The sequence below is a fragment of the Primulina tabacum genome, chromosome 14 (assembly GCF_025594145.1).
Source record: "Primulina tabacum isolate GXHZ01 chromosome 14, ASM2559414v2, whole genome shotgun sequence".
NCBI classification, from domain to species: Eukaryota; Viridiplantae; Streptophyta; class Magnoliopsida; order Lamiales; family Gesneriaceae; genus Primulina; species Primulina tabacum.
In genome coordinates, this window is record NC_134563.1 from 28,384,373 (window position 1) to 28,456,461 (window position 72,089).

Sequence of the window (72,089 nt, forward strand, 5' to 3'; positions counted from 1 at the left end):
TCGGTTATCTATCCTTTAATTGATAGGTTGGTTCGATTGGTTTTCACTCTTCCAGTTTCTACTGCAACTACAGAACGAGCTTTTTCAGGGATGAAACTCATTAAGACGACACTTCGTAATAAAATGGAAAATGACCTTTTGGCCAATACCATGGTTGTTTATATAGAGAGGGATATTGCTCTGAGTATTGATACAGAATTTATCATAAACAAGTTTGATCTATTGAAAAATCGCAAAATTCGGCTTAAATAAGAATTCGGTATGTTCCTTTAACTTCTTTTTTATTTTTATTATATGAAGTTCAAATTAATATTTAAAAATATTCTGCCCACCGGAAAAAATATTCCTGGCTACGCCACTGCTTGGAACTTTATATTCATGAAATGCTTTTCTAGGCATAACCAGTTCAGGCTCTTTTGACAGTTTTGTCCCTCACCATATTTACTTGTAATAGATATGGGCCAGACACACCTTTGTGATGGGCTCACATTCGAAAGTGGGTCAGATCGATCTCGGGTTGGATCGACTACCTGATGATATCAGCATTACTTCTTTTTTTTGCCTGAAAGAAGTATGAAGTTTAGACCAAGTATTTGGATCGAGGCTGGGCCAACCAGAATAGTTTGTGTTAGTCCATGATTTGTGTTAGTTCTTGATACGTGTTAGTTCAGCCATCATCTAAGTCATAGAAAATGGACAGTTGAGATTTCAATCAACGTGCTCTCCTACTGTTGGTCATTGATAAAAGAATAGATGGCCACAATTATATGTTAGTTCATTTCTCGAGGCCACCAGTCGGATTACATCCTCAATCTGGGCCGTAGGACCAATCTTGTTCTAATAGTCACCATCATTCATCTTTTCATATAAATACAAGGCCCCCTCTGTCATTTTCATTTTTTCTCTTCTTGTGTCATTATTCTGCCCAATTACCAAGCGATTCTCTACTGGATTTTTGAGCTTGATTTATCCTTTTTCTTCTTATTAGTAAGTTGTAATTTTTTAGAATGTCTAGCCCTGACCCTTTGATAGTCCAGGAGGTGACCAGATATGCGGACGTCTCCTTGTATTTTTACTCAACCCTTATTTCCTTGGGACTTCTCTTTAGGTACTTTCAGATTCCTATTATTGTAGCCCTCCTCCTTAAGTTTGTTCATATTGAAAAGTTCACCCTGGGTTCGTTCTGTATAAACCAAGCACCAATTCTTGGGGGGAACCATACCTCTCACAAGAGCTAGTCGAACCGATTATTTTTTGTTCGCTCTCCCTGCTCGAGACGCCCTGCTCTTGATCCAACCATAAATGTAACAAACTTCCTAACCACTATGGAGGTACATTGCTTTAGGACCCTGAGCCTAATGAAGGACAATATATTATCTCACTTTAGATTTTATGAGAAGGGGGTGGAAGTGGAAGAGTACTATAGGTGGGGTATGAGTTCCTTAGTTATTTCCTTTGTTTTATTTTATATCTTTGTCTTGCTTTATTTCCTTAGCCTTTCGACCTTGTAAAAATGTAACCATCTCGGATATCCGAGTCCCAAGGGTTTTAATATGTCATGTCATCACATATTCTTGCTTCTCAATTCGGCAGATAAGATCAGCAGTGTCTATTTTGATTATGTTTAAGTTCTGAAATCTGAAGGGAATGCATATTCATAATCGTGATTACTTCAGTAATATGTTAAGAGAGATTTGTTTTGAAAAGATCAAGATCCAGAGAAGATGCCATGTGATCAGCCCTAAATCCAGTTATGTCATTATGCATATTTATCAGTGATTGATGAATGAAGTGGATTTCATCAAATTATGCAAATTTTGGATTATATCCTTGATCTTGATCTTGGAACTTTGGAGTAAAGATTGGTGGAGAAGTGTGTGTCAGCTCAAGTTCAGTCGCTTCTTGTTCTGCTTGAAAGGATGTAGGTATTTCCAGTTCAGGATCCTCATCGATATGCTATGTTGATATTTCTTCTTATTTTTCTTCTTAAGTCAGTAGCTTTTGCGGAGTAATGATGCATGTAAATTGAAACATGGTGCGAATTATTTCGCCAATAGATGAGAGCTGAGTCGAATATGCTACATCCGTCTGATCTGTTGTATGGATCTGTTGAGGACTTTTCTGTTATGTCAGGGATGCAGCATCCGACTTGGAATCAACTATTGCTACTGATGTACGTGGTATAGCCATAGTGATCAGTGCATCAGTTTCTGGAGCAGATGTTGAAGTTATTTCAAGAGTAATCGTTATGTCTAGGGTATGCAACATCTCTGCTGATGTAATCAGTGAAATTTCAGGAAGAGCTAGTGAACAGTGCGTGGTCATTGAGTTTTTCTTAAGCTTTTCACATTGTTGAGGGTGCAAAGTCTCTTTGAGAATCTGATCAACGGAAGGATCAGATGTAGGATGTTGGTCAGCTTGACTTATCGTTTCTTTTTCTCTATCAAATTGTTTGATTTGTTCATTCAGATCCATGTGATCTGAAGGACTGTGTTCTTGAATTACTTCAATAGATAGAGGTAGTTGAAGCTCTGTTCTCATCAAATTGACTCTCAAGAACATCTCATGTGTATCTATTTCTAACTGACTGATGACTACACAGTCATAATTTGTTTTTGGGTCATGAGGATTAAATTTTTGTTTTTTCTTGCTAATCAGGAGCCTTAAACGACTATCCCTTATCATTATTGCCAGAAAATCTATTCTCTTTAGAGCTTAAGGAATGACCCGAGTCTCAGTCCATTTTAGAATTTGATTTTCTTGAGTTGTCATTTGTTCGAGTTTCTTCAGAGTCTTTATCTCCCAATAATGTCTGAACATTCTATTATTTGCCCATTTATCAAACTTCTTTAGCTAAATCTAGACTATATTTTCCACATCCTATATGGATAGATTGATACCCATTTGAATATCTGACAACAACTTGGGTGGTTCAATAAGTGTGCTCTTTCCTTTGGCTTTGGGTTCAATCTGAGGTAAGCCTGATTCATGAAAGGCAATGTTTGTTTCAACTATCTTGATGCTGGTAAAACCTTGCTGGTCAAAACAGTTGGGATGAGAGTTGGTATAGGCTCATTGAGGTGCTTCACAAGTTTGGTTTTCTTGGTCATTTTCTTGTTCTGAGGAGCTAATGAGAAGACTCGAGTGAGAGGCAGCTTCTCTTGATTAGAATAAGTGACTTCCGAATCAGACACCTCAACTGTAAGTTTTCTTTTGACTGGTGTGTTTTTGGGTGATTTCTTCTTCTTCTTTTCTTCATCAACTAATTTATTGGCCTTCAACAGGTTATCTGTAGTGATGGTGTTCTTTTATTTGTAAACATCAATGAAATTTTCGTTGAGCACCTTACGAACGTGCAGATTGGTTGACGATCCAAGCTGCGCTTGAGACTTTTCCACTTGTCGGCATATTTGAACAACAAATCATTGGTGTTGTTTGTCTCGATGAGAGATCGTTGCCACAAATATGTTATACAAGACTGCAGACCTGTTGATTTTTTTATAAATGTAGTGATAACAGTCATCATTTCCCATCATTCCACTGTGAATGAATCAAAGGATGTTGGAACTTTTCAAGTTCGCAATCTTGATTTTGATGTTAACAAAACTTGTTAATTTGTGTTAATAATAATCTACCTTAGTGTGCAGAATCTAGGATCAGTCACGAGCTGTTTACATCGCAAACTGAAGACTCAACTGATCGCACAAACTGAATCAGTCTAACTGTTACGTCAATTGAGTAGTCCAACTGATTGTCCAGTTTATAGGTGGTTCAGCAGGAGAACCTCAGAAGCCTGGCCAGCCGAAATAGTGTTCAACTGATGAAGAAACCCAGTTGATCAGTTCAACTGAACGAGAGTGAAATCAGTTCAACTGACGAGTCAACTGATTTTACTAGCCCAACTGAAGATCAGTTCAGCTGACCAGTTCGGAGCATCAGTCAGAATATTTCAGCTGTAGATGAAGACCAACTCTTTCAGTGGATTCCAGCTATACGTGAAGGTACAAAGTCATTATCCAGTCAAAGGACAATAATGAACGTTGCATCAGAGCATTAAAGACAAAACGTTTCAGAAGGGCAGTCGGAAATACGAGACACAAAGTCCAAGAAACGAATTCAAGATGCAACGGATACAATAAATGAGTCTCACTGTATGTTCAGTTTCCCGTCATATAACGAAAAGATCAGTGAAGACTCAATAACAAGACCAATAAAAATAAGAACGATATACAGAAACAAAGAGCTTCAACGCAAATAAGAGTGAAAAGAAAGAGCACGCACATTTCACATCAGCTTTCAGAAGCAATTAGCCCAGAGGGACACTTTAACATGTTATCTGCTTAGTTTAGAAGTTTATTTCCCTCAGTGTGGGATAACATCCTTGTTCAGTTCTCACACACAAACACTCTCAACCACTCAAATACAGTCTTGCACAAAGACGTTAAACTTGTATATGTAGTCTTTAACACATAGACGTTAAAGAAGTGTTGGCTGGAAGGTGCTGCCTTCAGTCATAGCTAGGAGTTCAATTAAGCAGTAGTGTAAGTCCTAGCTAAGTTGGTTTGTACAAGTGTTTGTATAAATAAAAGTCTTCTAGTGGATCCTACCCGAGGCGGTAGAATGGGTGACGTAGGAGCAGTTGAAGTCTCCGAACATCTATAAACATATCTTGTGTATTTAACTGATTAACTAATGTTTTCAAACTGTTTGGATCAGTTAGAGTATCCGTCAGTTCAGTTGTCACCATAACTGAACTGATGAATGCAAAAACTAATATACCCTTTTTTGGTTATTCAGTTTACATGAGATAAAATGTTTTCTAAGATAACAGTCTTCTTCACGAAGGATTACTTCGAGTTTCTTTCGCTTGGTTTTAAACCAAACTCGATTTAATTTATCGATGTTAACATTCTTAGAACACGAGCTATTGCAGCTCATTGGAGAATATAGTGTTCGAAATGCCAAGCACTAGCACACTCGATCCTTCAATTGGTATCAGAGCAGATTGTTCTAAGAAGAACATTTGAAGAAAAATGTGCTTTTAAAATTTACTACTTTAAAATTGTGTTAAAAGCTATTTAAAATTATTTCATACAATTTTTAAAACTATTTGAAAATATTTATATGTCGCTCTTTAGCAAAGAGTTGAGAGGATTGGTCCCGCAACTAACGTTGTAACCATTTCTCTAGATTCTTAGCTTTGGGGTTTTAATCAGCCTGCAGGGGACTGAGAATCATCTGCAAAGATGTACAGCTAAATTTCTCGTTGAACAAGTTTTCAGTTGCAAGCATACCGGGTCAGTTGTTCTTCAGATGAAACTCATCCATGCTGGGACGTTGGTTGATTAAATCACCAGTTGTATTCCAGTTGAGCCTAGTCAGAGTCTGCTCGACCAGTTAGTATGCAAAGAAGTCAAGGTCAAGCAGTTTAACTCGTTTCTCTAGCAAATTGAACTCACAACCGATGCATGCATTTCAAGCAGTCAAGCAATCAGTTGATGGTATATCCAGTTATGTCGCATAAACCAACTGATATCTGATGTTGTTTAAAATATGCTATTGTTGTAGCAATTTTTCTTTTTCAACTGATGTATGTACTCAAATGTAAATACAAGAAAATTTATTTAAATAAACATCATGTTTATTCAGCTGTGTTTCATTGTGACTAAATGGATATTTCCAAATTTCTTGTCTACGATGCTTGAATGATTATAACATCTAAATGAATGATTAGATAAGTATTTTTCAAATACGGGCTTTTACTCATTCTCTGAGGGGGAGTTTTTCTTTTCCCCTCAAACTGAAAAATTGTTTTTCAATCAGTTTTTAAAATTCAGTTGTTGAGAAGAATTCTTCCTTCTTCATCAACTGAAAAGTGTTTTCTTAATTCTGTTTATTTTTCAAAGAGGTTTTCAATTCAGTTTTGGAGGGGGAGTTTTTCTTTTAACTTCTATCTCTAAATGGCTTTCAAAACTTCTTTAATTCAGTTCTTGAGGGGGAGCTTTTAACGATGTTTGAAGAGTACTAACCCTTAAACTGAATATATTGTGCTTAAATGTTCAAGTTTTGTGATCATCAAAAAGGGAGAGATTGTTGGAACTTTTCAAGTTCGCAATCTTGATTTTGATGTTAACAAAACTTGTTAATTTGTGTTACTAATAATCTACCTTAGTGTGTAGAAGCTAAGATCAGTCACGAGCTGTTTACATCGCAAACTGAAGAATCAACTGATCGCACAAACTGAATCAGTCTAACTGTTACGTCAATTGAGTAGTCCAGGTGATTCTCCAGTTGATAGGTGGTTCAGCAGGAGAACCTCAGAAGCCTGGCCAGCCGAAGGAGTGTTCAACTGATGAAGAAACCCAGCTGATCAGCTCAACTGAACGAGAGTGAAATCAGTTCAACTGACGAGTCAACTGATTTCACCAGCCCAATTGAAGTTCAGTTCAGCTAACCAGTTCGGAGCATCAGTCAGAATCTTTCAGCTGTAGATGAAGACAAACTCTTTATGTGGATTCCAGCTGTACGTGAAGGTACAAAGCTATTGTCCAGTCAAAGGACAAAAATGGACGTTGCATCAGAGCATCAAAGACAAAACGTTTCAGAAGGGCAGTCGGAAAGACGAAACACAAATTCCAAGAAATGAATTCAAGATGCAACGGTTACAATAAATGAGTCTCACTGTACGTTCAGTTTTCCCGCCTATATAAAGAGAAGATCAGTGAAGACTCAATAACAAGAACAATAAAAAGAAGAACGATATACAGAAACAAAGAGCTTCAACGCAAACAAGAGAGAAAAGAAAGGGCACGCACATTGCACATCAGCTTTCAGAAGCAATCAGCCCAGAGGGACACTTTAATGTGTTATCTGCTTAGTTTAGAAGCTTATTTCCCTCAGTGTGTGAGAATATCCTTGTTCAGTTCTCACACACAAACACTCTCAACCACTCAAATACAGTCTTGCACAAAGAGGTTAAACTTGTGTATATAGTCTTTGACACATAGACATTAAAAAAGTGTTGGCTAGAATGTGCTGCCTTCAGTCGTAGCTAGGAGTTCAGTTTAGGCAGAAGTGTAAGTCCTAGTTGAGTGGGTTTGTACAAGTGTTTGTATAAATCAAAGTATTCTAGTGGATCCTACCCGAGGTGGTAGAAGGGGTGACGTAGGAGCAGTTGAAGTCTCCGAACATTCATAAACATATCTTGTGTATTTAACTGATTAACTAATGTTTTCAAACTATTTGGATCAGTTAGAGTATCCGTCAGTTCAGTTGTCACCATAACTGAACTGATGAATGCAAAAACTAATCTACCATTTTTCGGTTATTCATTTTACATGAGATAAAATGTTTTCTAATATAACAATCTTCTTCACGAAGGATTACTTTGATTTTCTTCCGCTTGGTTTTAAACCAAACTCGATTTAATTCATCTGTGTTAACATTCTTAGAACACGAACTATTACAGCTTATTGGAGAATATAGTGTTCGAAATGCCTTCCAAGGCACTAGCACACTCGATCCTTCAAAGGAGCCTGCCTTGGCTGACAAAGGTTTGGCCACTATGTCATTCAACAGTATGAATTCAATCTTCATATTTTTTTTCCCAAATGATTTTAGAAGATTACCTGATAGAGAAAAGTTGACTTTCATTGCTTCAATGGTTGCATATGACTGAACTCAGTGATTCTTTTTGTTGGCAAACCGAAGGTGTCAATGAACTGTTGTTGGTTAAAGGAGAAGGTTTGATCGGTGATAGCATAGACAACAACTTCATCTTCAATTCTTACAGATACAAAGAACTGAGATAACTCTTCTTCATAGATATGGTTAAGCCAAGAAATCCCTTCAGTCCGATGGCTTCTAGAGTTTTGAACATGGCCACCATGTCATCATCCAACAATAGATAAACTGAATCGAAGTCGATTTGAAGAGCGCTGCTGACGAATGAAGACATTTTGATTGTTAGTGAGTTGTTTTTAGATAAATAGAAATGTTTGTAAGCTTGATTAGCAAGGAAGACTATAATCAATAAACGTAAAAGAAAATGAATTGAAAAATTAAGGATATTTACGGTTGCGTAAGAAAATCATGTCAGTCCATGTATCAACACATTTGTTGAGAATTTTTAAAATTGGAAAGGTAAAACTGAAACATCAAAGCCGTACCATTTAAGGCGTCAAATAAATTTGTCTTGTAAAATTAAATTAGACATGTGTCATAATAATGAGGATAGTTGATCGTTCTTGCTAGTTTTCTATTGTGTAACTTGCTGACCAATAAGATAAGGTCGAGCTTATCACCATCTTGAGTTGTCGTACATCTCGAGTTGACTTGTAAGGTCTAGAAAGTTTGAACTACGTAACCTGACTGCATGCAATCTAGGGTTTTTTTAAAATACTAAAATCAGTGTTTAATTATTTTAAAGTTTTAAAGGCGCGATTATTGCATGATTATGTATGTCATTTTATGATTCAACTAAAATTTTCATGCATTATGGTTTTAAGTTGCATTTCGCGCTCGAACGAGGAATGGAGACCGGAGATATTTAGGAAAAAATATTTTTATTAAATAGTTAATTTTAATTATTTAATATAAGGTGTGTTTAAGTGAGATTTTTGAAAATGGGCCTTGGTTGGGTATTTTTACTCGTCGGGTCATATTTTAAATCGGTGCGCAAAATTTAGCGAATCGGGGATTTTTTGAGGGTTCGGGCAATATTTTCTAAAACGTACCAAAACGAAATATTTTTTGAGAGTGTTATTAGGCTCGATGAGTTTATTTTATTGCTTGATGGGCCTAAAGCCCTTTTTAATCTCTTTAAATTATTATTAAAGGCCCATTAGTGTGTTATTATCTTAATCTAAACCTAATTTATCAACCTAAACCTAATCTATTCAAGGTCGCCGCCCCCTACCTCATTCAGCTGCTCCTTTTTTTGAAAAACCAGAGGCCCTCTCGAAAATCCTCTCAAGGCCTTCAAGAAAATCACCCCCCGCCCCTCCGGTGCACGTTCTTCACAAGGGTCTTCAAGTTTTCGAGCGTATAAACATTAAGGTACGCCATGTATCTCTTTTTTTCATCATTCACTCTATGTATATGCTATTGTGTGTGTGTGTTTGCATGAGAAATTATTTGATTTATCATGTAGTATTCTTTTCACAAAGTTTTGACATGAAATATGCATGGTTTGTTACATAACTCACGTTTTTGTTACCTTGGTGCAAGGTGCTGCCGAGTGAGGGTCCTATGGGGCTGTTCACGTCAAGGAAATATGCGTCAATGGGTTGGAGTCTCGAGTTCACGATTTTAGTGAGGGGCAACCGTTGTTCTTGAGCGGCAAGGGTTTTTGGTTGGTCTAGTGGAAGGGAAGGGGAGGCACGACCAAGGGGGACTGAACCAGGCCATGGTGTGGTCCTAGGAGGGTCCAAACCGAAGTCTATGAGAGGTCCTTACATGGCTAGTCTCGGGCTAAGAGGATATCGAGGGCAACTAGAGTCGGTTTTGGTATTTTCAGGGAAAAGGGCGTGCAACCGATTTCATGGGGATGTAGGCGCGGGTTGAATGGTCCAGGAGGGGGGGGGGGGAGTCCTTGGCTCGGTCTTATTCTTAGGGTGTCGGGTTGAGGGCTGGACACGTCGGCTTTTATGCTAGGATCGATAAAACTTGGGTTGGTGCAACTAGGGTCACGACTTGTGCGCGATGGAAATTTCCAGCAACTTTCAGGCCTGGTTTGTAGGTCCTAAAGGTTCTGGAACAAGTGATTTAGGGGCTGGTTGTGTAGCTTCGAGTCACAGTTTTAGTTGGGAAAAATTTGGTTAAGTTTCGGGTTAAAACCGGGACCTCGGTCTAAGTTTTAAAACGAATCATGTAATTAATTTTGTAGGCTCGTTCCCTTTCTTCATTTCCTTCTTCTCGAATCCAAGGTGACTTTGACAAGTTTGAAGGAATTAGCTAACTATTACAATAAGATATCTTGCTCGAATCGTATTAAGCAGAATATGGCAAAATTGGCCAATCTGGTAAAAGTTCTTCAAATAAGTTATCTGTTTCCTAATTCATACTGATCTGCATTATCTTTAATAAGTTTGAATATATCCCGATATCTTCGAGATTTTTCCCTTATTACTAAAGATTTGCACGCCTATCCTATATTTAGATAACTCTTCGTAATATTTTCCTGAGCTAAGCTCAGATAGTCACACTGAAGGCTCAGTTATCTTGACACTTTATACTCATGAAGTGATTCCCGAGGCATGACTAGTTTGAGATCTTTTAAGAGTTTTGGCCACTGCCCGATTTACTTGTAATAGATATGGGCCAGACCCTTCTTTTATGAACGGGCTCGGGTCCTGAAGTGGTTTGGGTAGTCCCGGGTCTGATCGGATATTCGGGTATCAAAATTATTGGGGGAAAAGTTGGTATTCTAATTTTAGTTTTTGGAAATCAGACAAATTTTTTCCTTTATAGCTATTGATAATAATAGTAAAACATTGCTTGATTTTTACGATAGGATAAAATAATAATGAAATTAATTTTGTTGTAAGTAATTGTGAGTAATAAAATTTTCATGTACGAGGGATAAAACCAAGATTTTGTGTTTCGGTGGACTAAAGCTAAAGAATATATATATATATATATTTTGATGATAAAATTTGATTCTATATAAAAATCATGATTTAATTGGAGATTAAAATTAATAATGACAATAATTTCAGCATCGAGATAATTTACATTAATCATAGTCAAGTCGAATTGCATAATTAAGACGTTTTTATAAGACGAAGTCTCTTGTGAGATGGTCTCACGAATTTTTATCTGTGAGACGGATCAACTCTACCAATATTCACAATAAAAAGTAATACTCTTAGCATAAAAAGTAATATTTTTCATAGATGACCCAAATAAGAGATCCGTCTCACAAAATACGATCCGTGAGACCCACAGTCACACAAATTTTTGTCATTTTATAACGGATAAAGAGTAGATTGAAATCACATCCACCAACATTCTTGTTTCAAAATCTAATAATGTTTATTACAATATTAAATAGTTTTGGCTAAAACAATTTAGAATTAGAGAAATTATAATTTTTTTTATAATTATGATATCGGATCCATCAACCACTTTAAAGATGACAGTCTATATTTGAGGATAAATACATTTAAAGATGTCATCTTTTTTAAAGAAAATAGCTGATCATAGTTAAAAAAAATACCCCATCTCAAATATAAATGAAGAAAAATAATATTTTAAAAAAAAAAAAAAACCTAAATTGGATCAATTAAAAATCTGTCCAACCAAATTGTCATTTGGGCGAGTAAGATTTTTGGTTGAATTAAAAACCCCTGTTAAACCCTAATCACGACCTCTTTCAGTGATACGTTAGGATTCAGTTCCAGGACCACAATTCGTGAATACCGCAGCTTTCAGTTGGAAGTGAAGCCACCGTCCGGAATTCAATCTATCTATCGGAGGTGGTAAATTTTCTTATTTTTGGGGAAATAAATTCAGTTGAACTTGTCTGTTGAATATTTTCATTTTTCCCCTTCCCAAATCTCATTTTACTAGATTCTGATCGCTATCAGTGAGTCCAAGGATAAAGAAAAATGGGGAAGCTAGGGAAAAAAGCGAGGAAATTTGCGAAGAAGAATCTTCAGTCCGTGCTGAAACAGAGGCGAAAAACTAAGGCTTTATTCAAGAAGAAATCGTCCAGTACTCAATCAATCTGTCCCTCTCTTTGTATTAACTCTATATATATTTATGTGATTTATATATCATCAATCGACCCTCATTAAAATGACATTTCCTTCAAGCTCCGTTATTTTGTATGTATCTTTTTTTTTTCCAAAAAAAAATATGCTTATTGGATCTTTATTTTTTACTGGCGCTTATTGGATCTTTATTTTTTAATGGCGTGTGTGTATTTTCCACTCATTGTTTTTTAGTGTTAACGTTGTTTGGTTCCTACTCCTGTATTATGAAGCCTGAAAATGGTCCTTCTTTATTCTTTTTGGTGCGGATAATTAATGTGATTACATATTCCTCTAATTTGCTTGTTTGTGTTTTTTTTAGCAAAAGTCTCTATTGGTTTTTGTTTCTTTTCTTTCTTTATTTCCTTCTTTTATTTTTTTACGCTGATATTTCTGAACTCATGAAATAATGATTTTTGGAAACCATGAAATTCTGGGATTTGCAAAGCTTTATTATGTGTGATAGATAGCTCTTATGCTTCTGAAATTGACCAAGAAAAGATAACTATTTGTACAGTCAACATAATTTTGTTCTTTACTTGTTCCGCAGAAGGTGTTCAGAATGACAAGAAGGAAAAATTGGTTAGTCTGGTGGAGCCTTCAAATGAAAGGTAATAAAAATGAATTGGATGTTTTTGTCTCATGTTGTAGCTTTTGATGTTCTGTTCTGTTCTGTTACCAAAGTATTCATAGTATAATATAAGGTTATAGTGCAAAAGAGCGACCTCAATCAGATGATTTTGAAATTAAGGAGTAATTTTAAGTTCAGGCTTCAGAATTTCAGAGTTACCAGTCTTTAAACTGTTATCATGAAATAACATTCATAGTATGAGATAGTTCATGCATTTTCAACTTCACAATCAATGCTCTGTCACAATACTTCTTCCTGGTGCACAAATATTTTATATGCACTAGACCTAGTGGGTGGAGTGGTTGGTAGTCTGTGGATCCTGCCAATACATATGTTGTACCTTCGTCTGATTGGCTCACCATCAATGATAAATGTGCTCTATATCTATATGGTCTTCCTTATGCTCTTGGAAATGCTATATGATCCTTTGGAGAATCACGCCACTATGATTTTCTACTATTAATCTTTACATTTGTTCTCAGGGGCACTGAATCCAGAGTTCCTGAATATATTTCTCTTGATGCAATGTTCGCTGAAAATGACAACAGCGACGTCGTAAAAGAATCAGATAGTGATGGTTATCTTTTTGAGGTTTCAGATTGTTGCGTGTTTTCTTGATTGCTCGCAAACGCACGACGTCAAGTTATAATAAAATGTATTTTTGAGTACAAGTGTCGATCCCACGAGTAGTGTATATATAAACGTATATCAATGCTTATAATTAGAATAGTCCCGACTTTATCTAAAAAATTCAGTAAAATGTTTGGTTTGCTTAAACGAATTAATTGAAAACAAATAATTAATCTAATCACCGAGTTGAGAAATAGCAGTGAGAGAAAATATCTAGAGAAATGATTTCACTAAGTTTCGACGATAATTATTCCCAGTTAAATTTATATTCATGAATTTTAATTATTTAATGGCTAAAAACACTTAATTATTTTATTCCCCCTTTCCCAAGTGACAAATAAACTGTATCATTCAAACCTCGATTCAAACATTCCTAATAAGAACCTAGATTTAAATGATAAATGCAAACAATGTTCTTGCCTAAGCCTCGCTAAAGTTATACGCCTTCCGAACGATATAAACATTCAACGATGCATCTCTAATGATCATTAATCCTAGTTCCTCTCCCTGAAGTTGTAGAATTAATGAGACAACACACAATTTATGGCCAGTAAATTGCAGTCAAATAAACACAGAGAACACAATTAAACAAAAACGGAATTCAATCAAACAAACCACCGCGTCAGATCATCGTATCAACAAAGCTACGTCATTCTCTAGACTAGAAAATTAGTTCATGACGAATTTAAATAAAAACAACACATGTTTGAATATTTAGACATTGAAACACTAGAAAGTATAGATGCGAAAGAATAAATGATAAATGCAACTTTTGGATGCTTTGATCTCCACCCTTTGACCTTCGACATCCATTGTCAATTTTCGTTGTTTCAAGCATAGTTGTCAATAGCCCCCGTAGCCCTCGCTATAGCGAATAGCGTAGCGAAGCGACACCACATCGCTACGCGCCATGGACTTTGCAATACCGCTCGCTATCCTTGCTATTGGCACTATAGCGACAATCGCGATAGCTAAAATAGCGACGCTATTGCAAAACGAAGCTACATGCTTATTTTTTTGTCCTTTTTTTTTCTAATTTTGGCTTTTTTGGCATGTACTTACTTAGGTTTTTGCTGAAAATTATATTTTTCTGCATTTCTTGTTTTATTTTTGTGTCTTCTGTTATATTTCAATGAAAAAACTTAAAATAATTTCAGGTTTTAGCATTTTACAATTAAAGTTGATGGAATATTATGCTGAAAATTAAGATTTTTGAATTGATGTTACTATATGCTATATATTATAAATTTATATACTTATGGCGCTTTACTTTCAAATAACTCTCGCTACGCTATTCGCTATGCGCTATAGCCACGGGCAACCTTTGCGCAACGGGGCGCTATGGGCGATTGACAACTATGGTTTCAAGTAGATGATGGCTCCAGCAGTAGCTAAGAATGGTCGTCCTAGAATGATACGAACATTCTTACTGTTCTACGCGTCAAGTACCACGAAATCTGCTGGAAGCCTCAATTTATCAATTTTAAGTTCAACATCTTCTACACAACCCAATGGCACCTTCACCGATTTATCTGCCAGCTGCAAGATTACTTCTGTGGGTTTGATCCCGCTCAGTCCAAGTTTCTCGTAAAGAGAACTTGGCATTATATTCACACTTGCTCCCGAATCACATATAGCTTTTTTTCATCAATTGACCCCTTATTTCACATGGCACAACAAATTCACCGGGATCTAGCAGCTTCTGAGGAAGATTTCTTCGTGTTCCTTCTGAAAATTTCACTTCCCCCTGATCTGCAGAATCAATATTAGTGTGTAGGTTCTTGAGATCGTCAAGACCTTTTTTCTTTTGAAATTCTGCTTGTAATTGTAAAAATATATGGGGGTAGGGAAGTAAAGAAATATCAATGCATTGATTTGCATCACATCTCTCATTTTTCTTACCTCGGACTCTTTTGGTTAGAATTGGCTTTTCATCCCGGATAGGTGTGGGTTTAACCTCTTTCTCTTCTCTGCTTACCACACTAATCTCCTTGTGCTGTATAAAAACGACATTCACTTCTCTCAGATTTGGGTCTGCAGTCTTTTGTACTGCACCTGACGGTTGAGACGTGAATTGCTTCGTTATCTGCCCCACTTGCGACTCAAGGATTTTCAAGGAAGCACCAATATTCGCCATGTGTGTCTCAAGGTTGTCAAGTCTAGATTCAGTCCTAGCCATTCTCTTGCCAGATTCAGCAACAAATGTTCCAACCAAATCCTCAAATGATGGCTTCCCTTCCCCATTTGATGTATTGAACCCCGGTGGAGGATTCAATACAATCTTATTATTTGCGTAAGAAAAATTTTCATGGTTTCGCAACCCAGAATGATGAGTATTAGGGGGAGGCATAGTTGTCAAAGACGAGCGCCTCTCGCCTCAAGGCGAAAGGCGCCACTAGGCGCGGGTGTTGCGCCTGGGGCAATCTCAGGGCACGCCTGGGCTCGCCTTGGAAGGGCTCTCGTTTTAAAAAAAATTCCGTATCTCTGTTTTTTTAATATTAACTTAAAACGTAAAAGGCCCAGCCCTCCCAAACCCTAGCAGCCCAGTTAACAAATTAAATAAGCGACAAGAGCTGTGCAGAGTCTGCAGACTGCAACAGAATTACAAACAAAATTGATCCTATTTCATTGGATGATATCGATGATAGCAATGAATGGTTGATGGGAGGATTGGACAATGAAGAAAATAATCTAGTCTTTGGGGATGATGATTTGACATGGGGTGATGTAGGCCGAGAGTCTGGGGTTGGGGAACCGATTTATGGTTTTAGATCTCGTGCTTCATCTTCTTCAAACGAGGTAAGGACATTTACATCCAAAACAATCAGAAAAAGGCCAATTTCACATCTTTTGGATGAAGAGGAAGAAGAAATTGATGTTGATCAAGAAAGTGGTGAAGATCAAGAAGAATACAAGTTCGAAAGTTCTAGGGACTCTGATGATTCGATGTAAGAAGACGAACTTTATTTGGATGATTGAAGAATTTTAATCGTGTTACTTATTATTATGAACTTATTAATTATTTGTTTTGTGTGACATTGTGACTTAATTATTTCATAATTTAATATATTATTCCAAGATAAATATATTTTTTTAAAAAAAATTAAAAACGTGCGCCTTGCTTTTGTAAGGCGCACGCCTCGCCTTGCGCCTCAGGCTCCAGAGCCCTTGTGCGCCTCGGTGCGCCTTGCGCCCTTGACAACTATGGGGGAAAGGTTACCTCGATATCCTCCATAGCCTCCAAAATTCTTCTTGTTGATATATTGAACTTCTTCAGGAAATTGTGATTCTTCAACAACAACCGATGGTCCCTCAGTGTTTGATGTACTCACTTTATTCATAGTCACTGTCTGTGTAGTCAATGCTGATACTTGCGCAATGAGTGATGTGATAGGATCCACAGCATAAACTACAGCTGTCCTCTTTACTCCTGACCTCTCATACGGCCATTGATAGCTATTAATAGTCATCTGCTCAAGCAAAGTCATAGGCTTGAGCAGGAGACTTGGCAAAAATCGTGCCACCTGCCGCTGCATCCACTGTTGTCCGTGTCTGACCATTCAATCCGTTATAAAAAAGCTCAATTTGTACCCAGTCTTCAAAACCATGATTCGGGCACCTCCGCAACAACTCCTTATACCTTTTCCACGCCTCATAAAGCTGCTCAAAGTCAGTCTGCCTGAAAGTACTGATCTCAATCTTCGACTGTGCAGACTTTGCAGGTGGGAAATATTTAGACAGAAACTTTGTTGCCAACTCTTGCCACGTTGTGATGCTCCCCAGCGGCAATGATTGGAGTCATCCTCTTGCTTGGTCCCTGAGAGAAAACGGAAACAAACGCAGTCTAATAATATCATGCGGAACATTATTAATATTTACCGTATTTGTGATCTTTAGGAAAGTCCCCAAATGAACGTGAGGATCAGCAGTGGCAGTTCGCGCAAATTGATTCTGTTGAACCATATTCATCAGTGCAGGCTTCAACTCGAAATTGTTGGCAATTATAGTCCCTCGAGCAATGCCAGAATAATGTGCGTTGATCACTGGTCTGAAGTGAACTCTGATAGGTATAGCCTCTGGTGGGTTATATCTCGCGTCCTCTCTGTTTTCAACAATTGCTTGGATTTCTTCCCTTCTTGCTTTTCTTAGTCTTCTCGCCGTTCTTTCGATCTCCGAATAAAAAATAGGCAAATCAGGGCTGTGCGATCTGAGCATGCACCGTCAAGCAGAGAAAATGAACAACTCAATAAAAAATAACTATAAAATAAAATAAAATAAAATGCTCTAAATTATAATCTAGACTAATTGGTAACAATACTGATATAAATTCAAATTTTGACACTTCCCGGCAACGGCGCCAAAAAATTGTTGCGTGTTTTCCTTGATTGCTCGCAAGCGCACTGACGTCAAGTTATAGTAAAATGTATTTTTGAGTACAAGTGTCGATCCCACGAGTAGTGTATATATAAACGTATATCAATGCTTGTAATTAGAATAATCCCGAATTTATCTAGAAAATTCAGTAAAATGTTTGGTTTGCTTAAACGAATTAATTGAAAACAAATAATTAATCTAATCACCGAGTTGAGAAATAACAGTGAGAGAAAATATATAGAGAAATGATTTCACAAGTTTCCATGATAATTATTCTCAGTTAAATTTATATTCATGAATTCCAATTATTTAATGGCTAAGAACACTTAATTATTTTATTCCCCCTTTCCCAAGTGACGAATAAACTGTATCATTCAAACCTCGATTCAAACATTCCTAATAAGAATCTCTAATGATCTTTAATCCTAGTTCCTCTCCCGAGTTGTAGAATTAATCAGACAACACCCAATTTATGGCCAGTAAATTGCAGTCAAATAAACACAGAGAACACAACTAAACAAAAACGGAATTCAATCAAACAAACCACCACGTCAAATCATCGTATCAACAAAGCTACGTCATTCTCTAGACTAGAAAATTAGTTCATGACGAATTTAAATAAAAACAACACATGTTTGAATATTTAGACATTGAAACACTAGAAAGTATAGATGCGAAAGAATAGATGACAAATCCGAAGTGTCGTCTCTGTCCCCAGATCCGTCGTTCTTCTTATTTGTGATCGATCTTTGCTTTCCCGATCTTCGTCTCGTGTTTGCTCCTGATCTCTTATCTGTTTTCTCTCCAAAAGCCGCCCTCATTTCTTCTGAACCCTTGTTTTCTTTTTTTTTTTCTCTTCTAGGCCGTGAGTCGAAGCCCATTTAATCTTTCCTCGCCGCCACTAGCGCCTAGGCGCTGAGTAATTAGCGGCCTAAGCGCTCGTCATTCGTGAATGTAAGCGCCGCGGACGCTTGTTGCTTTGCGCCTAGGCGCTTATTCTTCGGCAATGAGGCGCCGCGGCGCTTCTTGGGCAGCGCCTAGACGCTTGTCCTTCGCACAAATGAGCGCTACTGCGCCTGTTGTGGCGCTGTTGCTCTCGTATATCTCAGTTTCACGCTCAAAAATACCTCTGATTGCTCTAAACCATCAACTAGTTGTTTATCCACTACACGACACAAAAACAACAAAAACAGACGTAATTCTGTTCGAAACCAACATAGATCAACTGGATTAACATATAAATTAAGTGCAATTCTTGCACTTATCACAGACTTACTATCCTTCAATGTCATTCACTTTGCATGACTATGATCTATTTGCCTACCGTTGATTGTGTACTCTTGTATTTAGGACTCGAGTTGTTCGAATGTTGAAGAAAATGGGACTGAGAAAAACCTTGGTTGCTCTCCATAGATTTTCTTAGTTCTTCTACTTAAATCTTTTTATTTCCCAATCAAAATATCTTCTTGTTTACCATGAGTCGTGTGTGCAGATGAGACAACTACCAGTACCTATTCGGCTCGGAACCAAAATTTGTTTGCCGATGTGGCCATTTTGAAGAAGAAGCTGGATATATTGAAAAAGAAGGTGACACTTAATTATTTGTTGATTCAAAATTATATGAGCAATTACAAGTCCTTCGTATGGTGAAACTTAATGATTGATGTTCTTTCCTAGTATGATCATGTCCATGCTGGCATGCTAGATATTCAAAGTTTTGGAGGAAATTAGATAATTTAGTCAAAACTTAAAGATACAAGTATCTACCTTCCTCTCTCTATTGGTTTTTGACAATCTAGCAAAGCCGCGATATGATTACACAGTGCATGGGATTGAGGAAGACTAAACTGCTACTGGAAATTTCCTGGCAAGGGAGATTGTATAAAGATAGGGCTACATCAAGAATCAACTTTAAGTTTATCTTTGTGCACTTGTCATAGATGAACTCACAGACATATTCATGACATGGTGCCTTGGTGCATTTTGTTTGCAGATGTCATTGTCTTGGTAGATGAGGTTCGTGAAGAGTAAACTCCAAAATTGAGACTTGGCGAGAAACGTTGGAAGATAAAGGTTTTAGACTTAGCATAGCAAAGACATATTACATTGAATTTAAGTTTAGCAATACTAGGAGCAGTGAGCCAATAGTTAAAATAAGATATGTCGAATTACTGGCGAGTGAAGTATCTAGGATCATTTTTACAGAAAGATGGGGGTATTGATAGATATTTATCACATAGAATACAAGTAGGAGGGTCGAAGTGGAGAAATGCATCTGTTATTCTTTGATCGTAAAGTACCCCTAAAACTCAAAGGGTAGTTTTACAGAATAGCGGACTTAGATCTGTTTTGTCATATGGATCTGAATGTTGGACGGCAAAGCGGACACATAAACAACAGATTTGAGTCCTAGAGATAGGGATGCTAAGGTGGATACGAGGACGTATAATAATGGATAAGCTAAGAAACAAGTATATTAGAGAAAAAGTTGGGGTTGTGCCATCGAAGAAAAATTGAGGAAACAACTTGAGATGGTATGGACACATAAAAAAAAGGGGACTAATAGAGAGGCTCCAGTTAGGAGATGCGGGACCATGACTAGTACCTGTATTAATAGACGAAGAGGGAGACTAAAAAAGACTTGGACCACCAACTACCCTTTTCGATCTTAGCCTACCTCCACCTACCCTTTCCGACCTCCGCCCCTCTTCGTCGTTCGTTTATTTTTCTTCATCTTCTTTTCGAAAATGTGTGTCCTTTCTGTGCCTGACTAGCGTCGGAAGAGTACATCAAGATCTAGAAATGCAGAGTTATTTGTTGGTTGCAGATTTTGGCTGTACCCAATGATTGTGTTCGAAGCTTTGGGATTAAATCAATAATTCTAAATCATGTCCGGATTTTAACCGATTCAGGGGCAACAATGTTGTTTTCTATTCAAAGGTTTGTTAACAACAGAGGTAGCTTTTTGGAAGTGTTTAAATTCATTCAACAAGGTAAGAGGCGGTGCATCATACTACGGAGTGGTATTTCTATGTGGGATTGGAAGTGCTTGGCTAATAATCTGTCCAAAGTCCTGCGTAGGAAAAAAAAGGTACCGGTTCATCTGCGTGTAGGTCGAGAGCAATATAATGATGCATTCCAGAAAGATGACCATGCACGGAATAAGCCAGCGTCTACCATTGTTGAGGATGAGGTTAAACTATTTAATTGTAAGGATAAGGACAGGAGTGAAGCACTTATTATCACTAGGGAGGAAGTCAACATTTCTTGGAACTTGATTCGGGTTGTTATTCGTAAGGCGGTCGAAGCGGCGCTTTGAAAATTTTCATTTCAAGCCAATAAAGCAGTGTGGTGGCCGAACAATGAAAGATGATTCTACATTGGTTGAGGAGATGCTTTTTTGAAAAGAGAGTTACTTTGTCATTTGAACGGCGAGTCAGGAGATAAACAGAAAGGAGACAGTGTATGAGTGTCCTGATAGTTGGGTTATGATTTTCGGACTTCCGTGGAACATGTGGGCAACAGATTTGCTTAAGATTATCGAGGATTCTTGTGGAGGTCTATTGGAATTTAGCCAAGACACAGCTATGCTTAAGGATTTATCTGCGGCGAAAATCAAGGTGGTAGGACCTGAAGGTGATTTTTTTAATAGTTTGTTTCAGGTCCAATCACAATTTGGTCTTTTGGAGGTTCGAGTAGTGGACTCTGTTAATATAGCAGCGTACGAGATCTTCGAACGACAATCATACGCTCAGGTGGTGGTTGACGGAGCGAGAATGATGGTTGGGTGGGGGAAAATGGAAGGTGTTTATGAGGAATACAGTGGATCAGGATCATCTACATGTTCAAATAAGGTAGATGTGGATAACGTAACTGTGCAGGAGCCAAAGATCAAGGAAGTAGTAGACAAGGAGCCAAAAATCGAGGAAATAGTTGTGGAGACAACAATTGTACCTGGGGTTTGCGTTAGCGAAGAGAGGGCTATCTCTAAGAATCTTAATGATGCTTGGGATTTTAGCCACTCACAATATCGGAGGAGTCGACTTGTTTGTTAGTGAAATCAAGAGTGGGACAGTCTTAAAGAAAATGTGGCAAGTTCAGCAAGCAAGTGTTTTGGGCTAGAACTGCTGCTAGGAGGCAGACGTATCAAGATTCTCAAGAGGATTATTCCAAAAAAAATAGGTGATTTTAGAAGAATTTCTATTCAAAATATAAACAAGTCAGACGTTGGAGGAGCATAATTGCCTAGCTACGGGGTGGTGAGATGGGATCAATTATGAGAAAATATTGTCTCATAGGGGCTCTGCAGTTGTTAAATGAAGATTTGTTCTTGTAATATTAGGGGAAGAGGCTTAGGTAGTCGTAGGGATTAGTTAGAGCAGTTTTGCGTAAGGAGAGGTCGTATAATGTTGTTTTTCAAGAAATTAAGAGATAGTCGGTGGATAGGAGATTTATTGGAAGTCTGTGGAAGTCTATGTTTGTTGAATGTATATTACTACCTAATATAGCTAGATTGGGGGATGTTTCAGTAAAATGAGACCCTAGATTGATTTCGGTTACGGATAATCTAATTGGAGAATTCCCAGTTTCAATACAATTCTAATACTGTTAAGGATCTTTATTTTATTTTATTTCAGTTATCATCGGTTCATAATATGCCCATTTATCATTTTATCCACTGGGATGATTCTTCCTCTTCTTCTTTATCTTGGGTCTTGCATTTGCAGAGGGATTTCAGGGATGAGAAAGTGAATGAGTTGAGCTTTTTGTTAGGATCTTTAGAAAGGGTCTGATTGGTTGAGGATGTTGATGATATCAGGGTTTGGATGGGGATCATTCAGGGGTATTGTTATTCAAATCTTTATTTCCTATCAATGGTTTTTTCTGTCTCTTTCATGTCATTTGGAAAGTTTCGATCCCACCAAATGTTCAAGTCTTATCGTTGACCGCAGTGCTGGGTAAGCTGTCAACTTGATGCAAAAGAGATGACCTTCGTGTGCTCTGTCTGAATTGATGCGTGCTGCGGCTGGAAAGAGGTGGAGAATCAGGATCATCTGCTTATTCATCGTTCTTACACGAGGTGTCTTTGATTTAGAGCTTTGTAGGAGATGAGTTCGGTTTGGGTAGCTCCAAGAACTTCACACAAACTATTTGCTGCAGACCTTGGACGCGAACTTGACAGGAAGGGTATAATTTTTGGACAATATTAGTTCATTGTATTTGCTGGTCAGTATGGTTAGAGCGGAAGAGATGAATTTTTGACATTTAGAAGAGTCGGTTGAAGAATGTTAAGACGAGATTAAGATTAGGGCATTTGTTTGGATTGGGAAGTATGTAGATTTTAAAAACTTCTCGATTTCAGATTAATTGATGGATTTGAGATATATATGTTGTTGATTTGAGGAGGGTTTTTATATTCCATATTTTGTTTGAATGTTTTTTTCTTTCTATTAATCGATTCTAAAACAAATTGAAGAAAAATCTATTCTATATATAAATATAAATAAATATATATTATATCTATATATATATATCTGTTATGTACTACTATAAATATATGACTTTGGATTGTGAATTTATATGTATCTCCTTATCTTATTTATCTATCTATATCTATATCTATCTGTATATCTATGACTTTGAATTGTCATTTTACATATATGTCCTTATCTTCATTGAATAATAATAATAAATACATGTCTCTTTGTTTTTATTTTTCATCTATTAAATGGATTCTAAAATAAATTGAAGAAAAATTTATTATATATATAAATATATATATATCCGCTTACACTGCTCATTACAGCTATTCATTATTGCATTTCAGTTTGATTTATTCATGCAGCATAGCATCATTTGGATTTACTACTTGGTTGAAGATTTTCTATCGCCAACCTCTGTGTGAGAATTAATTTCCTTGGTTCTAAACTAATCATCTACAGACATGCGCACACTTTCTGTATGCTTCTTATGTGCACTTCAATATTAGTTCATTCTATCTTAACTTTTGCGCACACTTTCCGTATGCTTCTTATGTGCACTTCAATGTTAGTTCATTCTATCTTAACTTTATATTTCGTTAAGATTGCGATATCTCTTTCGGATTTCTCTCCTATTCATTTGGGTGCCCACTCAGTTATTCTGTTTTACTACTTAAATTCTCGATCTTTCATAAATTTATTACATGTGTACAGTATTTTATTTGTCGAAGCACCTTTGTTTGAGCATTTCAGGATCCTGAATTTAGTAAGTTCTTAAAAACCTACGACAGCCGGAATGAAGAATTTCCAAATGGAGATCTGGTGAGATGTTTTACTGTCTTTTAATTAATTCCCCCACTTTTTTTTTCCTGTTGGATGGCTTATTTAAATATCATGTTTGGAATAATATGCTGTTTAATTTTTTTTTTTACAATAATGCTGATGCCTTGTTTAATCAGACAGTTATTTCTCTACAAGTTATGTTTATTTTGGGATTTTATATTGCATATTCATTCTTGCCAATATCCAGACTGCAAAATGTAGTTTCACATTATTAGTTAGGTTATTAGATAATTACCTGGATATGTACGAGAAATTGTTTTTGAAGTTACTTTATAATGACTGGTTTGGAACTTGTACTCAAGTAGGCAATATATAAGTTTTCTTCCTTACCTTCTATTGACAATTTTTCATACTCTATACTCATCTTTCTGTTCTTTTCTATAGTACTCAGATGAAGATAGAAGCGATGAAGGGGAATTGGATGAAGGTGGAGTGGCCGCAGAGAAGGGGAAACTCTTGACAAATAGTATTGTTAATACATGGTTTCAAATGATTAAAGAAAGCTGTAACCAATCTGCATTCATTAGTCTGCTGAATGATTATCGCACAGCGTGCCTCTACGGAGCTGGATCAATTGGCCATAGAATTGACAACAGCGAAACCTTCTGCAACATTCTGGTTTTCACACTTTCGAATGCAGATGACACATTTCGAGAGTTGTTGCAGTTGTCATCTTCAAATTGCATGAAAGAGAAAATATTGGAACTGAAAAAAGTTTCAAAACGGGAAAGCTTGAAACCACTTATCAAGTCATATATGAGAAGTACATTGTTTCTGTTGGATCAGGTTACTGACAGAGACATTTTGGCTTTTGCTTTGACAAGGTTCAGATCTTCTCTAATATTTTTTGCTGCTTTCCCATCACTGGTACAAAGGCTCATGAAGGTATTTTATTTGAAACCTACGATGTAATTTTGATTATTTATTATTTGTCATGCTTGATTACTTTTGCATGCTCATGGATTATGCTATCATTGTACTTTTGTAATTTCCCTTTTTGGTTGAGCCACAGATGAGCGGTATTGAGGTTTCTATCTGTTCAAGGAGAATCCCACTTGGTATAGATGCCATCTGTTAGCTTTTTTTAGAAAAGGTGCAAGTTAATTTGGTGATGTAATCAATGTATCTGGCAATTAGGGATTTAGTTGTGATCCTGTTATGAAATTCGATGGGCATAGCCTAAATGTGAGTGTGAAGCTATAATTTTTTTGGTGTCGATTGTTATAAGTTCCCGAGTCCATAGGCACATTCTAGTTATGGATGTTAACGTGCTTGTGGATGCACCTGGATGGAGTATCTGGATATATTGTTAGCATAAACTTGACATGGGTCTGGACGTTCCTTTTTGGAATTCAATCAAATAATATTAAAAATAATGCTTTTATATAGAATTTCGTAGTTTTTTTAATTATTTTTACTCATCTGATTCTGGCAATTCCAATTTTTTAAAACAGGTAACCGTGCAATTGTGGGCAACAAGTGGAGGATTTCTGTCAACAGCTTCCTTGCTCATCATACGAGATGCTGCTGCCATGTTTAGTTCCATTTATTTTACCACCTGCTAGTCAAAAACTATGGTAGTTTTTATTTCTCGGTCTAGAGTTACAGAAATTACCGATATCAAACATATGCAGTTTTTAAGAGATTCGATAGTTGACTTGTGCTCCGTGGATGTGCAAAAATCATCTGTTAGAGCTGCTGCTTCTATTAGTCAACTTGCAAAACTAATGCAATATGGGTTGCAAACAAAGACGAAGGTATAAGTTTGATATCAATGCTAAGTTTAGTATAATGATTATGAATCTTTTTTCTTGTTCTGCAAAAATTCAGCTTACACAGTTACACTTAATGATGGAATTACCACTCTTGTTCCTTTCTGCTAATTATTTGTTTTTATCAAGTTCTGTTACTCGTTTGTATTCATTTTCTTGCAAGACAGGAAGCTGTTAAAACGATTTGCAGTTGGGAATATATTAATTGCATTGATCTGTGGGTTAGGTTCATATCAACCAACATATGTGACCATGATCTCCAGTCTTCATTCTTTATGACCATTCAACTTATATATGCCTTGGCTCTCATGTTTCCTGGTCCGAGATATTTCCCTTTGAGGCTTAAGTGCCTTGAGTGGCTTAATTGTCTCTCCAGTTCCAGTGGTAATTTTATTCCACTTGCTTCACTGGTGTTGGATATTTTGGAATACAAGGTTGTCAAGGAAAATAGAAAAGCTCAAAATAACTTCAATATTGCATCAGTCCTGAAAGTTAGGGGATCTACCTACTCTATCGCATGAAAATGCTTTACTGATTCCTTTTCTAATTCAGAACCTTCATGATGTTAATTGCGAATTAACCTCTACAGTTGCCGAAGCACTCCCTAAAATCAAAACATTTCCAAGAGGAAAGTTTACGCTCAGACATTGAACAGCTCTCACTGCATTTTTCTCAATGGAGCTCCCATATTTCCTTCCCTGACCTAGCTTGTATTCCACTGATCTGTATGCGCAACTTTATCGAGACCACGAGTTCTGAGAGTTTACGTCGTTTGGTCAAGCATTTGATTGACAAGGTACTTAATTCTTAGTTGCACCTGTATGTTAAATACAACTGTTCATGATCCTATATGATAAGTTAATACACATAATGTCCGTAAGTATGAATGCTTGTTTTGGATCTGCAGGTGGAGCAGAATGCGAACTTTTTGCAAAGAAAAAGAGACGAGGTGTCTTTCTCTCCGCATGATAAGCAATCCGTAGACTCTTTCCTGGATTCAACATAATAATTATATATTTTTATTTTTTTAGTTTGGGCAGGAAAGTGCAATGATATGAATTATAAAACATACATGCGGAAGTTTTGATTAGAATTTTCATCGTTTGTATGGAGCTTAAGTAAGTCTAAGCATTGTTTTTATCCTCAATAGATGGTTAGTAAATACAGTTTAGCTGATTAACCAATTTAAAAATGTTATTTAGTTGCTAAATAAATAGAAAAGGCCAAATACGACGAAAGCAGTCAAAATTTCATATTCATAAGAAAAAATCTTTTCATCAAGACAATATCATCAAATCCTCGAGTATCACTGGCTAGCTAGTTAAAGATGCATAATTATCTTGCAAATTTATCAGTTGGATCAAACGAGTCCTATCGGTAAATGAGTAGGTTTCTCGTAAGACAATTTCACGAATCTTTATCTGTGAAACGTGTACGTTTGGTTGGAGGATAAAATAATGAAATGATTAAGAGAGAAATGATAAAAAGAATGATTGAAGTAGATAATGATAAAATAATATTATGTTTGGTATAATTTTTAAGAATTGGATAAATAATAATCTTTTGATGAATTGACAAAATTGTCCTTCCAATTTTGTGGCGGTGGTCGACGGCGGTCGGCCGGCCGGAAGCGGCGGCGGTCCGGCGATCGGCCGGCAGTCGGCGGCGAGGGTCGGCGACATCGGCGGTGGTCGACGGCGGTCAGCGGCGACAGCGGTCGGCGGCGGTCGGTGTCGGCGGCGGTGGTCGTCCGGCGGTCAGTGTAGGTTAGTGGTGGTGAGTTTGAATTTAGGAGAAGTGTAAAAGTGAAAAAATAGGATGTATTAAGAGTGAGATAAATAATCCTAGGGGTGATGAGTGATTATTTTATCACACCTAATATAACATAATCATTCATAGGAGGGATTGACTTGATTAAATAAAAAACGTACCAAACATATGATTAGGTGGGTTTATTCACCTAATCACCCAGTATCAAACACAGCGTTCACATAAAAAATAATAATTTTTTATGAATGATCTAAATAATAAATCATACTAAACAAGCCGAATTCATTGTAATTAATTTGAGAATCGTATTCAGTCTCATCTAATAAATATATAATTTGTTATATTTCGTTATGTTTAAAAAAAATGGCATTTTACTTATGAATATATAAATAAAAATATAATATAATTTTGATATCTTTCTCACTTTTCCATCAACGTATTAACATATGAATATAAAATAACATTCGGTGGGAGAACGTAAATTAGTTTCATATAGAAGAGGGAGAGAGATTTGATGGCGGAGAGAGCGAACAGTGAGGCCGCCACGATGATGAAGAATAGCAATAGCCATTTGGATACTGGTAAGGCGGACAGACACGTGTGGCTGATGAAATGCCCTCCCGTTGTCGCACGTGCCATGCAACGCCACCACCACCCGCCTCAGCCCTTCACCTCCGGAGTGCCATGTCCCACCGTCGCCAAAGTCATCGTCGCCGTGGATCCTCTCCTCCCCAACGACGACTCCTCCACCCAGGCAATTTACCATTAATTTGTTTCTTCTCTTGTTAATTATTTCTTCTTTAAATTGCATGCAAAGGATATCAATCACTTATCTCTTTGAATTGGATGCATTGAATGTAATTTTTGTTGGGATACGTTTTGAAAGTTGTGACTTTATAACTTTATATTTTGAATGCGTCATTAATCTACTCCATCATTTAGCTCCAAGGCTTTTTTTCTTTGGTTCTGGATGATTTCATGGAAGTCTCTTCTCCCAGGCATCACTCCTTGTAATTTTCGTTTGCTTTCCTATGGTCTTTGGAACGGTTTCTCATTTTTTAGCTTGAACGTATTACTCTCATTTGGTTGTCAAATATTTGTCATTGATGTGCAACTTTTAAGTTCAACTAGGCGCTTGTTTTGCAAGGCTTGAACTAAAGTAGATTTGACTTTAGAGGCTGCTCTCTGTCTCTTATGATCTCCAAGTTCTAGTCTTAACTGGGGGTATAGTGTACAGTTCAAGCTAATTCACAAAAAGTAACAATTGAACATGTCTTTTTTGGGTCATGCTTTTGGTCTTACCTAATTTGCATGTAAATAACTACATCTTTAAGTTCTTATAATCAATTCTTAAACTATGTAATCTATTCCAGATTAATGTTAAAGGGCAGAGTTATTTTGCTGAGTATCGACTACTATTGTTTCCCCTGATTTTTGATGAAATACTTGATGTTATGATCAGTTTACAATGGAGTTGGCTGGCGCTACATATGAAAACGTGCCCAGGTGCTTCTCAATGGACATTTCCAAAGATGTTATTCCTATGGCAGTATTTTCTGAGTCACCAGAAGGTAAGTAACCATCTCACTGTTAATTGTAACTAAACTAACAAGTAAAGATCAATCACATTTTGAACTAGTATCCATGCAGATGTTGGATTATATGTGTTGATGATGAAACTATAATTATTTCTCCAAAATAAAATTCTTAATAGGAACTTAATTTCAGCTAATTGTAATTCCTAGGCAAAATATGTATTGTTTAGGGAACCTTTCCATGAAGGGGAAAATCTACCGGAAATTTGACATGAAGCCTCACAACAAAAACATCGAAGACTATGCAAAATTATGCCATGAACGAATGACCAAATATATGAATAGAAGTAGACAAGTGCAGGTAACTCCTTACCTTTTTTCCAAGAAGAGTTAATTATCACCTTACTTTCATTACTTATTTTATAAGAGGTGTTACTTGGCCCTTATATTCTCTTTCCATGAATTTTATGCAGATTATTGATAATGACAGTGGAATGCATATGAGGTCGATGTTCAGAGTGGTTGATGTTAAGGCATCTGGAACAGCAGTAATTAGTCATTACCTTCTAACTTTTACTTATCGAGTGATTTTCTTTAGTTGGTTGTGCACAACGCTTTGCCTGATAATTAATAATAGAAATGAATAAAACTTGAGGTAACGTTTGGATAGGATAAGAAAAAGATTCCAGCAAAGGGACCAGAAACGAAAAGAACAAGAAGAGATCCCCAAGAGATGGAAAAGATCATGTTCAAGCTTTTTGAGAAACAGCCAAACTGGACACTGAAACAACTGATTCTTGAGACTGATCAGCCTGAGGTATGCTCTCTTTTATTTTCTTGACCTTAGCTAATCAACTCATATCCTGATCTTATCGACAGCAATTTCTGAAAGACATGCTTAAGATTCTGTGCGTCTACAATAACAAGGGAGTGAATCAAGGATCTTATGAGCTGAAGCCCGAGTACAAGAGATCAGAAGACAGATCAGCTTCGGTGTAGGCGAAACATTTCGGGACATTAACATGCCATATTCGGCGATGATCCGTGTTTTTTCAAGAACAATCAAGCGATTGATGCATTTGACCTTTTCTGTTATAAGCATTCTGCCTAGCTAACGGTTGATCAAAGTTTATCTTTGATTGATCTGCACAGAGATGTTGGCTGTTTTGTTCTTTCTCCTTTCATAAAAATACCACTAGCTACTTACCTGCGTTATGTACATATAAATCATTACATTTTCAAAATGGTTTTTTGGAATAAAATCGAACATTTAACAGTTACATAATTAATTTTTTCCCCTGAGGAAATATAATTATCTTTTATATTGTACGTATAATAAAAAAAATTAGAGAAAATTTGTAAAATAATTATGATCAACTATTTTTTTCTTTAAATAACTTCTTCATGTATCTTTCATACCTCTAATTGAAATATACTTGAAGAGATCATGTTCTTAAAAAAAATAGTCGATCAAGGTTAAAAAAATATCTAAATTGTGGATAATATTAACATGTAACGAAATATATAATTTAGTTTTTTTTTTTAACAAAATGAAAATTTAACTTTAATAAAATTTATTGTAACTTTTTAAAAAAATATAAGAGTATTTTTATAAATACACTTAATAAAAAGTCAAATTTTTTTTACGCCTTACACTTAATTTCTTCTATTTTATCAAGGAAAAGTCGTATATAATACTAATAACTATAATGATGTCATTGAATGTTAACTTTATTTTTCTAATGTAACTTGCCTGTGCAATCATTCAAGAGATAATGATAATCTTTGTCATATGTCATCACCATCTGTACGAAGGGGTTGATAACTATATATAGGGTGGAGAAATGAATTTTCTGAACATAGAACTAAACTCTTGAAACTTTAATAATAATAAAATAATAATAGCAAATAAACAAATTCTCCATCCTCACCTTGTGTTTCCACCGAAGGTGTAGATGGTATATATTTTGTTTCATAAATTGCTTTCTAATTTTTGTCTTCCTTTTAAACCAGAGAGGATGAATTTATATTGTCTAAATAAGCATCTTTAGTGTAAATATTTCGATTAGAAGAGTAAATTAACTGTTATACATGTTATGTCAAATAAGGTAGAGTTTAAATTGTGCTAACAGCTCAAGACAATATTCTAATTAAACTGAGTAATTTGAGCTGTATGATATAAGAGGAAACAACTCGATTTGCTTTAGTTCACTTATCAGCACGAATAATATACTTAGCAACTTAGGTGAAAAGTAGTGAAAAAAGAGACAACAAGTTGTTAATGGAAGTTCGAAAACTAAGTTTCTACGTCTCTCATTCTTCTGTTTCCGGAAGGATTCCACTAGAAGATTTGATCAGTACAATAACTTGTAAAAACCCACTTCAACTCTGTTCCACAACCATAATGAACTGAAACACCTAACACTATTTTCTTTAACTTGATCAGTTCAAAAACAGGCTTCTGATAGTTACAATTGATTATCAGAATACAACAACACTCATGTGTAAAAGATAAGTGAGAATACCAAGTGCACAAGATTGATCATTAATCGATCTGATGAGAAACTGAGTGTATGCAAGAACTACTTAATGATGAATCTTTTGAGGGATGTTGTGCGATTTGAATGCTTGATAAAGATTGACAAAACAGTAATAATTTTTTCAAGAGCTCTTCAGTATTGATGCATTATTTATTTATAGGTATTGGTCTCCCAACAATAATAAATATATCTGGTACTCACAGATGTACTAAGTAGACGACATTTATGCAGATATAGTCGCGTGTCCTTGTTGATTTGTCAGATAGTCGGCCTTTTCAAATTATTTGGACACTAGCTGAAGGATTAACCAATAGATGCTGAAAACTTTGCTATAAACTCGTAGATAATAGAGAATGTTGACATACTGGTCTTCAAGTTGATATATTCTATTCGAACAACTTGGTTCAAGTCGTGCTGATGAATAAACTCTATTAGATTGAAATTGTTGAACGGCTAGATCTGTCGATTCAGTTTAATAATCTACATTAATATGAGCTTGAGTTATATCAGTTTAGTTTGTGATTATCAAACCTTAGATAAAAATATTTGCCTTGACAGTTTTTCTTTTTTGATGATTTCAAAACTAAGTTGTCTATAATAAGTAAGATATAAGAACATACAATAATGCGGAACAATAAATTATAAAAGTTTCGTAAAAAAAAAAAATTAACTCCTGATTTATCATTTCTTAAACTGTTGATGAGGGGTATGGCTAGGTTTGTATGTGCTACTTGAGTTGTTGTGATTATGACCATGAACACTGTCACCAGAACTTCCTTCATGTGGCTTCTTATGCTGAGATGACGATGATGAAGTTTTAGATTATCTTGTACTTTCGGCTTTCCCCAATTTTTGACATCAGTCTTTCCACATTATAAAAAATGTAACCATCTCGGAGATCTGATTCCCAAGGGTTTCAATATGTCCTGTCAGAACAGCTTCTTGCTTCAATTTGGCAAATAAGATCAGCAGTATGCCTGTTTTGAGTATGTTTAAGTTCAAATATCTGACAAGATGCATATTCATAATCTTAAGTACTTCAATGATCTGTTCAGAGAGATTTGTCTTGAAAAGATCAAGATCCATAGAAGATGACATATGATCAGCTCTAAATCCAGTGATGTCATTTTGTATATTCATCAATGATTGATGAATGAAGTGCATTCCATAAAATTGTGAAAATTCTAGATTATATCCTTGATCTTGATCTTAGAATTTTGGAGGTGAGATTGGTGGAGAAGTATGTGTCAGCTCAAGTTCAGGCGCTTCTTGTAAAGTATGAAAGCATGTAGGTATTTTTGGTTCAAGGTCCTCATTGATCTGCTATGTTGTTTTCTCTACTTCTTCTTGAGCCGGTAGATGTTGCGGAGTAATGATGGACTAAATTTGAAACATATAGCGAATTATCTCATCAATAGCTGAGAGCTGAGTCGAAGATGCTACATCCGTCTGATTTGTTGTATTGATATGTTGAAGAGATGAGAGACACCCGCTATTCTGTCAGGGATGCGACATTAGACTTGAAATCAATTATTGCTACTGATTGCCGTGGTATGACCATTATGATCATCAATATATCAGTCTCTGGAACCTATGTTGAAGTTATTTTAGGAGTATTCATGATGTCCAAGGTTTGTAGCATCTCTGTTGATGTAAGCAGTGAAATTTCAGGAAGAGCTTCTGAACAGTGCGTGGTCACTGAGTTTTTCTTAAGCCGTTCACCTTGTTCCTGGTGCAAAACCTCCTTGAGAATCTGATTGATGGAGGGATCAAATTTTAGTCTTTGGTCAGCTTGACTCATCATTTCTTCTTCTCCATCGAACTGTTTGATATGTTCCTCCATATCCATGTGATCTAAAGGACTTTCTTCATTAAGTGCTTCAATAAATAGAGGTAGTTGAAGGTTTGTTCTCATCAAATTAACTCTCATGGATAACACATGTGCATTCATCTCTAACTGACTAATGACTACAAAGTCATCGTGTGCTGTTGGGTCCTGAAGATTAAAATTTTGTATTTTCTTGCTTATCAAGAGCTTTAACCACTCCCCCTTATCATCTTGACCAGAAACTATCTTCTCTGAAGAGCTTCAGGAATGATCTAAGTCTCAGTCCATTCCAGAATTTATTTTCTCGAGCTGTCATCTGTTCAAGTTTCTTCGGAGTTTTGATCTCTACATAATGTCTGAACATTCTGTTGTTTGCCCATTTATCAAACTTCTTCAGCTGAATCTGGACACTGTTTTCCACTTCTTGTGTGGGCAAATTGACTGCTTGGGTGGTTCAATATGAGTGCCTGTAGTGCCAAAAAAAAAAAAAAAAAAACCAGTACACGTAAACCGTATGCATAATTTAATAAGTTAATTAATTTAAATGATTTAAATGGATTGAATAATGAATTCAACATGTTTAATTTAGTTTAAATATTTATATGTTTATTTTCGTAGGATTTAATTGTATATATCGAGTTTAAGATTTTCAGACGAATATTTGATACTTGGCCCGGGGATAGGAGACCGAAGACGATTAAGGTGCAAAAATTAAATATCATATATTTTTTATTTTAAGACAAGAATTATTTATTTTAAATGATTTATAAATTTTAACATTTTAAAGTAAAATTATTAGGTGAATTAAAATATTTTTAAGCATGATATTAGCAAATTTCCATAAATAAGAGATTTTATTCTTGAGCATAATGTTTAATATTTTATTAAATTATTCTAAGACTTTATAAATTTGTTTAGTTAGTATTTAATTAATTTGCAAAGTTTTTTTTTTAAAAAATAATAAAATCACACACACGCAAATACACATTAAAACACACACAAAAAAAACGTGAAAGCTAGGATTTGACCTCCAAGTAGCCTCATTCACTTCTCCACATCTACCTACAATATTTTGGTGCATTTTCACAAGCTTTTGGCAAGGAAAATGTCTAACAATCATCCTTCGTTCATCCTCTACGGTCCCTCGCGCTGGTATTCGTTTATTTTAGCGTTTAAACGCAAATACATGTTCTAAAACTTTCTTTTATGCATCAGTATTTTTATATACTGTTATTTAATGATAAATATGCATGAAAAATGTTTCCTTACATGAAAGATTTGAATCAAAATCGTTTACACACATGCTGAAATTTTTTGCACAAGTTTCCATGAGTTTTTGATAAGTATGCTTCGTGTGGATCGTCCGGGCTGTTGATGCTGTGTATGGAGATGTCTTGGGATGTTTTTAGATGTTATTTATCAGTCCTTGAAGGGTCAGAAGTGATCTGGTCGCGCAAAATAAAAGGCGGAGCTCAAGCTGCCGCCATGTGCGCTTGGGGCTGTTTTCGTTGTTTTGGCTGGGCTAGGGCTCATGGCTAGGGTCTGGACCGTGTATTAGGATATTAAGGCGGGTCTGGTCTTGTTCGTTTATGGGCTGATCGGGTAGGAAAGGCGCTGGAGACAAAAAAGGGTTTCGCGCGCGCAAGGGCATGTCACGATCAGTTGTTCCACGATGTCCACGGGAGACCTGAGTTGGTAAAGACCATATCAGTGGCTTGGTTTGGGTCTAAGGTGATGGTCTAGGGCTTGTTAAGGGCTAGTTTGAGCCGTGATTTGTTTGGAGCCATAAAAAACCCGAACGTGTCAAAATTGAGCCGAATAGAGCATAGAATGAGTCTCGAGTTGCATGGCTTGCGTGGGATGGTTTGGGCTGTTCCAGAGGTGGTCCTAAGGGTCTGGACAGTAGGTTAGGATGTTGGTAAGGGAGAGTTGAGTCCCAAGTCGTTTGGTAAGTCGTAAGTCGTTTTATTTAATTCGAGAGTCATACGGGTAAGATGCAAGTTTATGGGCTGTTTTGAGTAGTAAGATTTAAGTTGGGGCGAAATACCTGGGGGTCGATCCAACGAGGTTCACGAAGTTAGTAAATAAATATAATGTACAAAATATTATTTTTGATGTATGTAAGTTGTCATGTGGACAAATTATGCATGTACGAGTCTGGAAGCCAGAGAACGTGTCCGGGGATCTTTCCAACTTATCTTATGATTGGTAGTGAATATCCAGTCCAAGAGTTGTGGTGATCTTTATCGGCCAAGCTCTGTGATATTAGTTTGATCAAACGAATTATGTTATGGTGCCACATTTCAATGAGCAAAACTCTATGCAAAATGTTTAAATTTATGTTATGTCAAGCGAAGCATGTTTTATGAAAATGTTTATGCAAGAAAGTCAAATTATATTTATTTATGCCTATGTAATTTACGTATCAAGTATGTTTAAATTGCATGAATTTTTATTATGTATTCGTTATTCACGGTTTATGCAAGCTGAGTCTTTATAGTCGCTAGATTTGATTGATGCAAATGACATTGTCGAGGAGGCTGGAGGTGATGACCAGACCATAGGCAATGTACGCCTGATGACCTTGCAGTTTATGAGTTTTAGGCGTGTTAAAACTAATTTAGTACTACGATTTATTTTATTGCATTTTTTGTTGGGAAACAAATTATTTCTTTGGGTGTTCTAAAATATTTTGTGGATGTCGATATAGATCATTTTTATGCCTCAAAATAATCAGTATTTGAATTGTTTATTTTTTTATTTCGAACTTTTAGGTTTAACTAGAAAAAGACACGTGCAACGCAAGTGCAACGCACGTGGAAACACATTTCTATTGTTGATAAATGTTATTAAAGAAATGAGTTAAAGAAGAGATTATAAGTTTGCAAATAATTAATGATTTTCATCTATTTTATTTAGTCAAACAGTAAAATTCAATGTAATATAATTTAACAAAAGTATTAAAATAAATATGAGATAAAGAAAAAATATAATCTATAGTGTTGATCACATTATTTTACTACTATTTATTTAATTCAAGAAAAATAAAAATATAACGTAGATAATGCATTCTAAAACTTAAATCAAAAAATTGTGTCAACATTTTCTTCTTTTATATTTTGGAATTTTCTATCTTTCACGAGTTTTTCCTTTTTCATTCGCCCTTTCTTCTTCATGAAAGAAGCAATATTATCATCATCTTCAATAACTATTCTTGTGGTGTTATCGTCATCAATCATTTGCATTTTCATATCTTTATTCTTTGATGATTTTTTTCTTGGACGACCTCTTTTTTTTGTATTTTTTTATGCTGAAAATCTTTCCTTGCAGGAGAAGCTATAATTTCATCATCCTTAATCTCCGTATTTGTATTGTCGTGGTCTTCTATTATTTGTATGCCAATATCGTTAATGATATTTGTTGGAGATCCTCTTTTCTTTTTAATATCTTCTTGTTCGAAATCTATAGATCTCTTTTTGCTTGCAACGTTTTTGTTGTTGAAAATTGTGCTTGGATTTTGAATGCCTTCAATTACAAATGCTAATGTTCCGTCTTTTATTTCAACTGACTTGTCCATTTTGAGAAGAAATGTATATTCTTCTCTATTTGGTGTCTCTAAATGCTTGTAGTATATTGAAGTGTTGTCATCCTGTAGAAAAAGAATATTATTATTAGTAAATGGTAATTATATATATTCTTTGGGAAAAAAATCATTATTTGTATACCTTAGTGATGGAATCGATATAATCTTCAACGCTGCAGCCAATAAAAACATTTGCGACATTTCCGAACAATGTAACACTTGCAGTGGCAGTGCCATCATTTACGCTCATCGTTATTCTATATCTACAATAACAATTTAATGTAAGACATTATTATCAACTCATGTAAACTTATAAATATAATGTTTAAATGTAATTTTACCTTGACACAATACTGATATTGAAGTCTATGCAGTTATTACAGCTCCGGGTTTTCATTGTTTTGTTGACTGATTTTGAGCAATTACTACATGCTTCGTACCATGGATTCGCCTTATTTTCTACCTCATATATGTATGCCTTGAAGCAATAGAATTTGTTCTGTATTTGTCAATAAATGAGATACATAACGTCAAATTAAATATCAATTTTTGATTCCCTATCTAATTTTTTTATTAAAATGTCATTAATAAAATATTTGCTCCATTGAATAAATATTTGAAAAAATAATTGTGAAGTAATAAAAATAAATTGAATAATAAATTATACGTAACCTTTGGTAGAATATTAATCTGATCGAGAATTTGCCTCAAAGTAATTTCTTCAGCATCTTTAATTTGATGTGTCATCCATAATTCTTCAAGACTTCTTTCTTTGAAGTTGTTACCTAACCTGTAGTAGAATGATTAACATAAAGATATTTACAAACTTGAATAGTAAAAAGAAATAATATCAATATTATAGTTTTGTTAAAAACAATCGAAAATAATAATACCATATATTTATTGTTTCTTTTTCTATGCAAGATGGATTTGTGAACATTGTTGTTGTTGTTGTTGATTTGAACTGAAACTTTCCTATTATCAGTCATAAGAAGAAGTAGTGAGTAATGCTAATGAATAATTTTTGTAAATATTGATTATAAAATTTTTAAAAAATTTACCTTCAAATATATGTCTTTTCAAGTTACAAAAAGTTATAACCGGTTTATCCATCTCTATCTCTTGTAAAAATAGTCCTTCGTTAATAGCAAGATCATCCCATAAAGTAATTGTTATAGTATCTAGCCTTTAAGAAGAGGAAAAAATAGTTAAAATCAATAAAAATATATTTATCCAATCATATATCGTAAAATTTTAATACTAAAATAAGGCTTCGAAAAATATTAGTTTGCTTTTTCTTTTTTATGAAGACATAAAGATAGAATAAATACTCACGAATGATTTATAAGTACTATCTCTCTTCTATATCCGATGATGTTCATATCTTTTTTGTGAAATTTATTAAGTTGTCGAACTTCCTTCAGAACACCAATTATATCTGCAAAATTTTTACAACATGTGATAATTTCATTACATAAATCTAGAAAGTTTTTATTGTTCGCATAAATCGATACCTATCTTCATTAGTATGTGATTCTCTGCTTGCATCATCGAACATTGTAAATTCAGAAGTCACATTGGAACAAGTGAATTGAGTTTGTAGTTCGTCAATTGTCGGCTTCGTTTGGAAAATCAATTCTATCCGTTTGTTGACATTTGGATAGTTGTTGTTGACTTCTTGAATAATTGGATCGGAGATGATGTAAGTTTTGTTTATCTTCAACTGATCTTGAAAAAAATATATTGTGTTCGAAAACATTATTCCAATTATATTTCAATCACAATATGGCATAGATTAGTATGATAAAAATAAAATATTTGGGTTTAGGTAGAAAAAAAAAATCCAATTATATATATACATACCATGATGAAAAAATATATTATTCCATATGCAAAATGATCAAATAAAATTTTAAAGTGTGAAACTTTAGCTAGCTTTTGAAAAATTGCACAAATTTTGTACTGCACAACATTTCTACCCCAAATTGTATGATTTTTTTCTCCTCCACAGAAAAACAGAGAGAAACAAATTCAACTGTCGGTCTTTCCAGGAATTTTTGCACAGAAACAGGGTGACTAACATCAAGAAAATCGAAATAACCCCCTCAACAATTGGTACCAAAAGTCGAGCTAAATTGAGAGGTTAAAAACTCACTCACCGGCAGCCTATGAAACTCGAGCTAGGGCAAGATTTCGAACTCCAAATGCCTTGAAAAGTCAAGTCCAAGCAACGGCGGAGGCCCGGTCCGGTGGATGACGGCGGAAGAACGATCGGCAGAAGAACAGTCGTCGACAAAGTTGCGAAATACCCCTCAATATCGGTATCAATAGAACGATTATGATGAGATTTTTTCGAATATGTATTTTTTTCTAAATTTTGACGACATACGGCGACAAACCGGCAACTGGCGGCAAAGGATTTAGAATTGTATGGAGAGAAGATTTTAACGGGAGGAAAGTTTTATCGGAGAGAGAGTGAAGATAATAATAAGAGAGAGAAATGATTTTTTTAAAATTACAAAAACATTTATTTCAATCAAATTTAATTTTTTATTTTCAACAAATACGTTGATATCTGTGGGAATAATTATTTTCATTTTATCTATAACTAAATAATAAATATAATAATAATAATAATCAAAGTATTTTGGCATTTTTAGAAAAAAATATGTTAACTTTAGGTTTAATAATAAAAATAAAAATATTTTAATTAATATTTCAATCAAGCTTGTTTTTTTTATTTTCAACAAACATGTAGATTTTCTTCGGAAAAAATACGTTCACTTTATCTATAACTAAATAAAAAATTTATAATAATAAAAATCAAAGTATTCATAGAAAAAAATATGTTCTCAAATTTGATGTTTATCCAACAAACACGTATTTTTACAATTTTGACCTTATCATAATAATTGATTTTACTAAAACATCCCTATTAAATTACTCAAGTGTGTACAAAACAAGGACAAAGTTGACAATACACAATGAAAAACTTTGACCCTGGTTCACATTTTTATAATATGTATAGATTATTGAGAATTTTCGAAAACTACGTATAGGTGGTTTTGCAAAACTTTTCGGGTGACCTACCATGGTACCCATCAGCAGCCACAGTAGTCCCCCAAGATAAAATATTTAAGTTAGGATTCTAGTATGAAAGCAGTTCAACAATAACAACAATAAACATAATCATGCATAAACATATATAACAATAATTGTGCTACGCATGAAACATCACTCAATAACAGCAGGAGAAATACAAGCCAATAAACGGTATGATAACAACAGAAGTAATGCCCGAGCAACAACACAAATGGGAGCTACATCTTTATGCAGCTAAACCACTCTACCAAGTATGTGAGGTATTTTGTGCTCTGCCTAATAAACACTCACTATTCGGCCTCCATACAGCTGATAACAATACAACAGGAAGGCACAATCGAACAACGATGATGTCAATATTTCAAATACATATCACACAGAAATGCATCAAGAAATAGACAATCATAATTTCGGTATCAGAGATAACTCGACTCGAAAGCCGCCAACTGATTCCGAAATAACCATGTGTGCCATGAATACACTATAACAAGAGGAACGGGTCACAACAATGATAGAATTCAGCGTGATTGTCATAATATCATGCCCTAAACTAAATGTCATAAATATATCAAATAATTGAACATTCGACAAGGCATTTAACACATTGATATAAACCACAAATTCACATTAACACCCATAATAACAAATAAATATGTTTAAAACATAACTTCTACATTACCATCGAATGTTACCGAACTGTAACATATTTATACCTATTTGAACAACAGTAGAACGATCACTTTAATATGCTCGACTTAAAAATTAGAAAATAAGTCAATTAATTCCCCGATTCTCCATAAAAGATAAAATAATTCAATTTATTTCTAAACATTACGAAAGTTGAATTTATTTACTAAATATTCAACTTAACAATTTAATTAAGAATTTTGTCTCAATATTCCCAATATTACATCAGAAGACATCGAAGTGAGATTTTGATAATTTCAACAGGCTCTTACACCCGAAAACAAAATCCATGTGCAACACGAATTGATACAGTTTTCATATTCGACACTAAATGGTATAAAATCCATATTTAACTCATTGTTGATTCAAGTCATTATCCACCAATTGGAAATGAAGCAAACTCGGATATATAAGTTTGTCCAGGTGAAAACATATTCAAATTCTCAATTGGTTGCACTGAGAATTTATAAAAACCCACTGCATCAACCCAATTCACGGACATATTTCTATAACAGAGCACTTCCAGGAAACAAGCATAAATATCTCGATTCTCAATGGAATTAAACGATTCTAGTTTCATTTTGAAGATAACTCATAGATCTACAACTTTCATTGGAACCAAAATTCTAGAATCCTAATGCACATGGTTCATATTCTCAAGAATCAGTAGGCTTGTTATCCCAACTCAAATACAGAATACAGTTTAGACACATTTTGGCAGAAAATTCATATCAAATTCATAAAAGATTGAAATACCATTATTCTAATGACAAACAAAGAAACATAGAGCACAACAAGTCTATTTAGATCATGACTACAAATTCTCAATGTACAAATCGCATCAACAAGAAGAACATACTCCAATTACACTGCACTCACTGATAAAGAACATAGCTATATGATTTTAGCTTGAATTCGAACTAGATGCACAATTAAACTATGAATTCACAACTAAATCCATTTACCTTCGATTCTTCAAGTCCTACCCAAGGAGAGCGAAAAGAAAGGATGGAAACTGGATTGAAGCTCGCACACAATAGTAGCAACAGGGGAACTTGGAAATGAAGCTCGGTTCTCACTTGTTCTTTCTTCTATGAGCAGCTGAGATACTGGACTAGCTTCAAGGAAGCTCAAGCGACTGATTCTAGTCGGAGTTGGCAGCAAGAGTAGCTGATGGCGTTAAGCACGAAAGAGTGACATAATGAGTTGGGAGAGAGGGTTTTTTCCTACTTTGGAAAGATGATAACACATATAAATAAATGTATATATGTATTATAATATTAGTTGATTACTAAAAATACTCACATATGCTCTTGTGTGTTATTTAAATCTTCGGATGTATTTTAAATCGTTTAAATTCTACGATATTCTAAAATACATATTTTTAACACACTTCTTGAATTAATTTAACATAAATAATTATTTTAATTAACCAGCTCAATAATTATTCTATTTATGTCAAATATCGGATAATTAATTATAAGACCTTATACAAACTAAAATAATTGATTTTAATTAAATTCATTTAAAAAAATTCGAGTATAACATAGAATTGAATATAAAAATATCGAATTTTATTTAGAAACTCAATTTATTCGATTTAATAGATATTTTATAAAAAAAATTATCGACCTCGGACAAAATAAACTGGTTTACATGATTTTTTAAATTAAAGAAAAATCACACTTCTAAGTTAAATTTTTATTTTCGATTAATTCGATATCAAAATTTTGTTCATCTCTAATTTTAATAATATTATTGTTATTATTTTTTAAATTTTAAATTTTTTAAAAATGATGTTAATATATTTAATATGATTTATTGTTATTTTTTCAATATTATTAAGTTATTTTATTTAAATAATTCAAAATAATTATATTTGTCAACATTTTAGAAAAATTAAAAGTTATAATAAAATCAAAGAGACGGGGCCCATATTATTAAATTTTGTTTATGTGTATAAAAAAAATGTTTCATAATAAGTCCATCAAATATTTTTTTTATGTAAAAAAATGCTCTGAATTGGAGAGCCATGGCTGGAATTCAGTTACCGCATATTCTACCGTGATACCGTCGGCCACTTGCCGGTAAAAATGGCCTGTTCCAATATAGTTTATCACGGGTTTCTTGAATAGATTCATGAAACTTGTGTGTGTTGAATGATTTTATTCATGTTTTCATTTGTAGGCGAATCTATAACCAAAGACTACTCAAGGAAGTACAAGAATTCAGCTCCTTTACACGAGTGATGATTAAGTTCTTTTGCTTCTTTGAGTTGGTGGCAATATTAATCCCAGAAATTTAGTTAGGCTCCATGTATTTTGGGTGCGGATAATGTCGGCAGAAGAATGATTGGTGGCGGGCAAAAAATCATGTGATACGTGGCTTTGTTGAAAAAACAAAGATGGAAGGACTACGGCTGCGCGGTTTCACATGGATGAAGAGCTTTATAAATAGAGCTTACTTTCCTCCTTCTTTGTATCCATTCATCGAGTTTTTTTTTTTCTCATCTTATAGTATTTAAGTGCTTTGTTCTATAATATTTGTGAGATGTTTGTTTTCCTGTACTAAAAGAGTGTGTTCTATTTAGAAATACTATGAGTGGTTGTACATCATAAAATATTATAGTGAAATTCTTTACATCTTGCCTATAGTTTTTATCATAATAATTTTTATTGGTTATTCACGTAAATCTCACTATCAAGTTTAATAATTTATTTTCATATTATTATCTCAAGTTATCGCACGTTGGACCAACAAGTAGTATCAGAACCTTGGTTTTAAATTTCTTAAAATTCTGAGTATGCTATGTGGTTGCAACCTAGACTGATCTTCCACATTAGAAAATATTTTTTTAAGAATTTTTATTAAGGCATGATTATTTTGTCTAGTCTACTAAATTGTTATAGACATAATGGTGCGCATGTAGGAGGTAATAAAGTTCAATGGAAGCAATTTTATGATGTAGAAAATAAAAATATAAGCAGTTTTAAAAAAGCAGAATTGATTGTCGGCTATTGGAGATAGACTAGTAGAAATGACAGACGATGGAAAGTGGAATGAGATGAATGATAATGTTGTTGTCAATTTACACTTAGCTATATCAGATGAAATAGAAGTATCTCTGAGATAAAAACAACAAAAGTTATTTGAGATGCTCTAATAAAGATATATGCGGTCAAGTCAATACACAACAAGAATTTCTTGAAAGAAGTCTTTATACTCTTCGGATGGCGAAATCCTCGTTGATGACCGACCATATCAACATACTAAATACTCTCTTTGCCCAACTCACCTCTATAGAGCATAAAATAAAGGCAAATGAACGTGCAGAACTTCTACTTCAAAGTATACTAGATTCATATGACCAACTTATCGTCAAATTAACCAACAATATTCTTATGAAATCTCTAAAATTCGACGATGTCTGGTTCTCGGAGAAAAAAGCTAGCGCGAGAACAAAAAAGATATGTTGGTAACTTCGAAGCTGACAGAGACTTTACTGATGAGTAGTATATGGGCTCCATATTGGTTCAGGTGTGCTGATGAGTAGTATATGGCCGCATATTCCTAACCTTCTCTATATATTCCTTTGCGGACCGCACACCAATTTTTTCAAGAATTTACCTTCTTTTTTATTTCCTCTGTTGAAAGGTTGAAATTCAATCTGGAAGGCCGCACCAAATTCACATTCATCTCTCTTTCATTGGACATCCACTGATAGTTATATTCGAAATAGGTTTTATGTCTTTGTTTCACAAACATCTCAAATTCTCAAAGGGATGTAAAATTAATAATAAAAGCTTGTTTAAGTTTCATTCAATAAACGATGGTGTTTTCTTGCACTCAAAAGGTGGCTCTCGTTGTGTCAGTCTACAAAACCTAACTCTTCACAAGAACTGCATTTTGTTTTTAGTAATTATTCTAATGGGATTCTCGGTCTTTATACTTCGAAAATCACGCTGTTTCAACATCACTATGTCCTTTATTTACAATTTTTCGACCTTGCTGATTAGTTATGTTTTGGCGGAACTTTGAATGCTTTCAGGATTTCCCTACATGCCTTTTCCTCTGATAATTAGGAGCAACAAGGAATGGGTAGCCAAAGTAGAATATTGTTTTCGGATTTGTTAGAGTTGGTGTCCGACAAACTAACTTGTGGCTCCGGCTTTTATTGACTCTCATGTAAAACAATCTTTGTTTTAATAATATTTTACGATTTCATTCGATTATGACATTATACTTTATCTGTATTTCCGTGCAAACTGCATAGATAAAATCATTGAATATACAATAGGTACAATGATGTTTGCGTCACAACGTAAGATCATGAAACTCATTAGGAAGTGTACCGTATATTCTAAACAGATTCCTAGTCAAATCAGCCGCCTAAAACAAGGATAAAGGTCGCTCGAGCTCGAGACTAGCGTGTATAACGTAAACGCCATGTTTCATTGGCAAGGGCATGGAGATGTCCATTCACACAGATGGGTTATCATATGATGATGTACTGAACACCCCTTCCTCGGACTGTCCAAGTGGTTCTCACTTATCGAGTGGAATAGTCCGCAGCTTTGGTTGTACACCATTAATCATTTGACCCTGGACAATGTAGGGGCTATACGTACTAGCATGCACTTTGATCCATTTACCGACTCCATCGAGGGTCGTCAGTTGCGAGGATGGGTGTAGTTTCGAAATCCGTAGGAGCAAATGCATTGTAATCGAGGATTTTTCACCTTTTGCCTACGGGTGAAGATATCTTATGTGATCTTATGAGTTAATAGTGCAAGGAGTTAATAGTGCAAGGAGTCTCTGGCCAGAGCAATAAATGTGCTTTAAGAAAAGGTGTTTTCCTAGTTGCACACATCATGCCACTATTAATACTCAAAGATAAATCGCATCGTTATCGAATTCATATGCAACTCTCATTATACCAATAGTAGCAGATTCGATCGGGATATATATGTTGAAGGGACCGTACTGTATGCTAACCATGACTAAAGGTTCTTGCAAGCACTATCAGTAATACCTAGGGGATCATGGGGCGATGCTACTAGACGCTCTTACCATGATGTGATGGGTGCAATCAGAAATGAGTTCTGACATTTTTGATCAAGGTGTTGATGAAAAGAATGAGGCTAACTAGGGTAAGCCCGAATAAAAATAAATGTAAATCTGAATCACATGGAGATGTGAATCCATCACTAGCTGTATCCCTAAACCATTGAGAGTCACACAAGTATCAAATTCTGTGTTACCGTTGAGATAGTCGTATTTCAATGAGTTGAAATTTGACGACTATAGTTTGATTAAGATCAAACAGGAAGCTTATAAAGGAGTTTATTAGCTGATTCCATCGGATGCAAGAAATGGAAGTTAGCATGATTGCTAAATAAGGAAAGAGAGTGGAACTGCTTATTTTGTGGAGGAGTTCACTAAAACTGACAGTTGCCCAGCCCAATATGGTAAGTGAAAATTTTTATCTTCGAAATTTTTATTTTTCATTATATGAACAAGACTTGTATCCTTACTACATCAGCGCTCTCGGATCGTCGATAGAGGTTATAATGAGTTCAGAATCATTTATTAGTAAATTGAGAATTTACTAATTAAATGATTGTGCTAGTAGTGGTGACTACTAACATGCACAAATTCTCATAACTATGTTCAACATGAGTCTAGAATTTAATTAACATATGAGTTAATTATATAAATTAAATAATGGATATTTAATTTAATATACATATATATATATATATATATATATATATATTATATGGTGATATAAAATATGTATATATATGGTATTAATATATCATATATTATTAAAAGTTGATAAATATATTATATATTAATAATATGAGAATTTAAATGTAATGAAATATCCTTCCCAATCGCAATCAATTAATTGTTGGCCACCATAAATGAAACGTCCACAATTCGTTTTCTTAAAAAGTACTAGAATTTTTTTTGTCCTCCTAATATTCGGCCGATATTAAAATCATACATATATATGTACTTTAAAATACCTTGCACCATTTTTAAAATAAACCACCAACTGTATTTGAAAACTCAAATGAAATAGTTTAAATCATAAAAACGTCAATCGTTTGCAACTCCTAACTTAGCAATAAAGCTAAATCTATCAACTTATCAAAAACCACTCAAAATCATATTAAAAGTCGTAAAGATATCTTTAACATAATCCTAAAAACATAAATAATAACTAGTGCGGAAAACTAGCGCTGGTCATCGGGTTATGTGCACCTTAAGTCCAGCAAAGTCAACCATCAAGACATCCATTATCATTATTATCAAACTCATCTGCATCAATCACACCTATTGAATCTAAAGACCCAACACACCATAAATTTGATAACAAATATACAAATCACATGCAACAGTGAAAATACTTTTACGTAAAATAACATTTTCATTAAGATGCATAAACTTTAAACAATAATATTTTCATATCATCATAAACATATTCATGTTCATCATATTAATATCTCTATTCATATTCATATCCATATTCATATCCATATCCATATTCATATTCATATTCCATTTTCCTTTCGTTGAATTCAAATCGTTAATTGTGACTTTCGTATACCTATTCATATTGGGGCGATGAATCCATGTACATGTAACCACAGTACTGGACGGCGGAGACATCAGCGACACTCTCACCTGTCAACCGAGCCTTGGCTTACGTATTAACATATCGTGTCATTGGAAATACGATCGTCGGCTCCCTCTGGGCCTTCTCCCGTAAAAGGGCTCCCTTTGAGGCCTTCTCTCTCACGATATCTCCAAACTTATCATTGTATCAGCGTATCAATCACAATTACTTCACTTCCTTCAACATTTCGTATTTTCATCACTTATAAAAATTAAACATGCATATAACGTTTTTCTTTTAAACCAAGCATGCAACATGTCTTTTAACGTTATCATTTCTTCATAAAATTTCATAAACATGCAAAATAATCATATTAACATATAAAACAACATTCAGAGCACTGCCATGACGTTTACTAATTTTCGGGTGTAAAATTACTGTTTTGCCTCTAGACGTAAAATTCCACAATTTTGACATTTTATTAATTCCGTCGACTCTAGACCATCTCAAATAATTATTTAAGCTTACATTAATTTTCTCGTATTTTTATTTAGCTTAAATAAATGACTTTTAATTAATCTTTAATTATAACATATTAATGCGTTTTAAATCCCAAATTAAATCAAACTTTAATATAAAATTTTCAAATTAAAAACTTAAACTTTTTAAGATTTAATTAGCCCTCGTTAATCATGAATCGTCCCCCGTTGAGCCATGTTTCGAATTTAAACCATGAAGAAAACCCTAAGTTTTCGAACCAAGCCTACCCTCGAGCCATCTTCGTTTTTATCGAGCCACCTTCGAACCAGCCCGAGCCAACTTCGAACCAGCTCTCCCCTGGACCCTCGTGAAACCTTAGCACCCCTAGGACTGACCCCAAGCCCCAACAGAAGCCACAACATCAGGTGAAGCAATCTGCCGAGAGCCCTTAGGCGATAGGACTCTACGTTTGTGACGCTAGGACCCTAACCACTGGACCAGCCCTGACCCAGCCCCTTGTGAAACCTTTTAGGATCCTAAGGACTCGACCTAGCCCAGCCCGAAGCCCCCTGGACGGGCCCTTTCTATAGAGCCCAAATTCAGTACACGTAAAATCCATGCATTTATTAAATTGTCAAATTGTTTATTTAAGTTTAAAATTATTTATAGCGATGCATGATCTATTTAATTGCATCATTTTAAATTATTTATGTTTATGTGATGCACGTTAAATTTTTTTTTTTTTTTGAGTTTCATGTTTCAGGCGATTATTCGATGCGGGATCGAGGAAAAGAGACCTGGCGACGATTTTGGCAATTTTAAAATGTGGTATTTTATTTTAAGTTAAGAATGAGGCATTTTAAATGATTTATTTTGTTTTAGCATTTTAAATCCAAACTTATTTATTTGGTGATTTTAGGAATTTAAAACCTTCAAAGTCTAGCAAGTTTGTATTTTATTTTAATTAAGGGATATGCTAAGGTTAATGTGGATTAACTTTGAGTTAGCATTTTAATTAGTTAATTGAGCAATAACTTCCTCCTAATTAAACACACACACGTTAACACTCAAACTCACACATACAAACATGTTTTCACACACACTCTCTCGGCCATATGCGCACACACATTTCATTTCTTTCCATCTTTTTTTTTAAAGAAACTTAGGGTTCTTAGAAGTTATCAGCAGCCATCCCATCCTCTTCTTAAATTTCAGCAATTCTCGTGCACTTCCCAAAGGAAAATCGAGCCACAAATCGTCCCGGATCAACCCTCGCACTGTTTCCGCTTCGGTATCAGCCGTATCGTGAGTTTTAAATATCAGAAGACATGTATATTCTTTCATTCTTGCATCTATCTTGTCATATTATACGTTTTGTTGTTTATTATGCGTGAAAATTCATGTATGTTGTGCAAAGTTTGAGCAGAAATTTGTTGGATCGATTTTGAAACGTTTTTGGATCTCAAAACTCAAAATTTCTGTCATTTTAAATACTGCGATTTTTCGGTCGATTTTCTGGAAAAACTTTCAACATATAAAACATAGAAATTTTTGATATCTTTGATTTGACAGTAAATTCGAAATATTTGGATAAGAAATGAGTGAGTTATGATTGTTTTCGTGGGACTGCTCAAACTGCGTTTTTCTGAAAATGCGTTCTTGATGTGTTCATGAAGTATTATTGTTGCAGGCTTCGTTGGGGATCGACGGGTGATCGCTACTGCGTTGAAGTATATCAAGAATGATGTTGGGATGATTGTTGGTGTTTCGTTTTGTGTCGTTAGGCACTTGGTTGAATTAGAAGTCGTAGGAATTGATTTGGTGTCAAATTTCGTGTTCATGAGTTGTATTACGTTGTAAGTTGGACGTCGTTGTTTTCGGGAATTTGTATAGGTTTTGTCAATGCCATAGCACCCTATGACGAGTCTCGATGTGTTGGTTCACGGGTCGTATGATCGAGTTAGGAGAATTAAGTCAAAAGTGTAGTGAATTTCCGTCGGTTCGCGACTCCAGTAGGTACACGGACTCGTAGCCGGACCCTGGCACGGGTTCCGTGCCTTTTTTACTTCAAAATGTGAATTTCCTAGCACCTACACGGACGATAAAGACCCTTACACGGGGTCCGTGTCCTTTTTTTTAATAAAAAAAAATTTAATTTTTTTTATGGATTGTTTTGGAGTTTGATGTTATGATTTAGTACTATGATTAAACAAGATCAAATCCCGAGAGATTTAGAACGTTTAGTCATTTTTGGGTGTGAGCATGACTATACGTCCAAGTTATGCAAGATAGGTGTTCGAACTCATTTTAGTATGTGCAGCAGTGGCCCCAAGCGAGATCCAACGAATCCCTCAACGCCACGTAAGTATGTTCGACGTGCAAAAAAAATATTTTAAGTTTTTGAGGTATGCTAAATGTCTTGTGACCAAATTATAAACGGGTTTGGAAGTCGGTGAACGTGACCGAGTACCTCTCCACCCTGGTAAAGCATGACCGGGTTTAGATCAGGATTGAAAAGTGGTAAAGCATGATCAGGGACCAATCCACCTGGTAAAGCATGACCGGGGATCTCATGTATGTGGCAGTGGATTTTCCTTGTCAGCCCAGTACTGTGGTTTAGTCTGATCAGGCACATTTATGTATGGGTCATTTGCTTTGAAACATATCTCTACGCAAAATGATGAAGTTTATGTATGTTCAAGTATGTATGAAGCAAGCATGTTTATGAAAAGTTTTATGATGATGTCACGTCTATGTTTATGCTACTACGTTCAAATTTCAAGTATGTTTATGCTATTACGTTCAAGTTTCAAGTATGTATGCTCTACTTTAAAGATGCATGTGGTTTTATTACGTATTACTTGTTATATCCAGTTTATATGTGTTGAGTCTTTAGACTCACTAGACTTGATCGATGCAGGTGATGATGACTTTGAGGAGACGAGAGGTGGGGACCAATTAGCCCACTTGGACTGAGCAGGATGCTAAACACGAGGACCACCCATGTTTTTAAGAAATTATGCAATGTTTCAAATACTCTGATTTCACGTTATTGTTTACGATATTTAAACAAGTGTTTTTAGCAAACTTTATTTGAGATCTTTTCGTTGCAAATATTTTGAATGATCAGTTTATTGTTATCGTAATTTGAAGGTTACTATTTAATTAAGAAAATTTTTATTTTTCCTGCAAATTTTAAAGTAGTTTAAAAGTACGGTACGTTACACTTCCCCTGTGCGGCTGCACCCTTGCGCACACGTCTTCCCGATGGCTCTCAGGCGGAGTCCCCTGACCTAGCACTAGGCTTGTCAAATTGGGTCAGGCCCGTCGAGCCGGCCCGCCCCGCCATAAAAATTGAGCGGGTTGGGTTGATAAAATAGCAGCCCGACTGGAGGCGGGCGGGCCTAAACGGGGCGGGTTGGCCCTCCAAATTAGGGAAGAATTTTATATTTTTAAGTTTTATATAAAAATTCCTATTTTTTCCTTATTTTTTCTCATGTGCCTAACTTCAATCACTCTAGTAAAATCTCTATGCTTCTATTTTTTTTGAAGATGTTATACTCTCCATTCTCATTCCTTTTCTTTAATGTTCAACTCGAACTAATCCAGAATTATCGAAATAATATAGTAAATAAAGTAATTATGCGTATTGTTGAACACATAATATTTTCTGAAATTTGCTACCGTCTGTTTCCTCGACTTTCTGTTATCTTCCAATGTTTCTCACATTTTAAGAAAATGTGGATGGTAAGAGCTAGGAACCTTGTGCGGACAAACCCTTAAGATCGTTAATTTTTGTTTTCTTTTGAAGACAAACCTTTAAGAAACTAGAGAAAGTGTATACTAAAAAAGATTTGGAATTCACATTTAAAGGTTTCATTGTATTTACGGTTGGTGATATTATATGAGTTAATTTTTAGTACATGTGTACGATGAAATCTTGTGTGAATTAGAATAAGCAATTTATTTTTTATGGATTATGTTGATTGTTGTATCCTTTCAATGTCTTATTTCAATGTTTTTAAGTTTTTTATGAAACTATTTGACTGAAATATATTTTTCTTCTATGTTTATTTTAATATTGTTAAGTATTTTTTTTTAAATAATAAGCGGGTTGGCCCGCCTAACCCGCGACCCAAAGTGGGTTGAGCTAGGGTTGGCCATTTAGAGGCCCGCCAAAATGGCGGGCTGGCCCGCCCTGCCCCGCCTAATGGCGGGTTGCGGCGGGTGGTGGGCTGGCCCGTCCCGCCAGCCCGTTTTGACATGTATACCTAGCACGTCCCTAGCCCAGCACTGGTTGCAACCGAGCCAAGCCATGGACCAAGTTTCCCTTAAACCCGAGCCCTTGATCCCAAAAACGTGCAGTTCGGTTCCATCTTGTATCATGTCTCGTGTGCAGCATCTTAGCGCATCCTAGGACTTTAAATTGTGTAAAAACAACACAAGTTCAACCCCTAATCATGGCAGCCCATTAAGAATTAAAAATTCATGTTTGCATAAAAACGAAAATAAATCAAAGTGCAACTTGTTTTTCATGCAATACATAATTAAATACATAATATGGTGTGATGGATGAGTAAATGAAAGAATATGGCGTGCCTTTGCGTAATTAACGCACGAATTATCGTTGACGAATCGAAGAACGGCGACGAACGACCTCGGCTTGAAATTACTTGACAATTTTCGAAGCTTTCTTGTAATTCTTTGTGTGTGCCGTGTGATAAGAGAGAAAATAAGAGTTTGAGGGGTGTAGAGGAGTGAGGCGTGTGATGTGTGTGAGTTATGGGGTGGGTTTTGGTTTTAAATAATAATTAAAACATTAATCATAGCTTAGACCCATTAACTAGGTTAATTAGGTCCAATAAGCCCATTAGTGATTTTAAAAATTATTTTGTTTAATAAAGTTTGTGAAATTATTAGCCGGGTTTTCAAAACGTTCGTATTTTTTATGAAAAGCGTATATTGATAAAATTACGTCCCAACGTATAAAATCACCTAAAAACTCCTTATTTTCAAAAAAATAATAAAAATCATCACCCTTATTTTAAACAATTTAAAACAATTAACTAATAAAAATATTTTCTATTTTTCAGCCCTCGGTCTCCATTCCTCGATCGCAACTTGAATAACCTTTAAAAAAATACTGTTTTAATGCAACCATGTAGAAAAGTATATTTTAAACATGTCAACATGCACAACATAATTAATTTATATAATTAAAACAATTAATTGAAATACACAAGGAATTTGATAATCTTGCATGCATGTGGTTCACGTGAACTTTCGAATTTTCGGGACGTTACAATCTTCCCCCCTTAAATTGAATTTCGTCCTCGAAATTCGCTTATCCTCGATAAAAAAATTAGACCTAATTCTAGTATCCCAATAATTCACGCTTCTTCTGCGCTACTGTGATAAAAATAAGTTTTAGGATGTCCTTATGTATCCTCAGTCTCGATTAAATTTACCTTTTAAATCATCGTTTGTGAATCGTAACTTAAAACGACCCATGGTGACTTAGTGTTATGTTATTATAATCTCGAATTTCAACTTTTCTTACAATTCTCAATATAAAAAGAATGGTTGACCACGCTTATCGTATATTACTTTCCTTATATTATACCCAAAATGTTCATCAACCTATCATAATTCAACAATAAAATCTAAAACGCATCCACTAACACTTAGATTTTCAAACATAATATTGATTCATTCTACAAAACCCTTGATTAACATTCCTTATAACATTATAACCAAGATATTTCAAGGTCCTAAATAGTCTTTCAAGCCTAAATCCTCGAAAATTTCTCTCATTTAACTCATTCAATTCTCACTTATTGTTAAACTAGTCCCCAAATTCCTTAACAATTGCAAAATAAATTTCTAATTTCCTCAAAGTTATCCAATTGATCCTTAATTTCGAAATTCCTACAATTAACTCATAAGTTTTTGGCATTCTTAACTCTCTTCTACAGGTTTCCCATGACATAATTTTCAATAATTTTAAGCTTATTAACCCAAAATCAATTCACATAACCGATAATACCTTTCCATCGAAACCTAACATCGCAAATTATACATTTTCTTACTTCTAATGATTATCGCAGTCTTCGAATCATTAATCCTTACGTGTAATTCTCAAAAATTAATTCAACTAGTAACCACGAATAATCAGTATTTCTTAGAAACCTACATGTCCCATAAAGCATTCATAATCTTCACGATTAACTTATGACCCAAGAAGTAGAACATCAATACTAAATCCCAAAAATCAATATAGTCTAATCATGTTCAACCTTTCCTAAGGTCCATTAACCAAATTCTTAAACATGTCCAATTTCACCACAAAGCCAGCATGCATGGAAATCATATAGTCCTTATTTCATATCGTAACATTCGTACAAATTCTAAAGCATATAATCTTTTAGCATAACAAAATCATGCAACCATGCAGGATTTTAAAAATCATTTATCATGTAAACTTAAACATAAATGCCATTTAAATCTACGTTTTTAAATAATGCAGCATATACCTAATCCATTTTTGAACAATTTTAAACACATAAAACATATATTCTCATAAAGCTATTAAACATGTGACGTAATCATATAATTCATGTACTTATGCAGGTAACAACATAAAAATCATATTAATCATGTAAACTTACAAATTTGAGGCTTGATGACTGAAATTTTCGGCACTGATGGTAGCACAACCCTTTACAGGAACATTGTTCTGATACCAACTGAAACATTCACTACTTGTTTTCTTAAAAAAGTACTAGAATTTTTTTTCCTCCTAATATTCGGCCGATATTAAAATCATACATATATATGTACTTTAAAATTTCTTGCATTATTTTTAAAATAAAACCACCAACTATATTTGAAAACTCAAATGGAATAGTTTAAATCATAAAAACGTCAATCGTTTGAAACTTCTAACTTAGCAATAAAGCTAAATCTATCAACCTATCAAAAACCATTCAAAATCATATTAAAAGCCGTAAAGATATCTTTAACATAATCCTAAAAACATAAATCATAACTAGTGCGAAAAACTAGCGCTGGTCCTCGGGTTATGTGCATCTTAAGTCCAGCAAAGTCAACCATCAAGACATCCATTATCATTATTACCAAACTCACCTGCATCAATCACACCTAGTGAGTCTAAATACCCAACACACCATAATTTTGATAACAAATAATACGTATACAAATCACATGCAATAGTGAAAATACTTTTACGCAATATAACATTTTCATGAAGATGCATAAACTTTAAACAATAACATTTTCATAAACATTTTCGTATCATCATAAACATATTCATATCCCTATTCATATTCATATCCATATTCATATTCATATTCCATTTTCCTTTCGTTGAATTCAGATCGTTAATTGTGACTTTCGTATTCGTATTTGTATTGGGGCGATGGAATCATCTACATGTAACCACAGTACTGGGCGGCGGGGACATCAGCAACACCCTCACCTGTCAACTGAGCCTTGGCTTACGTATTAACATATCGTGTCATTGAAAATACGATCGTCGGGCTCCTTCTGGGGCCTTCTCCCGTAAAAGGGCTCCCTCTGAGGCCTTCTCCCTCACGATATCTCCAAACGTATCATTGTATCAGCGTATTAATCATAATTACTTCACTTCCTTCAACATTTCGTATTTTCATCACTTGCATATAACGTTTTTCTTTTAAACCAATCATGCAACATGTCTTTTAACGTTATCGTTTCATTATAAAATTCTATAAACATGTAAAATAATCATATTAACATATAAAACAACATTCAGAGCACTGCCATGACGTTTACTAATTTTCGGGTGTGAAATTACTGTTTGCCTCTAGACGTAAAATTTTACAATTTTGACATTTTATTAATTTATAGACTCTAGACCATCCCAAATAATTATTTAAGCTTACATTAATTTTCTCGTATTTTTATTTAGCTTAAATAAATGACTTTTATTTTAATCTTTAATTATAACATATTAATGCGTTTTAAATCCCAAATTAAATCAAACTTTAATATAAAATTCTCAAATTAAAAACTTAAATTTTTTATATTTAACCCTCGTGAACCACGACTCGACCCCCGTTGAGCCATGTTTCGAATTTAAACCATGAAGAAAACCCTAAGTTTTCGAACCAAGCCTAGCCTCGAGCCATCTTCGTTTTTTATCGAGCCACCTTCGAATCAGCCCGAGCCGACTTCGAACCAGCTCTCCCCTAGACCCTCGTGAACCTTTAGCACCCCTAGGACTCGATCCCAAGCCCCAACCAAAGCCACAACATCAGGTGAAGCAATCGACCGAGAGCCCCTAGGCGATAGGACTCTACGTTTGTGACCCTAGGACCCTAACCACAGGACCAGCCCCTGACCCAGCCCCTTGTGAAACCTCTTAGGACCCTAAGGACTCGACCTAGCCCAGCCCGAAGCCCCCTGGCCGAGCCCTTTCCCTACGCGGCTACACCCTTGCGCGCACGTCTTCCCGATGGCTCTCGGGTGGCTAGGACTCCTTCCCAGCCACTTGTCTCGAATCCTAGCTTGCTAGGACTCCTTCCCAGCCACTTGTTTCGAGTCCTAGCGTGGCTAGGATTCCTACCCTGACCCTAGCACCTCCCTAGCCCAGCCCTGGTTGCAACCGAGCCAAGCCATGGACCAAGTTTCCCTTAAACCCGAGCCCTTGATCCCAAAAACGTGCAGTTCGGTTCCAGCTTGTATCATGTCTCGTGTGCAGCATCTTAGTGCATCATGGGACTCTTTAAATTGTGTAAAAACAACACAAGTTCAACCCCTAATCATGGCCTCCCCTTAAGAACATATAAATCATGTTTTTGGATCAAAACACATGCTTTAAAAATTCATGTTTGCATAAAAACGAAAATAAATCAAGTGCAACTTTTTTCATGCAATACATAATTAAATACATAATATGGTGTGATGGAAGAGTAAAGGAAATAATATGGCGTGTCTTTGTATAATTAACGCACGAATTATCGTTGACGAATCGAAGAATGGTGACGAACGACCATGGCTTGAAATTACTTGACAATTTTCGAAGCTTTCTTGTAATTCTATGTGTGTGCCGTGTGATAAGAGAGAAATAAGAGTTTGAGGGGTGTAGAGGAGTGAGGCGTGTGTTGTGTGTGAGTTATGAGGTGGGTTTTGGTTTTAAATAATAATTTAAAACACTAATCATAGCTTAGGCCCATTAACTAGGTTAATTAGGCCCAATAAGTATATTAGTACTTTTAAAAATTATTTTGTTTAATAAAGTTTGTGAAATTATTAGCCGGATTGTCAAAACATTCGTATTTTTGATGAAAATCGTATCCCGATAAAAATTACGTCCGGCGTATAAAATCATCTAAAAACTCCTTATTTTCAAAAAAATAATAAAAAGCATCACCCTATTTTAAATAAGTAAAAACAAATAACTAATAAAAACAATTTCTATTTTTCAGCAATCGGCCTTTGTTCCTCGATCGCAACTCGAATAACCTTAAAAATATATTTTAATGCAACTATGAAGAAAAGTATATTTTAAACATGTTAACATGCACAACATAATTAATTTATACAATTAAAACAATTAATTGAAATACACAAGGAATTTGATAATCTTGCATGCATGTGGTTCACGTTTTCGAATTTTCGTGACTTTACAATAAAGGAATTGGACAAAAATTTGGCAAAAAGAAGAAAATTAGATTTGCTTAATTATGGATTAAGAATCCATAATATTGATTAAGAATCAATATATTTTCTTACGTTGAAAACCACCACAAATCCTCTCCAATTTCTCCTTGAAAGTCACGCCCATCACCAAAAATGTGGGAAGAAAATTTTGTCCAAATAAGCAAATTAGATTGGCTTAATTATTGATTAAGAATCAATAATTATTTGGTTAATTATTAATTAAGAATTAATAAACAAAAAATTAACAAAATTTTCCACCTTTTTGAAAGCACAGTCACGGCCACATTGCAAGAAAAAAAAATGAAAGAAAAATTTGACAGCAAGTTTCTTCCTTGTGACGCACCATGTCGTCGCTACACGGACTCTGGATTTAAGAAATTCGGACGTCCCAGTATCAACGAAGAAATCGTTTGGATTTTTTAGTGCAAACCAAGCGACGAAGACAGTATTCGATCGTGGACCTAATTAGACAATCAAAGGAGAAGAGCCGTTCGTAGGGATATACAAGAAGTGTTATATCCGCTAAACACCGGAATAGTTAGGAGTCCAGCGTTGAGAACGCAAAGGTATAATTGTAAATACCCTATTAAACTTCTGCTGCGTTTTGGATGCGAGAATACGGTCCGGATTAATGTTTTTCCTCTTGACAGGGAATTTATAAAACTTTGAACTACTTTTTGAGAAATAAATTGGACTATATAAAGGAAGTCTTTTGTAAAATAGATAGTAGAAACGTAAGAAATAAATAATTCACCGCTGTAAACATACACCTACTGAAAGTCTGAATGTGCAGCAGCTGGAAACGAACAATGCTCACGAAGATCTGATATCTACGACTATTGAATGTGAAATTTTTCTGTACATATATCTTACTTGATGATGTCCCTTAATTTACAAGAACCATATATACCATCATATTTGAAGTTTGCTTTTTTGTACGAAAATTTGACACCTGTTGAAATTCAAATATTTGTTGGTTTGTGACTTGTAGGAGTAAAGATGATCTGATATCTGGGCAGCTCAAACGTGCCAATCATGAAATTGAATCCATCCTACACGTTATTTATGTTAAATGTTAATGATTATGATTATCCAGAATGATATGCTTGATTTGCGATAATCCATTTTGTTGAAGCTGAACACATGGAGATTATAAAAAATCGGAGTGGTGCAAAGGCCTTAACTGATTATTGAATCAAACACAATTTATTGCTGAAGTGATATGTGTTTTAACAAATTTTATATTCTTGAAAATGGTACCTTCAAACCAAAAATTTGCATTTCTTTCTTAATGTTTTGCCATGTTGATTTCCATAGGTACTTCATTTCTCTCCGTTTCCCCTTTCAGAGACCTGATCAGCAACCTGTACGTGGAGACTGTGGATATAACCATCTGCATGCACAGCGTGTAGTTAATTTTTCCCATCCAGTAAAAAACGAGGTGTGTATACATATTAGTTCACACATTCTTCTTTCATATACTTTGCTGAATGAACTTCGATCATGTCACCTAAAGAGTTGGATGAGAGTAGTGGATTAAATTTCTCATTACCGAGTTCTTCATTCATACCATTTTTTGCAATGCGGTCAATTACCCACCTAAACGACCTGCAAGCTGCTCTAGAAAAAAGTATGTGGCAGCCAAAAAATGGATGTTCTAACATTTAATTTCGGGCAGAGGGTATATACTGCTAAGGGTTTGATCAGCTCATGGATTTGTCATATGTCATATTGAAACTTAATGTAAAGCTATACTTTCTGCGTCCCCGGATCATGGTCATAACCTAGCTAGGGGAATGCTACGAGTGAGATGACTAAAAACAAGAATGAAAAGTTTTCTGAAGGCAATTTCATGGATTACAAGGGTTGATCATGCCGGAATTTAAACAAATCTGTTTCATTTTGAAGGTTATACGCCGAGGTTCATGTCCCAAAGATAGAGGGAGGACGATTTGACCCAATGGTGGAATGGCATATCCTGCAAACCCATATAGAGAAGTAGAGATCGGCTCGAGCTCAAATCCCTCCACTTTCATCTGATCCAGAGTGCTCTTGTACAGGATATTAAAAGAGCTTCCATTATCAATAAAGATTCGTGCCACATCTTAATTGGCAATGGTGGCCGTCACCACCAAGGCATCGTTATGTGGAGCCACGACGCCTCGGAGGTCTTCCGGCCCAAAACTGATTACAGGATCCTAGGTTAGGTCCGCACCCCTAGATATTTCAAAGTTTTCCAACCTCCTCCCATGCGCTTTCCGAGCTCGCCCAGAATCTCCATCAATAGCGCCCCCCGAGATCATATGAATAATTTCCCTCGTAGGGTGGTTATCCTCATTCGTTCCCCTCCTTGGTTCAACGGGTTCCCAAGGGGGATCCTGACCTCGACCTTCCCTCCTCGGCTCCTCGAACCCCTGATTTATCCATGGAGGACCTCGACCCCGCCTATGAGACGGGCGAGATCTCAGTTCACTCCTGGACGAGGACCCTTCTTGTCTGCCCCGCGGCGGAGGCCGAGCACTGCTCTCAATCCTCTGCGACTTCTCCCCCCTCTCCCCTGATTCCCTCACCTCCATCACTTTATCTCGATTCCTATTCACAGGAACATGTGATGAGAATTGTCCTCCACTTCTAGTTCTGTCCCCCTCTCTTTCCCCCGCACCCCTCTTTCTTCCTCCTCTCTCTGCTCCCTCAACTCTACTTCTTTCGGGCCGGTTCTCCATCCTTCTGTACCGTTGGGCATCTTCCAAGTTTTCATGTTTCTCAGCTCGAGCCAACAGATCATCATAGGTTGACGGAGGCTTCTTGACCAGTGACTTGAAAAACTCCCCTCCCCTCAGTCCTTGTGTAAAGGCACTTATCATGATGTCAAGGGTAGCCACTGGTATATCCAGCGCTGCACTGTTGAAACGCTGGACAAATTCTCGCAAGGTTTCAGCCTCTTGGTGTTTCATCACGAACATGCTCAAATAATTTTTCTGATGCCTTTTGCTGCTAGCAAATCGGTGCAGGAAAGCGGTAGAAAAATCCTCGAAAGACTGTATGGAGTTGGGCTGCAGGGTATTAAACCATTGTTGGGTGGACCTCACCAACGTTCCCAGAAACACCTTGCACCTGACTCTATCCGAATATTGGTGCAACAGAGCCGCATTCTCAAATGAGTGTTCTTCGGGGTCCGTATGTCCGTCATATTCTCCCGCATTTGACTGTCGGAAATTTGGAGGAAGCCTTCTTCCAAGATGGCTAGTGAAAAAGGACTTCCTCTCTTGGGTACCGGCGCCCTGCTTCCTACCTGCTGCCTCAACATCCATATTTCCTTCCACATCTCCCCCATCTCACTAATCTCCCCACTTTGGAGGGGCTGTGTCTCTTCAACCCTGCTCTGGTGGGCTTCAACATTTTCCTCTCGCTCCTGGCGTGAGGCCTGTTCCTCTACAAACATAGACTCTTGGTTCCTCTTCATGGCCTCATCCACTATCCGGGTGATAAATTGGCCCAACTGTTCCAGGATCAAGTTCTCCACATTCTTATTGGGACGGGTTTGCTCGGCCCTTGTCTCGTGATGGGACTGCTCGGCTCTTGTCTCTTGACGAGGTAGTTCCGGCCTCGTCTCAAGACGCAGTTGTTCCTGTCTTGTCTCAACATTAGATTGTCTGGGTCCACTATGCAGACGCGATGACGCAGCTCTTCTACTCCCTCTCTTGCCTACCATCTCTACGTCTCAACTCAAACTTTCCCACAGACGGCGCCAAGTGATACTCACGGAGAATTTAGAGTCCGATTCCAGCAGGTGTCACTAGTCCAGAGTCCAGACGCAGGTTTTGGAATTATCCTGAGCCTGAAATCACGAATAAGACCGTTAGAAGGGGGCCAGGAGGGTGTCCTGGCGTAGCCCCTCCGACGCTCAAGTCAGAGACTGAGGATATATGGGGGGAGCAGCTAAGGGTGCTGCTGAAAATAATATAGTGAATGAATTATCATACGCTCAAACCTGGTATTTATAGGAGAATAACTGGGCCCTTGATGGCATGTCTTTCATTTGGTCTAGGGATGGGCCAGGGGTAATGGGCTCATCCATGGGGTATCAAACAAGTTCTTCATTCATATCATTTTTTGCAATGCGGTCAATTACCCACCTAAACGACCAGCAAGCTGCTCTAGAAAAAAGTATGTGGCAGCCAAAAAATGGATGTTCTAACATTTAATTTCGGGCAGAGGGTATATACTGCTGTAAGGGTTTGATCAGCTCATGGATTTGTCATATGTCACATTGAAACTTAATGTAAAGCTATACTTTCTGCATCCCCGGATCATGGTCATAACTCATAACCTAGCTAGGGGAATGCTACGAGTAAGATGACTAAAAACAAGAATGAATAGTTTTCTGAATGCAATTTCATGGATTACAAGGGTTGATCATGCCGGAGTTTAAATAAATCTGTTTTCATTTTGAAGGTTATCAAAATCATCGCACCTCTCCCATCTATTCTACAGACGCAAAAAGAATCCAAAGCAGAAGATGGTATGTGAAAGATTCTGTATTTTACACGAGTAATTCATATGAAGCAAATTTGTTACACAGCTTGAAAGATTTGCCATAAATTTTTTTTTTGGTTTTCATTGTCAAATGTGTAGATCGATCTAAATCCATTGTTTGCACTAAATATCCATTGAATTTTCTTGCTATTATGTTTGATGCATAAATAGATCCCGTGTAGGTAATAATCGATATTTTTTTCCCAATTATTAAAAAAGCATAATCGAAGTGATAATAATGCCATTTCCATTTTAATTTATTATATTTTTTATATAAAAAAACCCTCATAAAAAAAACCCTCAATTCAATATCGGTTAATATTCCAACAATATAGCAAATTAAGAGATATGAGACTGTTATTATATTTATTTTGATGAAAATTTTTAAAAAAAGTTATGATTATTTAATTTAGATATATAGAAAATTCAATTAGAAGTGATGAAACATTTTATTAAGTTTATAATATTCTCGTAACGAAACATATATAAAAGAGAAAAAAAACTTACATTATTCACTCTATATTTTGGAGTTGGATCTATTACCATGCACAATCTTCGATATTGTGTACTATAGAGTCGTTGGATTGTATGAGAGAAACATAAGATCATATTCAAATTCCTGTATTTTATGATATACATAAATCCATGTATGGATAATAGATAGGAAAAGATTAACAAGTTTTTTGTGAGACGGGTCGATATAATTTAAAAATAATATTTTTATATAAGAAATAATATTTTTTATAAATTGAGTTAAGTAAAACCTTCTCAAGTTTTTACTTTACAAGTTATACTGATTTGTCAATGATAAACAACATGTTAAGCGTGGAAGATTGACATTTACAAAATTAATTGTATTTATTTATTTTTGGAAGAAATATTTCACCGGCAGCTGTGTTCCTGTTACGCGTAGTTGAAAAATGAAACTCAGAAGATTTGCAACCCTCCCAATTTTATCGGTATTTTCTTTGACGGGATTTGTTTATTACGTGATAATATTTAAAATTATTCAAGAATGGTTGGGGTTATGGAGCTCATCTGGCTTGCTAAACGCTCTGATCTTCACTTTCTCGGCGGCTCTTTGCCTTTTTTCTTTCATTTCCTGCGTTCTCACGGACCCGGGTGGAGTCCCACCTGGTTACGTCCCTGATGTTGAGGAAAATCAAGTCCCGGATCAAGAATTCAAGAAAAGCGTGAGTCTTGTTGAATCTTTCTCCGTTTTGGGAAGAGCTTTTTTTGGGTGAAAAGATGAAATTTTGATGAGACCCGTATAGTTTTGGTGCTTTAGAATTTCTGACCAGCTTATTTTGCAAATAATTGAAAATTTTGATGTATTTGTTTGGTCATTTCTGAATCATTTTTAATTGGGTATGGTGAATGAAGGATGAACTGGGGAGGGAACTGTGAGTTGAATTGATGTGTATTGGGATTGTGGGTGCATAAACTATTACATTAGGGTACAATTGTTGGATTGGATTTGGAACCTAAGGCCACTTTGACTCTTTGGACAAAAAAGGGAAATGAGTAGTTGAAATCAAATTTTTTAGGACAATGGATTCGAACTATACTAATTTTGTTGGATTTGGAATTAACTCCTAACCTTTGTCTTTTGACATTTCTTGCATCTTCGTTTCCTTTTTAGTCCCAAATCCAGATGTGAAAAATGGTGAGGTGGGCCATTTCTCGTTGCCTCCACTTTCCCGATTCGTCTTCACGGGCATAATTTTAATTTTATAATTAAGCGTATCACCAATGAAATTTAATGCTATAATCGTGCACAAAATATTTTCCCTTCGGGAAAAAAAAGGTTCTTTGTGGCCATTTATTTGATATAAATGTTCTAGGTTTGTATCATGGCATATGATTTGTTATTTTAGACCAGCGTAATGTTTGTTTAGCTATATGTGAACTGACTTGTTCGGAAATTTTTAGTATGTACTCGTATTTTTCCATCATTGAATGATATATGTTTCAACTTATCTAAATATTTTTTGCACAATCTCCATTACAATAATATTCTTTATCTTCACTTTCAAGAATTTGTAAAATTAAAGAAATCTATGCTATCTTGAGTCAAACATGATTAGTACTAGGTTTAATTTGAAAATATATGAATTACAATGTACAAGTCTTCTACAAACATTAGGTTATAGATTTTTGGAGCAAATAATTATCTTTTATGTGGGCAAACAGATCTTTAAGTTCAATTCCCTCAAGTTTAAACACGCATGCATTTTTTTTCTTGGATGTGGGCTGAAAATAGATTACTTCATGGATTCATGGCTTTAGGGCGTGCATCCTAGACGCTGTGACAAGTGTTCTGCCTTCAAACCTACCCGGGCTCATCATTGCCGTGTCTGCCGAAGATGTATTCTGAGAATGGTGGGTGATCTTCCACTGATTTTTGTATGCATAACTTGGATATGTGATTTCATACGTCTCAGAGTTTATTAAATCTTCCAACATTTCTGTGGATCAGGATCACCACTGTGTCTGGATAAATAATTGTGTGGGCCACAGAAACTACAAGTCTTTCGTCACTTTAGTTTTCTACTCAACATTGGCCAGCACTTATTCAGCAGTAAGCAAAATATGGTACCTTCTGTTTGTACTCTTCTGTCCTTTTTATTTGCTGTTTATTGATGTTTTGTGCATTCTTAGGTCATTGTCATAAGTTGTGCGCTTCATAAAGATATGGACTCCTCTGGAGGCTATTCTCTGAAGAACTTTTGTGTGAGTGTTCAGTAAATCCATCGGTAAACTATTCATTATCTCTATTATTTCTTTTAAGTTTGCATAGAGAACACAAGCAGTTCGTTGATTTCACTTCCAAAGTGGTGTTTTTTTCTGGAGCTGCATTGTAAATAATTCTTTAGGCAGCATCTGATTAAATTTTATATTTCAGGTTGCTTGCGGAGTTGTCACTGTGGGTTTAAGTGTGATTCTAGGAAGCCTCTTGGTCTGGCATATATACCTCATTACTCATAATCTGACAACTATAGAGGTATGAAGCATGTCTTGTATATTTGAGTCGGCTCCTTCACAAATATTTCTGCCTCTGTCTTCACTTTTGGATTAACTTCATTACCATATTCTGATTATTTAGTCTGAAACTGCAATCTGATGGTGAACTTCTGTTTAGTACCATGAAGGAAAACGATCTGCATGGCTGGCAAGGAAATCAGGGCTAACATATCGCCATCCTTTTGATGTTGGTGCTTATAAAAACATCACTTTGGTATCCCTCTGTCTCTTGTTGTATGTATGTTGTAAGAAATTTAACACCTTATTTTGAACCACATTTCGATGAGATAAGTCAAACACAGAGTAATAATTGTTTCCTTGGTAACCATCGATAATTTTTTGTGTTCTTTACATCTTTGTTCAACAAAATCTATTTTCCAGACATGGACAAGATGTGATTATGCCTCTTTTTTATGCTTAGATCCTGGGACCAAGCATGCTGAAATGGATGTGGCCGACAGCGACGAGTCATATTAGAGATGGACTCAGCTTTCGGGCTGCACGTGATAATGATAGCTCGTAACTACTGTCATTCTCTCCTACAAAAATTTCTGGTATTCCGCCAAGTATTCCTTACAATGTGTGTTGTAATTAATCTTCTTATGCTTAAAGGGTAAGCCACTGAGAATTCGGTGATTTTAGCTATTGTGAATTTCAAATCCATGGCGCGAATCCATGGTGTGTTTTTTGTCAGAAGATGAACTCATGTATTTCCAATTCATATTCTTTGCCTAATACATTTTTAGTACATTTGGACGGTATTCTCAATCGACTCTAATCCATTTCTCGCTCTCCAAGATTTTCAAGAACTTGAGCTTTTGTTTGACAGTAGAGCTTTATTCATCAAATATGATTTTCGAGATGGGTAAAAAGCTTGTATACCTGAGTTTACTAAAAAATTGATTATCGAGACGGTCAAAAACCTCGGATACCTCAGTTTTGCTTGGATACCTGATATACCCAAAAAATGAGTTTCGAGGATTTGAGCTTTTGTTTGAATGATGTGTTGGGAGTACCGTTTTTTCACACCCAGAAGTAGCGGAGGTTAAAAATTTTGTGTTTTGACAACCAAAACTCTTTTGGGCGTTGTATGATTCAATTAAACATTCATAGGATATTTAATTTAATTTACCTTTGTGTTTGAAATGCTAGTACCAACTATCTTGATGTTTAGACAATAATAGTTCTTCTTGTATATCAGTATTAACGATTAAATGGATCTCTTCGTTCTTCAATCGTCTAATTAGGTTAACGATCGAAGATTACATCCCTTGTATAGATCATAGAAACTGGAACGTTGGAATTTCGCAACTACAAGGGTGGTGTACGCCGGTGGGCAATGGGGCAAAGGCGGCATACGGGGCTGTGGGAAGAAATTGGCCGTGAGCCCTTGATGCACAATGTGGTGGTCGACTTTTTGATGTGTGAGGAGAGAGTTTTTTAACATTTGATGTGTATATTGTGTTGTCTCGTATGTCTTCAACTATTGATTACATATATCAATAATATCAAAATTTTATCATAGTCTAACCAAAAATCTTCTTTCATAGAACTCTTATTAAGTTTTTGTCGCCTGGGCTCCAATGTGTTATTAACTATGTAGTATTTGTCAACTTTTGACAATATAATTAATAGTTAAATAATTATCAATTTTTTTTATAACACGTTATAATTTAATTAAACAACTATTATTTATTTAGTTCATTAATTACAGTCTCTCCTAGAATAATCTATAATAATTTCATATAGTAGTCAAACTCAAATATTTTTAATCAGCACATTCTAAATGAAGTAATTAAATAACTGTGAAATCATTATTTGGCAGCTGCTTATTTTGAGAATCTTTTACTAACTTTGGCAGTTCTACTCTCCTCATAAAATTAGCAGTCAAGATAATGATGCGAATCTGGTTATGCATGAAAGGGGAACACGAACTAAACCCATTCGTGTCCTTCAATCCAATGAACAACAAGAATTCTCGTGACCCTCAATCTTTAACTTTGAAAAAATTAACGTGATATTCATACTTAAACGACGTTGTTTAGTAACAAATAACACAAATAAGAACAATAGATCTCAACTGAACCTTAAAAGAATTCGTCTTTGATAATCATCGTGAAGAACAATCGACAAATGTCACAAAGTATGAAACTTTGATAAGTTTGATTTTAGGAACACACAAAAATGTAAACAAAGGTAAAATTTTTTGGATACAGAAATATTCTCAAAATTATGATAAAACTCATTTATCTTCAAAATTCCTAAATCTAATGTTTATACAACTTCTTTGCAAGTTAAGGTTTTCATCTTGAAATCTGCATCGCGGCGTGTTGGGGCACTAAAGATGGAGTGATTGGGGCGCGTGGTTGCGTGCTCGGGTTGTCTTCTTGGGTCACTTTGCACTTCAATGCTTGGTTGTTCGACACGATTGCATGAAATCCTTCTTTGAATCTCGCTAATCGCTTGAACACACTTGATTCTTCATCTTCGGTCACCTTCAAGCTTGATTGATCGAGACAATAATGCTTCTTGAAACTCTTTCCAAAAGTTAGCACGTAATGTCCGCTCATATTCATTTCACACTTCTGTTTTTCATTACTTACACAAAAACAAAGCATTTTAGTAATAAAAAGAATTATATTATCAGCATTCTTACCTTTTAACTCTAGCTTGTAGGCGCTATCATCCACTTACTGCATCAACCCTAGGAACCCCAACTTCATGGTTGTCTTCACGATATATTCATCAGTTACACCATACGATAAGTAACAAATGACACCAAATGATAATAATAAAATCTTGTTAAGCTTCTTGATCTTCTTAGACCTAGTTAACACCACAACAAAATTCATACTAGTATACGACCTTTGCTATCTAGGAATAAAAATTAGTATATAAGAATCTAGCCTAGATATCATTTTCCTATATGCAATACATGTTTCACTATCCAATTCAATATATCTCTTCATATGTAGTCATAATGAAAATTCATCCATAATATCTATGGCTTTAACTACTCAGTAGTCAAACATCAAATCACAATCATGTGCCTCAATAACACGTTGCTCGTGTGCTGAAATTGTGTTTTCGGGGTAGTGCCTTCTAGGCAACCCCTTATGGTAATGTTTTCTAGCCAATCTTTGGGGTTAAGTCGATGCTACCACTGTTGGCACTGCCCACATTCATTAATATTTTGCCACGTGTCAATGATTTTTTATTTTTAAATTTGACAAACCTCTCAACCATGATTTTGTTGGCTATTTCCTCTATCACATAACATGGTTTTGTAATTTCAAAATTTTCAAATCATCTGTCTAAACCTTCACGTCTTCTCTCTAGGAGTCCACTGTTATTCTTTCTCTAAACAAATCTTCCATTGTACCCTACCACGCCAACAAAGACCACCGCCAGGTCCGTGAGCGAGTACTCGATTTATAGCACAAAAACGAGCTCCTCTCATTGAATCAGGCAAGATGAGGCTTTTTCTTGCCAGTGTATATTTGTTTTTGTATAATCGAAAATGAGTATATATCTGTTTGTTTCTTGTATTATGGGATTTGGTGCTTATTATTTCTGTGAAATTCAAGATAATGTTAAATGATAGTTATTTTGTTTTGCCCAACCTCATTCATTTTTTTATTTTTTGAATCGAAAATTTTCATTCCTCTGAAATTCTAAATGTGTTTGCAACGTTTATTTATTGAAATGTAATGTTTCAGTTTAATTATTTTCATTAATATTTTGTCACGTGTCAATGATTTTTTATTTTAAAATTTGACAAACCTCTCGACCATGGTTTTGTTGGCTATTTCCTCAATCACAACCATGGTTTTGTAATTTCAAATCATCTGTCTAAACTTTCATGTCTTCTCTCTCGGAGTCCACTATTATTCTTTCTCTAAACAAATCTTCCACCGTACCCTACCACGCCAACGAAGACCACCGCCAGGTCCGTGAGCGAGTACTCAATTTATAGCACGGAAACGAGCTCCTCTCATTGAATCATGCAAGATGAGACTTTTTCTTGCTAGTGTACATTTGTTTTTGTATAATCGAGAACGAGTATATATATGTTTGTTTCTTGTAATATGTGATTTGGTTCTTCTTATTTTTGTGAAATTCAAGATAATGGAAAATGATTGTTATTTTGTTTTGCCTAACCTCGTTCATCTTTTACTTTTTGAATCGAAAATTTTCATTCCTCTGAAATTCTAAATGTGTTTGCAACGTTTATTTATTGAAACGTAATGTTTCAATTTAACTATTTTACACCAAAATTTCTATTTAAATGTTAAAATTATGCAGTAATTCTTTATTGTATTTTGTAGATAATCATAGCTAAGAAACTGCCGATTGAGAAGGCCACTAAAATTAGAACCTCAGACTTAGATTTCCCATAAATGGCTCCTCCTAGAGCAAAAATTCTGTAGATAAATTTAATTAATAGCACTCCATCACATTTTTACATGAACATACTTGAATGTGGCGGATATCAATTTGCTGGTAAAATTTAATTTCATTCCAATAGATCAAGTTGATTTGCCTTGTGTTATGGTAAATATTTAAATTCGTCTAGTTTGTTTTTTTTAATTGATCTAGTTGGTTTCTTGCTTGAAAATGGAAGATAACAATCAACTGTCACTTGAAGAGGTGGAAGGAGACAACAATCAAGAAGCTGGAAATGTTGAGGTACAAAATGAAAACTCTTTTGTCCATGTTTTGGAGAGTAAATTGGAAGTGGGGCAGGTTGTGAACAGCGTTGAAGATGCTTATTTATTGTATTGTCAATATGAACATGCCAAGGTATTTAGTGTGAGGAAGGGTGATCAACGATATTTTTCTCATACCAATGAACTTCAATCAAAAGAATTTCATTGTTCATGTAAAGGTTTGAAAGATGAGAAATGTTCTAGTAAAAGTATTCCAGTTTATCAAAAGCCAGCCATTATAACACAATGTAAATCCAAATTGAAGATTACAATGGAAAAAGGGTGTGAATGGCAGGTGAGTAGATTTTTTGAATAGCATAACCATGAGATGTTTGCACCTGATCAAACTCACTTGCTAACATTGGCACGCAATATATCACATGAAAAAAGTCTACTATAGAAGCTATGGTAAATGCTGTAATATCCGTCTCTAATGTTGTTTCTTTTATGGAAAATGAAGCATGTGGGCCACAAAATTTAGGTTTTATTAGAAAGGATGCATATGACCATATGAGTCGGTTGAAAAAGCATATCAAAGTTGAGAATAGAGATGCCACTGCACTTATTCAATATTTTATAAATAAGGCGAATAAGGAGAATTATTTTTACTGGAATGTTCAATTGGATGATGATGATAGGGTGATGAACTTTTTCTTTAGGGACTAGAGATGCGAGGTTAATTATGAATATTTTGCTGATGTCAATGTCGATTGGTACAACATATAGAACAAATAAGTATAATTAATATATACTCCATTTGTTGGTATAAATCACCATATGCAGAATGTATTGTTTGGCTGGCCTTTATTTCAGATGAAACTCAAAGAGCTTTTGAATGGTTGTTTGCGACATTTCTTGATTCCATGAATGGACGGCAACCACAAACTATCTTTTCAAACCAATGCCAAGCCATGATGAATGCCATTGAAACAATTTTTTCACTTTCACATCATCGTTTATGTCAATGACATATAAATCAAAATGCTCCTTCACATTTTGGGAGTTTAAATGATGATTCTACTTTTGAAGTATTGTGGTATAAATGCATGAATCATCGTGATTCTGAAGATCAATTTGAGAGCACATGAAAATATATGATTGAAACATATGATTTGGATGGTCATAAATGGTTGAATGATATGTACAAGCTTAAGAAGAAATGGTCTACTACTTTTATGAATGGAAGGTTTAGTGCCGGACTTTTGGCTACTTCAAGAAGTGAAGTCACGAATATGGTTTTAAAAAAGGCAAGTAACAAAATGAGTTCTTTGTATGACTTTGTGCTCAATTATGCAAAGATTAAAAATAACTGGTGGGAAAGAGAGAAGACTGAAGATACTCGTTGTCACCATGGTAATCCTGCACAGATTTTGAAAAACCATCCATTGTTGATTCATGCTACGAATGTTTATAGATCATATTTATTTGATTTTCATTTATGGTACAAGTATTGAAACACATTTTCATTATTTTTCCTTGTTGGTTGTGTGAAGCTAGATAGATTAAGAGAATATGGTACCAAAAGGAAATATTTTTAGCCTTCGAATATGTTAAGCAAGAACGGAATGGCAGCTATGAATTAAACTACAATATCATCTCATACTTTAGTTGGCAAGCCATAAAATACCATGTCAACAAGTAACCATGAGAAAATTTATGCAGAAACGCTTCCAACCATTTCCAGCCAATAAAAAAAGGTACAAATCCAATTCACAACTCTAAAAAAGTTTAGCAATTTAGTAAACAAAATGAAAGTTGAGACCTTCATCTGTTGACCCCATCTCCAACTGATGGGACTTTTGATTATCAAACATGTGGTAATTTCATAACATAAATCAATATCAGAGGCAAGAGTAACTAACAAACATTTTAGTGAGAAAATAACATCAGGATTTCCCCATACAGTACACAGAATAAAAACACAACCATCTCAGTAATTGTAAGATGTAAATGGGAGAATGCATTGAGAAAAAAATATTTAATCATCACTATTAATTTTCAGAGATTCAATTTGTTTTTTTTATCTCCTCCTTCATCTCTACTAAATTTGCAAGCGCAACTTCCAATTTAACTATCTTTTTAGCTTGAGTGACACTTGCACTTGCATTTGCACTTGCACTAGAAGGTGTGTACGACGTTTCTTCAACACTAGGGGTAGAGGAAGAAGCTGCAACTTGATTGTCCATATACGAACCAAAAGCTTTTAATGCATCATCCCAAGAGGAGAATGACCTGTGAGACGCACCGCTAAATTTATTAACTTGTTTTTGTGCCTCTTCCCATGTCTCATATACACCAGGTTTATGCCCAATGAAAACTACATATGTTTTCCCCTATATCACAAGAAAAATAAAAGAAAATTAAAAAGTTTACACTAAAAAATTAATATAATTAACAGAAAAAAATTTAAAAAAATGAAGGCGCTCACCATAACGAAAAAAATGGTATGCCAAAGTGTTTTTTT

At 35.3% G+C, this 72,089-nt stretch overlaps 3 protein-coding genes, 2 long non-coding RNA genes and 1 pseudogene across 6 annotated transcripts; 3 read left to right on the top strand and 3 right to left on the bottom strand.

The window, feature by feature from the left end:
• The first annotated feature begins 11,301 nt into the window (after window positions 1-11,301).
• On the top strand, window positions 11,302-26,663 carry LOC142524964 (protein REBELOTE-like; annotated as a pseudogene).
• A 1,046-nt stretch (window positions 26,664-27,709) lies between these two features.
• Window positions 27,710-30,046, top strand: LOC142524865 (uncharacterized). The gene is made up of 6 exons (XM_075629007.1): window positions 27,710-28,007; window positions 28,716-28,824; window positions 29,019-29,149; window positions 29,262-29,336; window positions 29,459-29,605; window positions 29,668-30,046. The coding sequence occupies exons 1-6, from the start codon at window positions 27,768-27,770 to the stop codon at window positions 29,785-29,787; spliced, it is 822 nt and encodes a 273-aa protein (XP_075485122.1). The 5' UTR covers window positions 27,710-27,767; the 3' UTR covers window positions 29,788-30,046.
• A 2,873-nt stretch (window positions 30,047-32,919) lies between these two features.
• LOC142523904 (uncharacterized) lies at window positions 32,920-37,517 on the bottom strand. The gene is made up of 6 exons (XM_075627637.1): window positions 37,412-37,517; window positions 37,081-37,238; window positions 36,882-37,002; window positions 36,443-36,805; window positions 33,546-33,623; window positions 32,920-33,324 (listed from the first exon to the last, which is right to left on the bottom strand). Exons 1-6 carry the CDS (start codon window positions 37,484-37,486, stop codon window positions 32,920-32,922), a joined length of 1,200 nt encoding a protein of 399 aa, XP_075483752.1. The 5' UTR covers window positions 37,487-37,517.
• Window positions 37,518-37,654: 137 nt separating this feature from the next.
• LOC142524322 (uncharacterized) lies at window positions 37,655-38,407 on the bottom strand. Its single transcript, XR_012814868.1, has 3 exons — window positions 38,254-38,407; window positions 38,075-38,177; window positions 37,655-37,925 (listed from the first exon to the last, which is right to left on the bottom strand). It is a non-coding gene; the product is annotated as an uncharacterized LOC142524322 (long non-coding RNA).
• A 1,503-nt stretch (window positions 38,408-39,910) lies between these two features.
• LOC142525119 (uncharacterized) lies at window positions 39,911-41,747 on the bottom strand. Its single transcript, XR_012815030.1, has 2 exons — window positions 41,494-41,747; window positions 39,911-40,150 (listed from the first exon to the last, which is right to left on the bottom strand). It is a non-coding gene; the product is annotated as an uncharacterized LOC142525119 (long non-coding RNA).
• Window positions 41,748-62,748: 21,001 nt separating this feature from the next.
• On the top strand, window positions 62,749-66,428 carry LOC142525357 (putative protein S-acyltransferase 15). Of its 2 annotated transcripts, XM_075629633.1 has the most exons (8): window positions 62,749-63,085; window positions 64,182-64,274; window positions 64,372-64,473; window positions 64,554-64,625; window positions 64,798-64,896; window positions 65,035-65,130; window positions 65,338-65,470; window positions 66,164-66,428. In XM_075629633.1, the coding sequence occupies exons 1-7, from the start codon at window positions 62,813-62,815 to the stop codon at window positions 65,437-65,439; spliced, it is 837 nt and encodes a 278-aa protein (XP_075485748.1). In that variant the 5' UTR covers window positions 62,749-62,812; the 3' UTR covers window positions 65,440-65,470; window positions 66,164-66,428. The 2 variants fall into 2 exon arrangements, with proteins under 2 accessions (XP_075485748.1, XP_075485747.1); XM_075629632.1 differs by lacking the exon at window positions 66,164-66,428 and having other exon boundaries at window positions 62,750-63,085; window positions 65,338-65,686.
• The last annotated feature ends 5,661 nt before the right edge of the window (window positions 66,429-72,089 follow it).

What these genes read in the sequence shown, in the direction of transcription:
- LOC142524865 (XM_075629007.1), top strand. Translation starts at nt 27,768, where the DNA reads ATGGCGGAGAGAGCGAACAGTGAGGCCGCCACGATGATGAAGAATAGC. An exon ending in ACGACGACTCCTCCACCCAG is followed by an intron (nt 28,008 to 28,715) that starts GCAATTTACCAT and finishes TGTTATGATCAG; the next exon opens with TTTACAATGGAGTTGGCTGG. An exon ending in ATTTTCTGAGTCACCAGAAG is followed by an intron (nt 28,825 to 29,018) that starts GTAAGTAACCAT and finishes TGTATTGTTTAG; the next exon opens with GGAACCTTTCCATGAAGGGG.
- LOC142523904 (XM_075627637.1), bottom strand. Translation starts at nt 37,486, where the DNA reads ATGACACATCAAATTAAAGATGCTGAAGAAATTACTTTGAGGCAAATT. An exon ending in AATATCAGTATTGTGTCAAG is followed by an intron (nt 37,003 to 37,080) that starts GTAAAATTACAT and finishes TTGTTATTGTAG; the next exon opens with ATATAGAATAACGATGAGCG. An exon ending in ATATCGATTCCATCACTAAG is followed by an intron (nt 36,806 to 36,881) that starts GTATACAAATAA and finishes CTTTTTCTACAG; the next exon opens with GATGACAACACTTCAATATA.
- LOC142525357 (XM_075629633.1), top strand. Translation starts at nt 62,813, where the DNA reads ATGAAACTCAGAAGATTTGCAACCCTCCCAATTTTATCGGTATTTTCT. An exon ending in ATTCTCTGAAGAACTTTTGT is followed by an intron (nt 64,626 to 64,797) that starts GTGAGTGTTCAG and finishes TTTATATTTCAG; the next exon opens with GTTGCTTGCGGAGTTGTCAC. An exon ending in ATAATCTGACAACTATAGAG is followed by an intron (nt 64,897 to 65,034) that starts GTATGAAGCATG and finishes ACTTCTGTTTAG; the next exon opens with TACCATGAAGGAAAACGATC.